Genomic DNA, 72,089 nt, shown 5'->3' with positions numbered 1-72,089 from the left:
TCAGTATTGAATCTCGAATCTGCATCGGGCAAGGTGATGATGCTGGAACTTTTGTTTGGTGGCGTTCCAATCAGATTTATAAAGATGACTGCCTGAAGAAAACATGTAAATTTCCACAGTCATTGATGATATGGGGCTGCATGTGAGGTAAAGGCACTGGGGAGATAGCTGTCATTACATCATCAATAAATGCACAAGTTTACGTTGATATTTTGGACACTTTTCTTAGCCCATCAATGAAAGGAGTTTGGGGATGATGAAATCATTTTTCAAGATGATAATGCATCTTGCCATAGAGCAAAAACTGAAAACATTCCTTGCAAAAAGACACATAGGGTCAATGTCATGGCCTGCCAATAGTCCGGATCTTAATCCAATTGAAAATCTTTGTGGGAAGTTGAAGAAAATGGTCCATGACAAGGCTCCAACCTGCAAAGCTGATTCTGGCAACAGCAATCAGAGAAAGTTGGGTCAGATTGATGAAGAGTACTGTTTTGTCGCTCATTAAGTCCATGCCTCAGAGACTGCAAGCTGTTATAAAAGCCAGAGGTGGTGCAACAAAATATCAATCAATCAATCAATCAATTTTTTTTATATAGCGCCAAATCACAACAAACAGTTGCCCCAAGGCGCTTTATATTGTAAGGCAAGGCCATACAATAATTATGTAAAACCCCAACGGTCAAAACGACCCCCTGTGAGCAAGCACTTGGCTACAGTGGGAAGGAAAAACTCCCTTTTAACAGGAAGAAACCTCCAGCAGAACCAGGCTCAGGGAGGGGCAGTCTTCTGCTGGGACGGTTGGGGCTGAGGGAGAGAACCAGGAAAAAGACATGCTGTGGAGGGGAGCAGAGATCGATCACTAATGATTAAATGCAGAGTGGTGCATACAGAGCAAAAGAAAAAGAAACAGTGCATCATGGGAACCCCCCAGCAGTCTACGTCTATAGCAGCATAACTAAGGGATGGTTCAGGGTCACCTGATCCAGCCCTAACTATAAGCTTTAAGCAAAAAGGAAAGTTTTAAGCCTAATCTTAAAAGTAGAGAGGGTGTCTGTCTCCCTGATCTGAATTGGGAGCTGGTTCCACAGGAGAGGAGCCTGAAAGCTGAAGGCTCTGCCTCCCATTCTACTCTTACAAAACCCTAGGAACTACAAGTAAGCCTGCAGTCTGAGAGCGAAGCGCTCTATTGGGGTAATATGGTACTACGAGGTCCCTAAGATAAGATGGGACCTGATTATTCAAAACCTTATAAGTAAGAAGAAGATTTTAAATTCTATTCTAGAATTAACAGGAAGCCAATGAAGAGAGGCCAATATGGGTGATATATGCTCTCTCCTTCTAGTCCCCGTCAGTACTCTAGCTGCAGCATTTTGAATTAACTGAAGGCTTTTTAGGGAACTTTTAGGACAACCTGATAATAATGAATTACAATAGTCCAGCCTAGAGGAAATAAATGCATGAATTAGTTTTTCAGCATCACTCTGAGACAAGACCTTTCTGATTTTAGAGATATTGCGTAAATGCAAAAAAGCAGTCCTACATATTTGTTTAATATGCACTTTGAATGACTATCCTGATCAAAAATGACTCCAAGATTTCTCACAGTATTACTAGAGGTCAGGGTAATGCCATCCAGAGTAAGGATCTGGTTAGACACCATGTTTCTAAGATTTGTGGGGCCAAGTACAGTAACTTCAGTTTTATCTGAGTTTAAAAGCAGGAAATTAGAGGTCATCCATGTCTTTATGTCTGTAAGACAATCCTGCAGTTTAGCTAATTGGTGTGTGTCCTCTGGCTTCATGGATAGATAAAGCTGGGTATCATCTGCGTAACAATGAAAATTTAAGCAATACCGTCTAATAATACTGCCTAAGGGAAGCATGTATAAAGTGAATAAAATTGGTCCTAGCACAGAACCTTGTGGAACTCCATAATTAACTTTAGTCTGTGAAGAAGATTCCCCATTTACATGAACAAATTGTAATCTATTAGACAAATATGATTCAAACCACCGCAGCGCAGTGCCTTTAATACCTATGGCATGCTCTAATCTCTGTAATAAAATTTTATGGTCAACAGTATCAAAAGCAGCACTGAGATCTAACAGAACAAGCACAGAGATGAGTCCACTGTCCGAGGCCATAGAAGATCATTTGTACCTTCACTAATGCTGTTTCTGTACTATGATGAATTCTAAAACCTGACTGAAACTCTTCAAATAGACCATTCCTCTGCAGATGATCAGTTAGCTGTTTTACAACTACCCTTTCAAGAATTTTTGAGAGAAAAGGAAGGTTGGAGATTGGCCTATAATTAGCTAAGATAGCTGGGTCAAGTGATGGCTTTTTAAGTAATGGTTTAATTACTGCCACCTTAAAAGCCTGTGGTACATAGCCAACTAACAAAGATAGATTGATCATATTTAAGATCGAAGCATTAAATAATGGTAGGGCTTCCTTGAGCAGCCTGGTAGGAATGGGGTCTAATAAACATGTTGATGGTTTGGATGAAGTAACTAATGAGAATAACTCAGACAGAACAATCGGAGAGAAAGAGTCTAACCAAATACCGGCATCACTGAAAGCAGCCAAAGATAACGATACGTCTTTGGGATGGTTATGAGTAATTTTTCTCTAATAGTTAAAATTTGTTAGCAAAGAAAGTCATGAAGTCATTACTAGTTAAAGTTAATGGAATACTCAGCTCAATAGAGCTCTGACCTCTTTGTCAGCCTGGCTACAGTGCTGAAAAGAAACCTGGGGTTGTTCTTATTTTCTTCAATTAGTGATGAGTAGAAAGATGTCCTAGCTTTACGAAGGGCTTTTTATAGAGCAACAGACTCTTTTTCCAGGCTAAGTGAAGATCTTCTAAATTAGTGAGACGCCATTTCCTCTCCAACTTACGGGTTATCTGCTTTAAGCTACGAGTTTGTGAGTTATACCACGGAGTCAGACACTTCTGATTTAAAGCTCTCTTTTTCAGAGGAGCTACAGCATCCAAAGTTGTCTTCAATGAGGATGTAAAACTATTGACGAGATACTCTATCTCCCTTACAGAGTTTAGGTAGCTACTCTGCACTGTGTTGGTATATGGCATTAGAGAACATAAAGAAGGAATCATATCCTTAAACCTAGTTACAGCGCTTTCTGAAAGACTTCTAGTGTAATGAACTTATTCCCCACTGCTGGGTAGTCCATCAGAGTAAATGTAATGTTATTAAGAAATGATCAGACAGAAGGGAGTTATCAGGGAATACTGTTAAGTCTTCTATTTCCATACCATAAGTCAGAACAAGATCTAAGATATGATTAAAGGTGGTGGTGGACTCATTTACTTTTTGAGCAAAGCCAATAGAGTCTAATAATAGATTAAATGCAGTGTTGAGGCTGTCATTCTCAGCATCTGTGTGGATGTTAAATCGCCCACTATAATTATCTTATCTGAGCTAAGCACTAAGTCAGACAAAAGGTCTGAAAATTCACAGAGAAACTCACAGTAACGACCAGGTGGACGATAGATAATAACAAATAAAACTGGTTTTTGGGACTTCCAATTTGGATGGACAAGACTAAGAGACAAGCTTTCAAATGAATTAAAGCTCTGTCTGGGTTTTGGATTAATTAATAAGCTGGAATGGAAGATTGCTGCTAATCCTCCACCCCGGCCCGTGCTACGAGCATTCTGACAGTTAGTGTGACTCGGGGGTGTTGACTCATTTAAACTAACATATTCATCCTGCTGTAACCAGGTTTCTGTTAGGCAGAATAAATCAATATGTTGATCAATTATTATATCATTTACCAACAGGGACTTAGAAGAGAGAGACCTAATGTTTAATAGACCACATTTAACTGTTTTAGTCTGTGGTGCAGTTGAAGGTGCTATATTATTTTTTCTTTTTGAATTTTTATGCTTAAATAGATTTTTGCTGGTTATTGGTAGTCTGGGAGCAGGCACCGTCTCTACGGGGATGGGGTAATGAGGGGATGGCAGGGGGAGAGAAGCTGCAGAGAGGTGTGTAAGACTACAACTCTGCTTCCTGGTCCCAACCCTGGATAGTCACGGTTTGGAGGATTTAAGAAAATTGGCCAGATTTCTAGAAATGAGAGCTGCTCCATCCAAAGTGGGATGGCTGCCGTCTCTCCTAACAAGACCAGGTTTTCCCCAGAAGCTTTGCCAATTATCTATGAAGCCCACCTCATTTTTTGGACACCACTCAGACAGCCAGCAATTCAAGGAGAACATGCGGCTAAACATGTCACTCCCGGTCTGATTGGGGAGGGGCCCAGAGAAAACTACAGAGTCCGACATTGTTTTTGCAAAGTTACACACCGATTCAATGTTAATTTTAGTGACCTCCGATTGGCGTAACCGGGTGTCATTACTGCCGACGTGAATTACAATCTTACCAAATTTACGCTTAGCCTTAGCCAGCAGTTTCAAATTTCCTTCAATGTCGCCTGCTCTGGCCCCCGGAAGACAATTGACTATGGTTGCTGGTGTCGCTAACTTCACATTTCTCAAAACAGAGTCGCCAATAACCAGAGTTGATCCTCGGCGGGTGTATCGTCGAGTGGGGAAAAACGGTTAAAGATGTGAACGGGTTGGCGGTGTACACGGGGCTTCTGTTTAGGGCTACGCTTCCTCCTCACAGTCACCCAGTCGGCCTGCTTTCCCGGCTGCTCGGGATCTGCCAGGGGGGAACTAACGGCGGCTAAGCTACCTTGGTCCGCACCGACTACAGGGGCCTTGCTAGCTGTAGAATTTTCCACGGTGCGGAGCCGAGTCTCCAATTCGCCCAGCCTGGCCTCCAAAGCTACGAATAAGCTACACTTATTACAAGTACCATTACTGCTAAAGGAGGCCGAGGAATAACTAAACATTTCACACCCAGAGCAGAAAAGTGCGGGAGAGACAGGAGAAGCCGCCATGCTAAATCGGCTAAGAGCTAGTAGCTACGCTAAGCTAGCGGATTCCTAAAAACACGCAAAGCGAATAATGTGTAAATAATTTAGAGGTGATTCAGCAGAAGGAGTGCTTTAGTTAAGGCACGTAAAGATTACACTGGGAAACAAATCGTAATCTAGATAACTAGATCAATCTAACTGCGCAGATCAAACAGCTAACAGATACAGAAAAACACCGCTGTGCTCCGGAACAAGAAGTGATACAATACCGCAGTGAGAGCCGACCACCAGTAGAGTCAAGTAAAAAAGTAAAAAAAAAAAAAAAAAAAAATAAAAAAAAAAATAAAAAGGTAAAAAAGTAAAAAAGTCTTGAAAAAGACTATTAGTTCAAAGTCCAAAGCAGCAGGTAGCAGTCTCTGTGTAAACAGTCCCAACAGAGAGCCAAAATTAACAGATACAGCAAAACACCGCTGTGCTCCGGAACAGGAGCATACTAGTGATGTGTTGGAGCGTTCTTTTGTTTTTCATGATTCCATAATTTTTTCCTCAGAATTGAGTGATTCCATATTTTTTTCCCTCTGCTTGGTCTAAAAAAGTAACCGTTACTGACTGCCACAATTTTTTTTTCCTGATTTCTTATAGTGTTTCTTAAAGCCAGAAAGTTGCCATTTGAAATGTCTGTGATCTGCTTTTTTTTCTACAAAATTAAACAACTGAATGAACATCCTCCGATTCCATAATAATTTTTGCCAGGGGTTATGTTATCTGCTGGCTGCACGAAGCATACATTATATGCATATATACATATTTCCCAACTGTCTCTGAGTCCCATGGGGTTACAGTGAGTTTGGTGTTTTAGTTCAAAACATCCCATGTCAGGACATCTGAGGATTACTGTAAGCTTAGCTCAAGTGACGTCTTCTGGGAGGGGGGCAGGTAAGAGGGCCTGTTGTGTGTTGGGGGATGTGGCTGGATATTTTGTGTTCTTTTCTTTTCTTTGCTCTTCAGGTGGCATGGAAACTGATTTGTCTGTGGAGAAGGTGCTGGCTGAAGAGTCCTCACCCTCATCAACATCATGTGTAGCACCTGTGTCTGGTGCTCACATGCAACCTTAAAGACTTTCAGCTGAAGCAGATAATTAGATGGCGTTCTGCATTTAAGTCATGTGTGATTCAAGCAGAACTGCCGGGAACTCGACCTTGTGATGTCCGTTTGTGAGACGCTGAGACCGCGCCTGGGTTTGACACATCGAGCCCGTGAAGCAGGGAAGGGTGAGGACACTTGCTGTCAGCACACATTAAAGGTGATTAAGTGTTCGACTAATTGTTGATAGTAACTTGGTGTTTTGTTACGCAGTATACTGGAATTGTGATGAGAATTGTGCAGCTTGCTTCTCACTGCTGTGGCGTGCAGGATAAGTGATCCTCCACTTATTGTGAGAAGCTGCTCATTTGCATAAAGTTAAAAAATACAGACCTGAATGTGTTGCTGATAGCGTGTGTCTTTTGAAAGATGTTGTAACTGCTGACTTACCTCACCTCTTCTTTGCTTCACAGAGAGTCAGTTTGTCGTGTCCACCTGGGGGGTGTTTGTCTTGTGGTAGTGGGTCCAGGAACGCCGGGCTTCTATCCTTTTTGGCGCTAAAGAGCGTGCCAACAGTCACTCCACCAGAAGGACGTTCTTTTAGTTTTGTACACATTATTATGCACAGGTGAAAAATAAATTGTTTCTGTTGTTGGAACCGCTTTCTGGTTATTTTTAGCGCTGGGTTCTGTCTGACACAGGTCCACTCCTCAACTCGCGTCGACACATAACAGGGCCCTCCATAACCCTGTTCTAAACCACTCCAAAAACAAGGAAAAGTATCATATGGGGCGCTCAGATCATTTGAAGATACTCACCATCAAAGGCAGCTTTTAACACGTGCACCCAGAGGTGTCATTACCCTGTTTCTCAGATGCATTGCTATTTCATGATTACATACCTCCAAAACGTTCAAAGGCAAGTATGTCCATTCATATGTTACCTTGGAAAAAAAAAAATTAAAGATCCCCACAGGAGACCTGATCCAGGCTGTGGTCTTTGTGGTCCCCTTAATGCTGCTAACAATACAGAGGAGCTGTTTCACCACCCTGTTTAGCTGTAAAATCAGATAGAACATGGGAAATCAGATAGACCCAGTGAAGGCCAAACAGTAGTGGATCTCTCTCTCTTGTGGGGAGTGGATATTGTTTGCCATCTCTGACTTCCATCGGAGCACACAGCTAAGAGAGTGTGTGTGTGAATGAGTTCCGTGCCCATGCAGTATCTCTGGAATCACATAAAGACAAGCTTGTACTCTGCAAATTACTGTGCAGCGCTCAGGTGCTTGTGCATGTCTCAACCAGAAGAAAAACAAAAGTATGACTGACATAATCATGTGTCACAAGATTTATGTACAGAGAGAGCGAAGGGGAGAGAAAAGGTTGAGAGCGTGTTTTCTCATTCCTCCTCCCATTCAGATTGTTATCTGAAGGACTTTTCTTTTTAAGAGAAGGCATTCTAAAATATATTCCAATATGAATAAGCAACGGTGGCAATGGTAGACCCAAGATATAGACTTTGGAAATGAAAGAAAATAAATAAAATGATTTCAAGATACATGTCATTTCAAAGTTGCACTTTCAGTTTAGATTAGATGAGATTAGAATAGATTAGATTAGATAGAACTTTATTGATCCTTTGGGAAGCCTCCCCCAGGGAAATTGAGGTTCCAGCAACATTGTATAGCACCAGCACAGAGTATCACAAGTGAAAAAAGAAATGCAGTTTGGAAATAGAAATAGAAATACAAATACAAATACACAGTATAAATACCAGACATACTGATCAATATTGGTTTACTGGCTGCTAGTGTTCCTCTCATTCTCATTCCCGTCCTCTGTCTTCCTGTTACTCCTCCTCCCCCAGGGTGAGGAGTTGTATAATCTGATGGCCTGAGTGAGAAAGACAAAATACACAATTCAATTCTTTCTGCAGGGTTGCGTGGATTTGTGACTATTTCAGTTTTACAGTATAACTGCAGTTAAACAATCAGAAAATAATCATGTCGTGGTCTGATTTCAACCCAGTCTCACGGCAAGTCATGATTCAGCAGTTCGTGATATTGTGATGAAAAGCGCCTCATTTTCGTCATGGCAGCATGAATTCATTCTAATTCATTTCTTCCTGTTAAAAGGGAGTTTTTCCTTCCCACTGTAGCCAAGTGCTTGCTCACAGGGGGTCGTTTTGACCGTTGGGGTTTTACATAATTATTGTATGGCCTTGCCTTACAATATAAAGCGCCTTGGGGCAACTGTTTGTTGTGATTTGGCGCTATATAAAAAAATTGATTGATTGATTGATTCATTCATTCCATGATGGCTGCACGAAATTAAAAGTCAAGTGGGGGGGTCGGGGGTGGTTATGGTTAGGGTGGGGGGAGGAGTAGGGTTAGGTTATGGTTAAGGTTAGGGTTGGGTGTAGGAGTAGGGTTAGGAATAGTGAGTTTAAAAAAAAACCCATCATGAAAATTTGACTGATTTTGTCACGGGAGCATGAAAAAAAAACAAACAAACCTGAGACTGGGCTGCTGATTTAGTACGTTTGTGTGGAAATGGTCCCTCTCTCTCTCACAGTCCCCATTCACTGTGCACCTCACTCAGCCATCAAACCAGCTGCCTTTATGTTGAATGTTTAGGTTCAATCAAAATAATTTTCAGCAGAGTTGTGTGGTTTGACCGTGTTATTTGAGTTTTAGAAGATCACCATTGTGAAACAATCTGAAAATAGCTGAAGTTTCTAATTTAGTACATTTCTGTGCAGAAACTCTCTCTCTCTGGGCAGCACAGTGGCTTAGTGGTTAGCGCTGTTGCCTCACAGCGAGACGGTCATGGATTCAATTCTCACCTGTGGTCTTTCTGTGTGAAGTTTGCCTGTTTCTCCCTGTGTTTGCGTGGGTTTCCTCCAGGTGCTCCGGTTTCCTCCCATATCTAAAGACATGCGGGTTAGGTGGATTGGAATCTTTAAATTGTCCGTAGGTGTGCGAGTGGGTGTGAATGTGTCTCTTTGTCTGTTTGTGGCCCTGTGACAGACTGGCGTCCTGTCCTGGGTGTACCCCGCCTCGCGCTCTATGACTGCTGCGATAGGCTCCAGCTCCCCGTGACCCTTAATTGAACTAAGTGGTTGAAGATGAGTGAGTGAAACTCTCTCTCTCTCTCTCTCTCTCTCTCTCTCTCTCTCTCTCTCTCTCTCTCTCTCTCTCTCTCTCTCTCTCTCTCTCTCTCTCTCTGGCACCCACACCTGCTTGGAATGCACCATCCAGCAGGTGGTACCAACGGCTGGTGGATATTACACTTTTTATACACACGCACACACACACACACACACAAACACACACACACACACACACACACACACACACACACACACACACACACACACACACACACACACACACACACACACACACACACACACACACACACACACACACACGTCACCATTTTTCACAGTAAATATATTTCTGAAGGTGCTATTGACATGAAATTTTCTCCAGATGCTGGAAACAAACCAAGCAATCCATGCAAAGAAACCAAGGGAAAAATTATTGAGTACGCTTACTGAAATTTATTTAAGACTTCATACAAAAGCCTTTGTTGGTAACGGCAGCTTCAAGATGCTTCCTGTGTGGAGAAATAAGTCACACACAATGCTCAGGTGATTTTGGCCCATTCTTTCACACAACCAGTCTTCAAATCTTGAAGGTTCTATGGACCATTTCTAGAAACTCTTATCTGTTGTCCTTTCCATAGATTTTCTGTTGGACTTTGAAACAATTGTACCTGCTAATTCCAGGTCTTTCTGAAGCTCTCAACAAGTGGTCCTTAGCTCTTGGACAACTCTTCTGATAATTCTTTTCACTCCTCTGACAGACATTTTGTGAGAAGCACCTGGTTCTGGCTAGTTTATGGTGAAATAATGTTCTTTTCACTTTCAGATTATGGTCCCACAGTGCTCACTGGAACATTCAGAAGTTTAGAAATCATTCTATAATCAATGCCATCAGTATATTTTGCAACAACAAGGTTGTGAAGATCTTGAATTCTTTGCTTTACCCATCATGATATGTTTCTTATGTGGCACCTCAGTAATGAGACGCCTTTTTATAGGTCATGAGTTGGGACTGAACCAGTTGATATTAATTTGCACTGACAAGGGGCAGGATTGCTTTTTAATTAGTGATAGGTTTCAGCTGCTGTCTTGGCTTTCCATGCCTTTTTGCACCTCCCTTTCTTCAGGTGTTCATATATATAGACATAGATACAGATACAGATATAGATATAGATAGATTATATATAATTAACACTGCTGCCTCACAGCAAGAAGGTCATGGGATTGCTTCCCACCTGGGCCTTTCTGTGTGAAGTTTGCATATTGTCCACATGTTCGTGTGGGTTCTTTCCGGGTGCTCCGGCTTCCTCCCACCTCCAACGACATGAAAGTTAGGTGAAGAGGAAAATTTTAAATTGATCATGCAAGTGTGATTCAGTTTGTCTGTCTATATGACTGTGGTCGACTGGCATCTTGTCCTGGGAGTACCCAACCTTTCGCACGATAACTGTGATGGCATCACGAACTGGTGTGAGATGGGGTTGAGGTATTACATCTGCTTGCTTAAAATAATGAAAGATAGAAGTGCCTTTAATAATTAGTATATATGATGGAGGATAAGCCTGAGTCCTAAGTGAAGTGCTTACTGCAATACTGCAGGTATATATGTTGAATTGGAAACTTTACATTGATTGTAGGTGTGCCTCTTGAAAGTCCCTTCGGCTGCTCCCTTGTTTTTCACTTGGGGTCGCCACAGCAGATCTAAGGTGGACCTGCAAGTTGATTTGGCACAAGTTTTACACCAGTGCCATTCCTGGTGCAACTCCACATTACATGGAGAAATGTTGCAGGGGTGGGGTTTGAATCGGGAATCAAGAACGCTATCTATCTATCTATCTATCTATCTATCTATCTATCTATCTATCTATCTATCTATCTATCTATCTATCTATCTATCTATCTATCTATCTATCTATCTATTGCACTGTACAGGTTACATATGCTTTTCCAATAGCAATATATAAATCATGCGCTTCTTAATTGGTGGTATATTTTTAGTCATATTGTCTTTGAAATGTGAAAGAAAAGGTAAAATAGAGTTCTTGTTATGAGTCTACATTTATATGATCCAAACACCAACTTTGCTTTAAGGTACATTTTAATCTGACAGCTATAAATCTGACAGAGGGTGCAGTCAGGGTTGATCTAATGATAAAAAGGAGTGCAGGATGAGTCTTGCTTCTTAAATATGTGTCAGAAGTATCATTGTTGGCTTTGATGCTAATTGATAGCTGTAGCAGCACACGGGCCTACGTTGATGTAACAGGTCATGGGAGCAGCTCGAAAAAGCAGTGGCAGGCCTCCAGCAATAACACAGGGAGCGAGCCAGATATCCAACCATAAATTTCAAACTACCACCAATTTCCAACTACCGCAGGTGACGGATCAGTGTACATGTTTGTGCGTCTGTGTGTGTTTTTATAAACAGAACTCCAAAGGGTAATGCAACCCCACTTCAGAGCACCATGGATATTACACCCCTGAACATCTTGGCATAGGCCCGGTCCTGTTTATGGAGAAACACACTAAGAGTATAATTAGCATTTCCGTGATCCTGCAGGGTGTCTGACATACGCCATGCTATCCACAAAGGTGGTGTTTTGTGCGACGTGACTCAGAGTGGGATGAAGCTACTGTGGCATCTGTGTCGTGGTGTTTTGCACCTGACTGGAAACACCTGCAGCTGGATTATCTGGAACAAAGGGCAGGGTTCGTTTTGTTGTAAAAGAACATATTATGCTGTATATCTTTGTGATTAATCAGTATTAGTGAGAACTAAGGACATCTTGTAACTTTAGAGCGCTGAACAAACTACACAAACCTGATATTTTGCTCTCAACTTTTAAATGTAGTTTATAAGCACAGTAAATGGAGTGTATACCTTTGACAAAGCTCCAGATGTCTTGCGGTGTGAAAAAGTAATTATTATTATTATTATTATTATTATTATTATTCACTCCAAAATTCTGTAGTTTCTATTCCAGGTGTGATTTTTCCTGGCCTTCTTACTTTTATGGGGAGCCGGTGCCCCTGTCCATTTTTACCTGAGGCCAAAATATGGCCATCAGGTATTGTGAAGACTTTGCATCCGTCATTCTGTCCATCTGTCTGTCCATCTCTCCGTCTCTCCGTCTGTCTGTGCTCAGCATAAGTCCAGTCCTATTACTTGCTAGGGTCGTCAAATTTAAAGGGAACATTCTTGGGACACAGACCTTGGACAAGTTCAACAATGGCTAACCTTGACCTATTTTAAGAGGTCAAAAGATCACATTCTGTTTCCTATATATATATATATATATATATATATATATATATATATATATATATATATATATATATATATATATATATATATATATATATGAAACAGACCTGGACAAGTATGAAGTTTCCAATTCACCTAACCTAACCTGCAAGTCTTTAGACATGTGGTCCTAAAGTGGACCACATCATTTCTTCACTGCAGTTGAAGGTCTGCTCTGATTACCTTCTCCCAATCATTGCAATGTCTCAAAGGTCTGTGGTCAAGTCCTTGCAGCAAGGTAAAGGTACTGTTGTAGGTTAAGGTAAGTAGCTATATAGCTTGTTGTTGATTGTCTTTCAACTGTCCCCAGCTACTCAACACACCGAGCATGGAGACAGATTGTGATTTGGCATATGTTGGATGCCCTTCCCAATGGAAGTCTTGTTCTACATGTTGAAACACACAGCCCCTAAGCTTTCCAAGTGGTCTCCTGGTCAAATATTATTCAGGACCTTCTATATGCTGCTTTTACAATTTGATGGGATCAGATGTACTCGTACACAGAGCAGACTGGCTGTAAGTAGATGTCTAGCTTTTGTCCAGACACCACCTCTTGTACGTAAGACGATAGGCTCTTAATAATTAATTAAACAATTGCAAATTATAAAGAACACAATGCTCATACAGCTGAGGGTATGTCAGCATTGAGTTATATTTAATAGTAGTACTACTGCCAAAAAATTAAGTATACTAAGAGTATACGGTTAGCCACATTTCAATAATAGACTACCTACTGCTATACTCAAGATCGGTCATCCAGGCATTTAACCTCTAGGGGTGGGCTTTGTCTGTGAAAACATTGCCAAACTCAATACAAATACATGTAATTTGGTCAGTTTTCAAAGGGGTCAAACTCATCAGTAAAGTCAGTTTAATGTACAGTGGTTCATTTCAGGTCAGCTTGGTGTATAAATCTCATCCTTCCAGGCAATGAGAGCCATCAGCTGTTAGAAGCAAGTCAGAGACAATAAAAAAGGCTGATTTCAACAGAACAGCCTTCAGACGGAACGTGTTTTTACCGAGCGGCCACTCGCGGAACTACGACTTCTTGTCTTCGGATTGGCCACTTTGCCAAAGTGACATAGCGCTGACCTCGAGAATACTTAATGCTTTTGTACCAATATTATGAAAGATAAAAGGTTGTGTCGGGTTCTCCTGTTACCACTGTCACAGCCCTATCTCCATATCCTGGGCATATTACTAATCCCACTGACATTACACCTATAATCAACTGTCATTTAGACTTTGATTCTTATGTACCTCTGTGTTTTTCAGAGCAGAAATGCTGCTCTTGCAGAAGGAAAATATTGTAAAACACAACTCAGGTGAAAACCTGTCATCTATGTCGATCCCAGCAGATTATTGGGAGCAGGTTTTCTGACAACGCATTGGGGCCTGTCTCCTTTACCACACTGCCGAGCCAGAGAGAGTGGAATCTATAACGGCTTGTGGGCTTTAGCATCGTTAACATTTCCCTGACACGCTGGTCTGCCTCTCTTGGAGACAGCCCTGCATTTTCTCTGCTGCGCAGGAGTTGTTGTAGCAACTAGTGGGCCGGGAGTGAATGAAGCAGATGTGCGAGTCATCTATCACATGACAGCTCCCACTCCCCCGACTGAGCAAGTCATCACCGTGACAGTCGGCCCAACCAGTCTCATCAATTACAGCGGTACCCTACCATTAGAGCGCAGACACTTTTCACCTCCAACTCATTGAGAGGTTTCCCAGTCTGTGAGATGGGTCCTCAATTAAGCCTGAATGACTTTCTCCTCTCAAACAATGTCTCTCTTTGTGCGGCTGAGCTTTGAGCACTCTGAGAACTGATTTAGCTCCACGGATTGTTTTTTATTTTCTCAGCTTTAAAATGCTTTCTGAGTATCATATGATAAAGCCAAACAGAATACAGTGATTAGTCATTAATGTTTTGTTTTATTACCCAAGGCCATCAAATATGGCCATCGGGTATTGCGAAGGCTTTGCGACTGTCTGTCCGTCCATCCGTCCGTTTGTGCTCATCATAAGTCCAGTCCTATTACTGCCAGACTCTTGAAATTTACAAAGAACATTCTCTGGACACAGAGCTTGGACACATTCAAAGATGGTTAACCTTGATGCATTTTAAGAGGTATTTTAAGAAGTTAAAAAGTCGCATTCTGTTTCAATCTGTTCAGTTTTGTTTTTGAGTGGCAGGCGTGACAGCCAATCGGAGTAGAGCTGCACTGTGACGTCAGTGGCTGGCCTCTCCAAAATCGCTTTGTTTTGTGTGTTTATATGCATGTTTCTCATATATTATGTGTCATATACGATAACAGATGTGCCTGCACATATACTGTGTCATATACGGTAATGGGAGGACACGCGAGTGAGAACGTGTGGTTGTACTGTGGAGATGTGGAGTGACGGGGAGTAAAAGCCATAAAGACAAATAGCCTCTGGAGCAATCATTTACATGGTGTCAGAAGTGCAAACCGGTGAGACATGGCGAAGTTCAACCCCCCGATAAACTTCACATTTGACAAACCTGCTGAGTGGCCCGACTGGAAGTAACGTTTTGTGAGATTCAGAACTGCTACCAAACTTAGCACTGAAGATGGCGCCGTGCAGGTGAGCAGCCTGATATACGCAATGGGAAGCCAGGCTGAGAATGTGTTTCGTTCGTTCACGTTTGGGGAAAATGAAGATGACGAAGACTTCAATTGCGTGCTGGCCACGTTTGACGAGTACTTTGTGCCGCGCAGGAATGTAATACACGAGCGGGCCTGTTTCCACCAACGCGTTCAAAGACCTGGGGAAAAAGCAGAGACTTTTATAAGGGCTTTGTACAAACTGGCAGAACACTGTGATTTCGGCGCGAGCAGGGAAGAGAACATTCGCGACCGAATTGTTGTTGGTATACTGGACAAGGACGTCTCAAAACAGCTCCAGCTAAAGCAGCAACTGACCCTGGCGGTGGCGATAGAAACTGTTAGGCAGTCCGAGGAGATCGCCTCACATGTTAGCATGCAAGGAGCAGAAACTGGGCTTGTGCATGAAGTGAATAACAAACCTAACAACAACGTAAAATTCCGAAGACAAAAGAAAAAGGGGAATAGCGGACATAACGGAGATGGCAAATGCGGAAAGTGCGGGAAAATGCGTCATAGCAGAGACGAGAACTGCCCTGCGCGGGAATCCACATGCAATTCGTGCAACAAAGTGGGGCATTGGAGGAGGGTGTGCAAGAGTAGGAGGGCTGTATGCGAGGTCACGGAGCAGCAGCAGCAGCAACTGTCATATTTCCTTGGGGCAGTGAGCAAAGCAGTTGCGGAAGCATCAGAGCAATGGACAGTCAAATTGCGCATAGGCTCCACTCCAGCTGAGTTCAAGATCGACACGGGAGCCGACGTGAACATCATCTGTGAAGAAACCTATCACTCACTCAGACTCAAAACACCACTCGAGCCTGCAGACATCCAACTGGATAGCCCAGGAGGGGAGTTACAGTGCATTGGACAGTTCCAGAGCACTGTGGCTTACAAAGGAAAGAGACACCCACTCACAGCATACGTCGTCCGGGGCCGCACAGTCAGCAACCTCCTCAGCAGATCACTGTCTGTGAAGCTGAACCTGGTGAAGAGAGTGGAGGAAGCGGTGTGTAACACAGGACACCTGCAAGCATTTGGCGAGCATGGAACTCTTAAGACTGAACCTGTAAGAATACAGCTGAAAGACAATGCTCAACCGTACGCTGTCCACGCAGCTAGGCGCGTGCCAATTCCCATGCTCCAGAAAGTCAAAGAGGAACTTGAGCGTATGGAGAGGAACGGCATCATAGAAAGGGTGACGCAGCCTACCGACTGGTGTGCATCCATGGTGCCAGTCTTAAAGAAAAACACTGGTAAAGCACGTATCTGTGTGGATCTAAAAAGACTGAACAAAGCAGTTAAGAGAGAACAGTACATCTTACCTACCACAGACGAAATTATAGCTAAGTTGAGTGGTGCCACGGTCTTCACGACGCTCGATGCAGCCAGTGGGTTCTTCCAAATCCCACTACACCCAGACAGCTGCAAACTCACGACCTTTATCACCCCGTTCGGCAGATTCCACTTTAAGAGGCTGCCGTTCGGAATAACCAGCACTCCCGAGATTTTCCAAAGGAAAATGATGGAGACAATGGAGGGGCTGGAAGGAGTGGAGATCTTCATGGACGATGTGCTCATCTATGGGGCCACAGTGAGTGAACACGACCAGCGTCTGGAAAAGGTCATTCAGCGTATCGAGATAGCTGGGTTGAAGCTCAACCGCGACAAGTGTTCCATCAGACAACACCAGCTGCGCTTCCTCGGGCATCTCATTGACAAGGATGGGATTCGGCCCGACCCAGACAAAGTCGAGGCTATACAACAGCTGCCACCACCAACGAACGTGCCAGAACTGAAGAGGATCCTGGGCATGGTAAACTACCTCGGAAGGTACATTCCCAACCTGTCCACAGTGGCACAGCCGCTGTACGAGCTCCTGAAGGGCAAAAACGCATGGACATGGGGTCTCGTACAACAAACAGCTTTTGAACACACCAAACAGCTACTGACAACGGCACCAGTTCTTGCCTACTACGACGTCAGCAAACCTACGGCTGTGTCAGCCAACGCTAGCAGCTATGGACTGGGAGGAGTTCTCCTCCAGCTTCATGGGCAGCAATGGAAACCTGTCGCATACTGTTCCAGACGACTCACCGACGCAGAGACACGCTACGCCCAGATTGAAAAGGAATGTCTGGCCGGCGTGTGGGCGTGCGAGAAGTTCGACAGGTACCTCACTGGCATTGAATCATTCAAACTAGTAACTGACCACAAGCCACTTGTGCCGCTCATAAACAGCTGCAACTTGGACAACGTACCTTTGCGGTGTCAGCGTCTCCTAATGAGACTGATGAGATTCAGTCCTGTGGCAGAGTATGCTCCTGGGAAAACTCTGATAGTCGCAGACACTCTCTCACGTAGCCCGCTGTCCACATGTACCGAGCCGGACACTCAGAGTGATGTGGCGTGTTATGTTGCTAGCATAGTGGGGGTAATCCCTGCTAGCCAGAATAAGATGGAAGAGATAAAGATGGCAACTACAGAGGATGCTGAACTGCAGTCACTCATAAAGTTCATACGGACAGGATGGCCAGAACACAGCTGCAAGGTGCCTGTGGGTATAAGACAGTTCATGCAGGTCAAAGCAGAACTGTCAGAGCACGATGGCCTGGTCCTCAGGGGAAGCAGGATCGTGGTCCCGCAGCTGATGAGAAAAGAGATTCTCCAGAAGATTCACGAGGGACACCAAGGACTGACTAAATGTAGGGAAAGAGCCTACTCATCAGTGTGGTGACCCGGTCTCACTACAGAGATAAGCGGCCTAGTGTCATCTTGCCAAGTGTGCTTTGAACTGAAAAGAACACAACAAAAGGAGCCACTCATCTCTACACCACTTCCAGATCGTCCGTGGAAGAGAATCGCAATGGATTTATGTGAGTACAATCATCAGAACTACCTGGTTGTCTCAGACTATTACTCTAGATTCATAGAAATACTGCACATGCCATCCACAACCAGTACACATGCAATACGTAAGTTGAAGGCAGTCTTTGCCAGGTTTGGCATCCCAGACGAAGTAGTGACGGATAATGGGTCGCAGTTTTCTAGTGCTGAGTTTCAGGAGTTCGCGAAGCAATTCGACTTCAGACACTGCACGTCCAGCCCACACCACCCACAGGGCAATGGGCATGCAGAGAGGGCCGTGCAAACAGCTAAGAAGATCCTCAAACAAGCGGATCCAGTGCTGGCCTTGATGATCTACAGGTCCACTCCGTGCTCCTCGACCGGCTTCAGCCCTGCAGAGCTGTTAATGGGGAGAAAGATCAGGACAACGCTCCCTACCCTGGAGAAGAATCTTCGATCACGGTGGCCGAGCAGAGCAGCGGTGAAGGAAAAGGACGACCGAGAAAAGGCCAAGCAGGCCTACTACTACAATCGCCGCCATGGAGCCCGATCTTTACCTGTCCTACAGCCGGGCGATGTGGTAAGGTCCAAGTTAGACCATAAGAAATCGTGGTCACGGTCAGCAGTGGTTTCAGGAGAAAGCACCACTCCGAGATCACTCGTCATAAAGACACAGCAGGGGGCTGAGCTTCGGCGGAATCGCCGCCACCTTCGACCTGAACCGGTTTCCCAGTCTTCCCTACCAGCGATCAGCGACAATACTGAGACAGACACTCACTCTGCCGTGTCAGAAACGGTTCCCTCCGGTCAGAGTGTGACTCCACCTGTAAGCCTTATACCCGGTCAGACTGTGACAAGATCTGGACGGGTGTGCAAACCAGTCAACAGGCTTGATCTGTAGATGGTACCTATGGCCTTTGGGGGGGGGGGGGGGGGGGGGGGTTATGTAAATAAAAAAAAAAAAAAAAGCAATTAATTTATGTCAGGAAGTTCAACCACTGGAGATGAATAGAAAGATCAGATTTCAGATTTGCTGCACATCACTACATTTTAAAATTTCTGTTTTGTGTTGAAAGTTTACAGTTAATGCACTTGGCTCCAAAACAGAAGATGAAGTCATGTCAGGAAGGACATAAATAATATAACTTGTCCTGTATCTACATATGGATTTACTGTGGTTACCTTTATCAAATAAATAAAATCCCAGAAGAAACCAAAAGAAAGACAGGCATGGTAGCTGGGTATTAGTCTTCTCTGGCCAAGGTTGTGATAGTGTCACGATTCACAAAAAGTGATTTAATCTATTAGCTCAGGATACCATCAAAAAGATAATTTTGTGATGTATTATGTGAGAAAAAAAAAGCATAAGACTTCTTTGTCTGTCCATGTTTGTACAAAGAAGAATTTTGATCTGATTTGGGTCAACATTGGTGTAATAACTGAGAGTCATCCAAGAACAAAATGATTTGATTTTGAAAAAAATCAGTCTGACATTAAGGTCACAGGCTAACATCCAAATCTGATTTGAATCCCTACATACTTGTAATGTGATATTCAAAATGGTTATATCAAGAAATTGGTGAAGGATACAACAGTTTTTACTACAAAGCAACAGTTTTTACTACAAAACCTTTGAAGTTGAGTGACCTTGAAATGTCAAGCTCAAGGCCTAAACCATATAACTCAAATAGTTCGGAATCAATATGTATTAAACATGGTGGAAGAGTTGTGCGCTTGTCAAAGATAACATGGTTCAATTTCAATGTCATGACCACAGAGAAACATATATTATTGTATCAACAAAATTCATCTCCATGACACTCTTTGAATGTGCTTTCTTATTGAAAACAACCTGACAGAATTTTTGATGACCTCTAGTGACAAGGTTTGAGATTGCTACCCACATTTCTACGCAATTCTAGGTACCTTTTCCTGTGCGGTGGAGCCAAGAAGGATTGTGGCGCTAACAACATGGACTTAGATGGACATCAGACATGGAGATTGTTTATAATAAACATTAGATTAAGATTAGTGGTGTTTAGTTCTCTAACTGTGTGTGCGTCATCCCTTTCTTCTGACGTCAAGAATGATAAACACTTAATTGGGCAGCGCAGTCTCGTTTGAGGGCGGCGCTAAAGGGTTCAGATATGATGCATATTGTTGGGAAAGTGTAGGAACACGGACCCACAACAGGGGGCGCAAATGAACGGACAATGGAGTAAGTCAAAATAACAACGCTTTACTGTTGTGAATGTGCACAACGAATACAACCAATTACAGAAATGGACAAAAGTCAATACACAAAGGTGTCGTGTGGGCAGGCTCGAAGATAGGAGACGCCTCTCCAAGGTAAGACCGGAACCACACGGCTTCCTCCGCCACAGGACCCCGGGAATACTGGAGCCGCCAAGTCCCGAACTCCCAGGTGGCCACTGCCTCCGCGTGTCGGACCTGGTACTGCTGGCGAGGGAAAAAGAACAGTTAGATGGGGGCGCGTTTGCACCCAGAACTCCGAACGGCAGGAAAGGTACCTCCACCTCTCGTTGGAACAGTAAACCAATAACTAGCTCAGTCAAAACTGTGTACTCAGTAGGCTTTGATATGTTACCTCTCTGGTAGAAACGATATCTCGGCAATGAGGTGGAGATGCCGTCCTGCTGATATACCCCACTGATGATTGCCGTCAGCTGTCTCAGGTGATGGGTGACAGCTGTCACCGAGGCTGCTCCCGTGAGGCGGCGGCGCCCTCTGGTGCCTGGAGCCCGCACTCCAGGCAGGGCGCCCTCTGGTGATGGTGGGCCAGCAGTACCTCCTCTTCAGCGGCCCACACAACACATATGATGCAATAATCCAACATCCAGGGACAGCCCTCTCTGAGTTTTTGGGCAAATTACATGCAAACAAAGTGAAAATGCAAAGAAAAAGTGATGATGCAGTGGAAACTGGATGTGTTGCAGTTTGTTTATGACTCGGAGCTCAAACAGTTTTGGCGGTTTTGCAGAGAACGTAGCTGCTCTGGTTAGCTGCGTAGGCTAACACTTACCGACACAATGTCTCCCACTCGCCTCTTCTTCCCTTCTCCACTGGGAACTGAAAAAACGGCACTTTTCGTGACTGCTTCTGTGATTACAGCCAAAAACAAAACAGTACACCCTTTTTCCATGTGAAGTTATGCTGTATTTGTATTGCGCAACGGAAGCGGCTATCCAAATAAGTGGTCAAATCCAGCGATATCACGCAGGGGTTCAAACAAGACTGCACTGCCCTATAACTTCAACTTTGCAGACGTCACCTCTGTGAAAGGTAGACAATGATAGCAAAATTTGCTAGCTTGCTAACCCTGACAAGTCATAGTCAGTCAGCAGTGTAACAACAGTGTAACGTCAGTTACGTCCTCTGTATGCCGGTCATCGCACTAGCCTATAGTGTGTCACGTCTCGGTTTAACCTTTGTCATAAGCATACACTTGGAAAGGGATGGGTGAGTTTTGGCCATTAGTTTTGTTACACTACGTTTAAGCATTTTCATTTGTTCTTTTCAGAAAGCAATAATGAAAATCACGTCTTGTTAGTTCTCTTCCTGTATTTCATCAGTAGTAGTCAAGAAACGCAGTAAACACAAACATAGTTTCTACCACTTACAATATACAACTATGGCATTGACAACAGGGTCGGCTTTTTCAGAAAAACAAAAAAAAAATTAATTTCATAGACAGGAGCAGATACTTGACATTGAATATGAATAAGAAATAAATAAGACATTCATATAAAAATAACCTTTTACAAAATATACTCTATCAACTGATATTTACCAAAAGTGGAGAATGTGCCAGTGTTTTTGATCAATGAGTACGTTCTGTTAAACTACACCACAGCGCCTCCCGCCCTCAACAAGCGAGATTTACTAGACTAGCAGCAAAGAAACGGAAGACTAACTCATGAGAAGGTCAGCAGGTCAGTGTGAGCAGCCTCCACCAGTTTCATCTGGAACTATTATTCTACAAATGACACATTAATTCAGGCAGATTCAATTTCCAGTGTCTTAACTGTGGACTAGCTTTGATTACTTGAACAAACTAGTAGCTCCCGACATCTAGATAGTTTTGATCCATGAAGGACATCAGCTGGTTTTTATAAAATAAATTAATATTAATTATTATTCATTTTCTAAATACGGCACGTTAAATATTCCAAACGGCTGGGTCATCCTGTGCATATAGAGTCCAGCAATCACATCCACCATACGTGGAAATATTTCATAAACAGTCCAAATGAAAATGTCCAAGTAGCTTTAAGTCTAGTTAGTCAGTGACTCACACTGTGGCCACTCAATCCCGCATGCTGGCATTTAATGTTTTGTCATACTGGTTCAAAGTCCACAAAGATTGACAAAGGGCTTTGTGTGCAAAAGAACGATGTGTATTTGCTGTGTATTGCTGTAGCTCCCCGTCTTCTTGGAAGTTTAACAGCCACGGTTCCTTACACACCGTCAGGAATAAACTATCCAATAAATACTCTCATTTGCATGTGTACACCTCTGTCCTCTCACTGCAGGTGTTGCATCTGACGTAGCAGCACCACAGGAACTTGCAGTTGCACTGCCAGACGCGGGAGTACTGGTGCGTATTGTATCCGCGACCACAGCACATCAAATCGCAGCCGCTGATGTGCTGCATCATAGTCTTATTACACACCCTGCCCTGAGTCCCCAGGCTCCCCGTCACAGGATCCACCTCGCAGTAGTTAGGCGACCTGTCTATGTAGACCAGGTCTGTATCCATGGGTTTGCGGTAAGAGTAAGGCTTTTTTATCTTGAGAAATTTCGGGCGTTTGTTGCGGCTGGCTTTGACCGGTTCCACGTGCACGGCGTGGGCATACTTCTCCTTGAGAATGTAGCCAAGCTCGCGGAACTTAGGAAGTGTAGTCCAGCAGGTTCTTGTAGTGCAGGAACCAGACACGCCGTGGCACTTGCATTCCAGTCGCATGTTCTTCTCCAGAACCTAGACGCACAAAAACAACTCAGTGAAACAGGAAGTAACAGACAAAAAACAAACAAAAAAACCCACCCCAGCTACAATAATTGAGCCAATCTCCCAACAATTTCCAATATAAACCTTTCATGATGGTTACATTCTTCCATTTACCTCACATGCTTAATATTTTTATGATTAATGCAAGACAAATGGCAAGTGTGCAACATAATAAACACGACTGTCAAAAACACTATGGGTGAGGATTAAATACAGGCCCACCACATAGAGCAATGATACCATATACACAGAAGCCAAAATAATGGATCAGATTTCAGGCTCTGTGTGTGTAGTCACCACATACAACCCACAAATGTCAAGAGTGGCTGTACAAGGTGCAGAGTGACTAGGATTACTGCTAAATCTGAGATGATGACAACGAGAAGTGCCACTGGGAGAAAGTAGAAAAAAAGTTCTGTAAGCAACAAGGTCACTTGCACTTTCCTGCACTGTTCGAATTATGTGGTAATCGGGGTCTGACACCCCAGATTAAAGCGCCCCACCACAAGCGGTAAAAAATAGTATTTTGTGTGTGTACCTTTTAACTGTAACTATAAATATTACAATATATTTCCCATATTTATGTCTGTATGTCTGGAAGAATTTTGTAATACAATATGAGACACTGTTAGAGTGGACCAATTCTGATTGTAAGGGCCCGGTCCCACTGGCGTTTAGGAGGATTTGCGTATGGAATTGGCTCATATTCGCTTAACATACGCAATATGCGTGAAACATGCTTGTATGAGTCAGCCGACACACGCACACGTCCGCAATTATCCGCAGAGGCACATTTCTCCATTACCAGGATTTTTGAGCTGCACAAAATTTTGGCTGCGGAGGACATCCCCCGTACATACTCCATACATACTCAATCTATGCGCTGTATATTCACCGTCATCTGCTGATATCCGCAACTGACAAGGATTTGCGGCTTGGCAGCGGACTGGGACAGTGTGCAAAATGGATATTTTGCATGCCCATCATGTCCACATCACGAACTAAAATAAGTTGTAGCGACTGCATACAGATTGGCCATGAATAAAGCGTTTTTATTACGTCTGCTTTGCATCTGATTTGCGACGGATGCAAATCAGATGCGCTGTGTTCACAGCTGAATGCCGTTCTTTGTTCTACTGGCTGCCACGCGCTCTGCGCTGGATGCTGCATATATAAAATAATTATTTGGTGGTGGATTAATCATTTTATTCTGCAAATTGGCTGTTGAAAACAGCTCTAATCACTTCCTGAATCAGAGGGAGCTGCAGCTGGGCCATTAGCGTGCACGTGCACTCGTGCGCAAACAGCCCAGCTGCAGAAAGCATTTTGAGCTGTCTAAAAAGGTAATTATTTGATTTGTTTATATTGTCAAGGCTTGATAAAACAGTTGTGTGTTTTTTCCTTCTTGTCTGCAGCTGTTACAGTATTTATTCCTGTTTATAACAGATTTAACTTCTTGTTATAATTGTTCAGACGAGCTGCGCTCTGAAGTGAACCACTGACGTCACCACTCGCCCTGTTCACTGTTTGTTTACTCCAAACAACTTGTCCAAGTCCAGCAGTTGCTCCAGAGGCTGTATTGTTGGTGTGAATAGTGATGCCGATGGCCCGAGTGCGCTTCATTTATGACCACAATGCAGATGCCGTGCACGTGCATAATACACCCGTAATACTGCCGTGATAATCGCAATGCGTCGGATCTGTTTCCTCATTACATGCATTATATATCCGTGATTGTTCAACATATATTCGCTATATATTATTAATATATACATAATTCATACTGGGACATTTGTCATTTTTGACCATTTTTGTTGCAGACGACAACGAACGCCCATACTTTGTATACTCAATTCATGCGCAATTAATCTTCTCCCCAGTGGGACAGGACCCTTAATTGAACTCACAGAGATTTTAAAAAGACTAAAGTGAACACTGAGCTCATTTCCACAATATTTTGTGGAAATGAGTTTGGTTTTTGGATGAAAATAAATGATTGTAATTGAAATCTAGTAGATTCAACTGGAATATAAATAACTCTCCATGGCATCAGGTAAGTTATTTCGATAACTGTGTGCTTCTGCAGTGAAATTAAATATTTATCTATGATTGCTTCAAATATTCAGCTGTTTCTGATGTTACCCAGGCAAATGGCTGTCGCAGTATTATTAGGGAGGGGTGTTATTTCAAAATTTTTTGAAATCTATACATTTTTGCATGGAATATGGAAACATACATGGAATAAACCATAACAGTATAATTTTTGGGTCATTTGGTTCCAAAAATCCATATGGACGGAGCGTTTGAAAATTTCAAGTAACGCATGTATCTTATACGAGGTCTATCAGAAAAGTATTCTACCTTTTTATTTAAAAAAAAAAAACTATATGGATTTGAATGACGTGCGATTACACCAATCATGCTTGAACCCTCGTGCGCATGCGTGAGTTTTTTCACGCGTCGGTGACATCATTTCCCTGTGGGCAGGCCTTGAATGAGATGTGGTCCCGCCCTCTCGGCTGAATTCCTTTGTGTCACACGCTGCTCGAGACGGCGCGCTTTGCTTTATCAAAATTTTTTCTGGACCTGTGAGGAATATCCGAGTGGACACTATTCGAGAAATTAAGCTGGTTTTCGGTGAAAAGTTTAACGGCTGATGAGAGATTATGGGGTGTTTCTGTCGGTGTAAGGACTTCCCACAGAGCGGGACGTCGCGCAGCGCTTCCAGGCACCATCGTCGGCCTGTTCGACCTGAAAACATCCTAATGTAAGGCTTAATTCACCCAGGACGTCGTGAGAGAACAGAGAAGATTCAGAAGAGGCCGGCATGAGGACTTTATGTGGACATTCCACTGTTTAAGGACATTTTGTAATGAAAGACGTGCGCGCAAATTTGCCAAGTCGTTTCCGTGACGACTCGGCGAATCTGTGTGCGCCGCGACAGGAAAAACACCTCTGTGTTGAAAACCATTTGTAAAATTCAGGCGGCTTTTGATGGCTTTCAACAAGTGAGTAACTGAGAAATTGTTTAACAGCTTGGGCATGTTCCAACTTGCCCGTTAAGGTTTCCAACACGGAGGTGTTTTTCCTGTCGCGACCCCCGCGGTCGGGTCCGGCCTGACATGCGACTCTGCCCGCACGTTCTTTCATTACAAAATGTCCGTTAACAATGGAATGTCCGAATAAACTCCTCATGCCGACTTCTTCTGAAAGTTCTCTGTTCTCTGACGACTTCCTGGGTCAACAGAGACTGAAATGTGGAAGTTTTCAACTTGAAACAGCGAGACGCTGCCGCCTCGAAGCGCAGATCGCTGTCAGGCGCGTGGGCCGTCCTTACGGCGACACTACCAGACCAAAATCTCTCATCAGCCGTTAAAATTTTTACCGAAAACCAGCTGAATTTATCGAATGGTGTCCACTCAGTTGTGCCTTACAGTTTTGAAAAAAGTTTTATCAAACAAAGCAGCAGTCTCTGAGCCATTCCTAAACAACGAAAGAGAGGGTGGGCGACTCCTCACTCAAAGACTGCCCACAGGCGAATGACGTAACCGACAGGCGTGAAAAAACTCTTGCATGCCCACGAGGGTTCAAGCATGTCTGATGTAATCACACGTGATTCAAATCCATATGGTTTTTGAAAAAAATAATAAGGTCGGATACTTTTCTAATAGACCTCGTATGTGCTGTTGACGTAAAAAACCACTCTGTTGCTTATAATTAGTTCGTTGTGGCCATGACATTCTTTACATGTGATGATTATACTCAACTGATGTTCCTGAAATAAAAACTACATCGATTTTGTTTGTTACAATTGATCGTAACATATGTACTGAAATTAGGTTTTTTGTCAATTACAAAAAAACACCAGATAGGCTTATTGTTACTATAGACATTGACTATAAACCTGGGGTCAAGCAACATTTGGAGCCAAATTTCAAGTCTGTAGGTGTAGCAGTTCTCAAGATATGACATTTTCATCGATATTTTTGGCGATTTTTGAACCCGATATCTTCACTGGCTCCGTCCATATGGGTTTTTGGAACCAAATGACCCAAAATTTATCCTGCTATGGTTTATTCCGTGTATATTTCCATATTCCATGCAAACATTTATAGATTTCCAAATTTTTGGAAATAACATCCCTCCCTGTTATTATGATTCTGATTCTGAATTTGAAGCAATCAATAGTTAACAAGTAGAGTGGATGTCCCCTTCCCCAACGATAGGGACCAAGGGCACCCTCGTAAGGACAAGGGCACCCTAGTAAGAACGGTGGTCCACACAACTTTCCAGGCTTCACCCCTTCAGACACAGAGGAGGCCAGAACAATCTATCCAGAAATGAGATGGCTTAGCCCACGGAGTGTTTTGCAACTGAGTCATTACGTTTCCTCACCTCTACATGCTGTCAACTGGCTACTTTGACAGCTGCACACGTCAAGTTAGCATAGTGGGCATAACCCATAGTTTAGTCATCAGTTTCCAGTAGTTATTTATGCTTTAACTTTAAATATTATTTATATACAACTGTAAATATGGAGCCTAAAAGTGTTCTTTTGTCTTTTTTTTATTATTTAAATCCATTTTGTCTTAAAAAAAAAATTGCACAATGACTATGGAAATGTTTGGGCCATGAAAAATTCACCTGATTGTGTTCCATAATTTGTACTCAGCTTTCCAGGTGCAATAACATTTGTGTTCTTGGTAAGTAAACTGTAACAATAAAAACCAAATACAGATGTGAGAACAAGTTTATAAAAAACTCTTCCCAGAGCAACCCACTTTATTAAAACCCTCAGCTTCAACTCCCCCAATCCATCACTTGTTCCACAACCAACACTTGTGACAGGCTTTGTCTGGACGTCTTTGACCAGGGATCTGTGAATGGTGCTCGTACTCGGTGTCACCGCTTTTCATTAGCATAAATCAAGGAGGGGGGCTAACGATCAACACAGAGACGCCATTTATTAGACAAGTTAAATGTGAAAGACCGAAAACTGGGCAATGGCTAAATCCGTGAACGCGGACTCTTTCCAGGGAGGCAATTTAGCTGTCCAGCTAAACAATGAATTTCAATTCAGGGTGCCGAGACGCACACAGAAAGTGTGAGCTGTGAGGTATAATGATGAGGCTTTTCGGCTAGTTTGGAAGGCTGTTCTTGTGAATCAGGCATGGCGAGAAAGTTAGCTAACTACCTGCATAATTCCACTCACTCTCTCACTTCTGGATCGACTAGAGACTCGCTGTCACTCTGCAGTGTTCTTCAGCCAGCGAAATACAGCAACCAATCAGTGAACACACAATAACAATATCTGTCTTCATGGTTGGAACTTCTCACTAGTCCTAGGGTCCACTAGTCCTAATCCTAGTTTTAAAGAGAGCATGTTGAAGTTGTTTTTACATTTAAGTGTAACAATAAAAAACAATTTAATTATGGTGAATTACCATTATTTACTGATATTAAATTCAACAGATTTATAGTACAATTAAAGGTGATGAATGGTGTATCTCAACAGAAACATATGTTTTATTTTTGTGAATTGAACAAAACTGGAATAAATATTTGTGAACTTTAAACTCGGTTTGGGGTTGACATATACACAATCAAATAATATAAAGATGTTAGGATCAGTGGACCCTAGGACCAGTGGACCCTAGTACTAGTGGACCCTCCCCGTTTACATAAACAGATTTTAAAAGGGGTCATATTGCAAAATATGGCTTTGGGTCCTGGATGGCAACCACCCACACAGACAACTGTCCTTTCTCACCACTCAAAAGTAACCATCTATCTGCAGCATCCAGATGAAATGTGAGAAACCCCTTTGTTTTCTTCAATCGCCGGGGTTCTCAACACCGGGGAACCCACATGCTGGATCGTCCTCAGTAAAACCCACATTTTGTACCCTTTAGCGTAAAATTAAATTTTATTTTCAAGTTAAACATACTTTGTACGTAACTAAATGGACTGCATTCATATAGCGCGTTTCCATCTGAATCAGAAGCTCAAAGCACTTTTACATTCACTCAGCTGCACACCACGAGCAATTGTGGGATTATAGACATTGCCCAAGGGCCCTTGGTGATTTTCTAGTGTGGCAGGTGTTTGAACCAAAAATCCTCTGGTCTCTAGCCCACCGCTCGAATAGACCGTCACCTCCCCAACATATAACAGTAAATATGTTTAGTATATCTTCAGCGTGAGCTGTGTGATGGAAAGACAGATACCTGCTCTCTGTAGGTTGGATGAGAGCAGCATCACACCATCAAATGAATAATTTTTGGCTGCCAACTTTAAATGAGACATCGTAACCTCTTTTCAGCAAGCTGATATTGCTCATCAGGTTTCTCGAAATACAGATATTGAAGTTTGGAGGTATAAAACACTCCAAAAGCAGTGGTGGTCTTGGTATCAACCAGATCTACACTATGGAAATTAAAACAAAGTGGAAAAAACAAACTCATTCCAAACTGCATGCAACTTCATCCACACCTGCTCCTGATTTCCATCATACATGTGATGATAAGATCATTCCCTGCAATAAGCCAGGACATGCTGACCAGGTGGCAGACAAATGACATGTAAGCTCAACCACACCTGCTCCTAATATTCACCATTCAGTCAGACTCATTGCTTTTCTGTTATCCTGCTAAGTTGGACTCACTGATTTTTCTATCCTGTCACTTGTGGCAATTTCCAGGTTACAGGAGGGGAACAACAATGTTATTGTCCCCAATGTGGAAATTTGCCTTTGGGACAACCCTATTACTGACATTTTGAGTCTATTCTGAGGCTTTTCCAAAGCTTCAGAATAGACAGTAAAGTTCCACATCCAAAAAAAAAAAAAAATGCTTCCTAATCTTTAAGCATGTGTTCCTGCACCTGTTGCTTTAAATGTAAAGGAACAGCTGCTCACTATGTAACATATCTTTCAAAGGGAGTCCTCTCTGTACGTCTCTCACAATCAGTAACGTCTGACAGACGACAGACTAACTCATTGGGTATGTTTCACAGTGCAAAGAGGGGGCCCAGTATAGACTTCTGCGACACATGTCACTCAAGTCTAAAACAAGCCATTTCATACCTACCTTTCGCTTTTAGTGAGAGATTTTCCACTTGTACTATTATAGAATATTGTGACTTTAATCATACAATCCCTGGCAAAAATTATGGAATCACCGGCCTCGGAGGATGTTCATTCAGTTGTTTAATTTTGTAGAAAAAAAGCAGATCACAGACATGACACAAAACTAAAGTCATTTCAAATGCAACTTTCTGGCTTTAAGAAACACTATAAGAAATCAAGAAAAAAAGATTGTGGCAGTCAGTAACGGTTACTTTTTTAGACCAAGCAGATGAAAAAAAATATGGACTCACTCAATTCTGAGGAATAAATTATGGAATCACCCTGTACATTTCCATCCCCAAAACTAACACCTGCATCAAATCAGATCTGCTCGTTGACACTGACCCTATGTCATGAAATTGACCCTATGTGTCTTTTTGCAAGGAATGTTTTCACAGTTTTTGCTCTATGGCAAGATGCATTATCTTCTTGAAAAATGATTTCATCATCCTTAAACATCAGAAAAGTGTCCAAAATATCAACGTAAACTTGTGCATTTATTGATGATGTAATGACAGCCATCTCCCCAGTGCCTTTACCTGACATGCAGCCCCATATCATCAATGACTGTGGAAATTTACATGTTCTCTTCAGGCAGTCATCTTTATAAATCTCATTGGAACGGCACCAAACAAAAGTTCCAGCATCATCACCTTGCCCAATGCAGATTCGAGATTCATCACTGAATATGACTTTCATCCAGTCATCCACAGTCAGTTTTGAGACATATTGCTTTAAGTTTTCTGTCTTGACACTTTGATGTCTTCCTTGGTCTACCAGTATGTTTGCCTTTAACAACCTTCCCATGTTGTTTGTATTTGGTCCAGAGTTTAGACACAGCTGACTGTGAACAACCAACATCTTTTGCAACATTGCGTGATGATTTACCCTCTTTTAAGAGTTTGATAATCCTCTCCTTTGTTTCAACTGACATCTCTTGTGTTGGAGCCATGATTCATGTCAGTCCACTTGGTGCAACAGCTCTCCAAAGTGTGATCACTCCTTTTTAGATGCAGACTAACGAGCAGAAATGATTTGATGCAGGTGTTAGTTTTGGGGATGAAAATTTACAGGGTGATTCCATAATTTATTCCTCAGAATTGAGTGAGTCCATATTTTTTTTCCTCTGCTTGGTCTAAAAAAGTAACCGTTACTGACTGCCACAATCTTTTTTTCTTGATTTCTTATAGTGTTTCTTAAAGCCAGAAAGTTGCCATTTGAAATGACTTTAGTTTTGTGTCATGTCTGTGATCTGCTTTTTTTCTACAAAATTAAACAACTGAATGAACATCCTCCGAGGCCGGTGATTCCATAATTTTTGCCAGGGGTTGTATGTATCACGAAACCCCAACAATATTTTACTGTAAAAAGTCAACATAAAAGAGTTGAGCACTATATGACCCCTTTAACCTTACCACCTGCCTTATTTTGGCTTGTCAGTATCTAATAAATAAAAAGTGAAATTTCCCATCAATGGGACACACAGGCTTAGAAGGGTTTAATACAGTACACCTCGGTTTTAGAACAACTCGATGTATACTCAACAAAAATATAAACGCAACACTTTTGGTTTTACTCCCATTTTGTATGAGATGAACTCAAAGATCTAAAAATGTTTTCACATACACAATATCACCATTTCCCTCAAATATTGTTCACAAACCAGTCTAAATCTGTGATAGTGAGCACTTCTCCTTTGCTGAGATAATCCATCCCGATTAGACACCATGATTAGTGCACAGGTGTGCCTTAGACTGTCCACAGTAAAAGGCCACTCTGAAAGGTGCAGTTTTATCACACAGCACAATGCCACAGATGTCGCAAGATTTGAGGGAGCGTGCAATTGGCATGCTGACAGCAGGAATGTCAACCAGAGCTGTTGCTCGTGTATTGAATGTTTATTTCTCTACCATAAGCCGTCTCCAAAGGTGTTTCAGAGAATTTGGCAGTACATCCAACCAGCCTCACAACTGCAGACCACGTATAACCACACCAGCCCAGGACCTCCACATCCAGCATGTTCACCTCCAGGATCGTCTGAGACCAGCCACTCGGACAGCTGCTGAAACAATCGGTTTGCATAACCAAAGAATTTCTGCACAAACTGTCAGAAACCGTCTCAGGGAAGCTCATCTACATGCTCGTCGTCCTCATCGGGGTCTCGACCTGACTCCAGTTCGTCGTCGTAACCGACTTGAGTGGGCAAATGCTCACATTCGCTGGCGTTTGGCACGTTGGAGAGGTGTTCTCTTCACGGATGAATCCCGGTTCACACTGTTCAGGGCAGATGGCAGACAGCGTGTGTGGCGTCGTGTGGGTGAGCGGTTTTCTGATGTCAATGTTGTGGATCGAGTGGCCCATGGTGGCGGTGGGGTTATGGTATGGGCAGGCGTCTGTTATGGATGAAGAACACAGGTGCATTTTATTGATGGCATTTTGAATGCACAGAGATACCGTGACGAGATCCTGAGGCCCATTGTTGTGCCAACATCCAAGAACATCACCTCATGTTGCAGCAGGATAATGCACGGCCCCATGTTACAAGGATCTGTACACAATTCTTGGAAGCTGAAAATGTCCCAGTTCTTGCATGGCCGGCATACTCACCGGACATGTCGCCCATTGAGCATGTTTGGGATGCTCTGGACCGGTGTATACGACAGCGTGTACCAGTTCCTGCCAATATCCAGCAACTTCGCACAGCCATTGAAGAGGAGTGGACCAACATTCCACAGGCCACAATTGACAACCTAATCAACTCTATGCGAAAGAGAAGTGTTGCACTGCATGAGGCAAATGGTGGTCACACCAGATACTGACTGGTATCCCCCCCCAATAAAACAAAACTGCACCTTTCAGAGTGGCCTTTTATTGTGGGCAGTCTAAGGCACACCTGTGCACTAATCATGGTGTCTAATCAGCATCTTGATATGGCACACCTGTGAGGTGGGATGGATTATCTCAGCAAAGGAGAAGTGCTCACTATCACAGATTTAGACTGGTTTGTGAACAATATTTGAGGGAAATGGTGATATTGTGTATGTGGAAAAAGTTTTAGATCTTTGAGTTCATCTCATACAAAATGGGAGCAAAACCAAAAATGTTGCGTTTATATTTTTGTTGAGTATTTTTAATGAAAAATGTATCACTTTTCGAACAATGTCTTGGTTCGTGAACACCTCCGCTGTAGTAGGTGATGGTAATACACTGTGTTTGCAATCCACCAATAAACTCTAAAGAAGAAGAAGGACTTCTTTCTTCCACTTGCGAAATATAGTGAAGATTCATCCCATCCTGTCTATGGCTGATGCTGAGACCCTGATCCATGCATTTATCTCTTCTAGATTGGACTACTGCAATGTTCTCTTTTCTGGGTTACCGCAGTCCAGCATTAGGTCTCTCCAACTGGTTCAAAATGTTGCAGCCAGACTTTTGACATGAAGCAGAAAGTTCAACCACATTACACACATTTTGGCATCTCTTCACTGGCTTCCTGTCCCAGTGAGATCAGATTTTAAGGTTCTACTAACCTATAAATTTATTCATGGACTGGCACTTCCCTACCTAGCTGACCTAATTAAACCTTACGTACCGGCCCAGGCTTTACGTTCTCAGGGTGCAGGACTACTTTGTGTCCCTAGGGTGAATAAGAAGTCTGCGGGTCACAGAGCTTTCTCTTATCGTGCCCCTGTTCTGTGGAATGATCTCCCTGTGTCAATAAAACAGTCAGATTCTGTGGAGACTTTCAAGTCCAGACTTAAGACACACTTCTTTTCCCTTTCATATGGCTAGCATACTGGTACAGTTTTGTTTTACGCTTTTTACTCTTTTAATTCATTTATTAGTAATTGGAGCGGGCTGCGGCCTCAACTTTACCTAAATCTGGGTCTTTTAGTGAAGCTTAGGGCTAGCGGCCGGCGATCACCTTAGTATTCCTGTTTTTTCTTGATTAATGCTGGCAAATTATACAGTATTTTTTGTCTTTCTGATGCCTGATTCTGTTTTTTTTCTCTGTTTAAGGTGCAGCTCCATCCCGAGATGGGAGTTGTATTTGTTTTGGCGACCCTCCTGTCCTGTGCACCAACAGCAATTCTTGTATATTCGTCCGTGAATTGTTCTGTGAATTGTTTCTGTAATTTATGTTTGTAGCATGGCCCAAGCAGAGGGTCACCCCTTTGAGTCTGGTCTGCTTGAGGTTTCTTCCTCAGAGGGAGTTTTTCCTTACCCACTGTTGCTCTGGGGGTTGGTAACGTTAGACCTTACCTGTGTGAAGTGCTTGAGGCAACTGTGTTGTGATTTGGTGCTATATAAGTGAAAATAAATTGAAACTGAAATTGAAATTGGAACACTGGTTCAGTTTAACAACAAGTCGGTTTAAAAACAACATTTGGAACCAATTAAGCTCTAAAACCGAGGTTCCACTGTATATGTTTTTAAAGGTATGTGAGTACCTTGCTTAAAATATGAAGCTGATGAGGATGTGATGTGGGGGGAAACAAAAGTGGATTAGAGCCCAGACGTAAGCATTAAATGTAGTAATAACTGGAGAAACACCTCTATGGTGCGTGTTTAAGAGCAGATCGTGTGAGGCGGGCTTGAAGTAGTAGACAAATTATGTGAAGGGACGCGATGCAGAGGATGGATGGACTGGGCTGATGCATTTTAGCATAACGTTGGTCTGTTTTCAGTGCAGAGATCTGTGTTGTAACCCAACCCTGCCACTTACACAGCTCTTTCCCTAAAAGCAACAATTTATTCTGCAGCCTGTTTAATCTCGGCCGTGTCGCCCTGAACCCTGGCACGGATACAGATACTGACACCACCTGTTAAACAATGTCGCCGACCGAACGGTCCCCTCTAAAAATTGGTCCGCCCTGCCTTCACTGTGCTTTCACTGAAACTTAGACTAACTCTCTGAGTCTGACTCTCTACATCCAAAGCAATCAAAAGGAATAATGTGATTATTAACCATCAGATGACAAATTAAAACCTCTTAAATCATTCTAAAGTCAGTTTTAAGCAGAAACAAGGCGATAATCGGCGGATCGTTACTGACGCTCTGAAATGACGTAGGAACGGCAGCATGAAAATTCAGTAAGGTATATCTTATATATTATATTCCAATTCAAAGGTGGAACTATGCCAGTATACAAAGGTATATCTAAATATCTAAAAAGGAAGAGTAACATAGAAGAGTAGAATAGAGTAGAGTAGAGCCACTTAGGTGCCTGGTCTTGAGATCCAGGGATGGTAGGTTGAAAAACTTTTTTATCCCATGGGAACTCTCCCTACCCACCCAAGCAGCTCAAGAAAAAGGTATATATAATATAATAAGTAATAAGACATAAGAAGGATAAGACATCACAGGAGAAGATGTTATCAAACACAAAGGAACCAAACTATTTTGTAAGCTATGATGAACATTGCTAAGGCCCGCTAGATAAGCTAACGTTAGCTGTTAGGTATAACTAATTGTACCCCACTCCTCCAATATTTACTTAAATATAATAACATTAAAAAGGGGGGAACAGGAAAAAGCATGTAGAAATGTATATGGAGACATAAGTACATATATTTGCAGAAAAGAGAAAAACGGCGGGCGTTTTAATCACCAAACCTGCAGCTGCTAGTTTTACACGTCTTGTTGTTTCTTCTTCTTCTGCTATATTTTTAACAGTATTCAGTAGCTTCGCCCTCGTGTGGGAACACGTAATTACTGCTGATCATCCCTAGTAACCACTTAAAGCGTTAAACATTAAACTAGCTGTCGCAGTCCGATCACTCCCCCCCCATCTTTTATTATGAAATAAGGCTGAATTTATGTGGAAATGATTGTTGTACAAAAGCTTCTGATATCTGTAGCTGAGATAGATGATGACTGGAGTGCAGTTTTAAGTGGTGAATTGGTGTTGATCTTCAGAAATGACGCATGTGCAGTGAAGGCAGGATGGACCGTTTTTTAAGGGGGACCGTTCGGTCAGCGGCACCGGCCGTCGTCATCTGTCAAAAAAATAATCCAATTTTCCCGACAGAACACATTCTGAACACAGTGTAGGTCTCCTGAATGAAGACACATCATCCTAATTTGTTGTCACCTACCTTGCGCCCCACCTCGTTGTTGTGGAGGTTCATGAGAGTCCTGGCGTTCTGTTTGACCTCCCGAGCATCGATAAAAACTTTGGAGAAGCCCAAGCCGTAGCTGATGTCTGCAGAGCAGCCTCCCCACTTCCCAGCCTGCTCTCTCTGCTGTAGAATCCCTGCTTCTCCTTGTCACAGCTACAGTCACTCAGGTTACCCTGCGTGCAGGCGGCGGTAATGGCGTGGGCCACCCCCGCCGCAATGATGGCGTAGGTGAACGCAGCCTCTTTACTGCCTAAGGCACGAGGAGAAAGAAACGGGTGAATCAAACGTTACTGTGCAAATGTTGTGCTTCTACAGTCTAACTGTGATACTTTTAAATACAAAAGAGTTTAATTATTAGCGATATGTGCGCTTACATCATAGCGTTACTGACATCATTCAAGGGCCGCAGAGTTTTGTAACCTGACCTGGAAACTGTCCGGCTTGTGAACCAAAATGGCTGCTAACGGTATAGTAAACAAAGAAGTATGAATAAGAGGGTTGTCGGGAAGGAAGAACTATTGATCCGTTCAGAAAGTGTCACATTGTGTGTGACATCAGAATCTTCATCCTGCCGTTATCTCTGCCAGGCCCGGCTAACAAATGATTTACACATGCCGAAATATCGGCAGATAACTAAGGTTAATCCCACAGGACTCGTAGATCCTGAACATACGTTTTGAGTCAAATAAAAACTGCATAATATGGAGAGAAATCGTTGTGTATATTGTACGGTGCAAAGGTTCTGCACATATTTACCGAGCATAAATCAAAAATGAAAAACAAAATGACTTATTAATAAATATAATCATTTAAATTGTGGAAAACCATAGGCGGCTCCAAGGTGAGGCTTGATTGGGGCTGTAGCCCCCAGGATTTCAGTAACTCCATCAAAACTCTACAAGAATCTTGCCATTTGACATTCAAAAGCCAGAGTTTAATTGTAGAACTTATCACAACCATTTCCTGACTGACCTGCCCTATAGCACCCCCATATTCCACAGCACGCATGACATATTGTTTGTGCACTGCACTGAGTTTCAAACTGCAACTCGGCAAGTCCAGTCCACGCGCATAAGCAAGATGCAAAAAACCATTCCATTTAGTCTGATATGAGTCTCATATGCTCATATCTTTAGTCTTGTATGCGAGCATGATTAAAAAAATGGATAATTTACTCATTAAACAGGTCAGTTCAGAAACCAGAATCTTGTGAAATGAGAAACAGCAGGACAACAGCGCCAATTTAAAGCAGAGCAGCTTATATCTTGGCTGTAATGTTTGGTTTGAGCTCTGTAGTTTTTCTATGGTCAACATGTAGGCTTTTCTAAATGTTCTAAATTAGTATTCATGTCCTGCCAGAAGGGTGTTAGATTTTTAAACAACTATAATTGTTAGTCGATCTGTTTTGTATTGTGTGTCAATAAACATCATGAATGTAGGCGCAGTGCTACATTCATGATGTTTATTACATTTACTTTAAAATACATATGTACACATTTGCTACAAATTTTGTTGCCTACTGCTAATTAGGTCTGCCCCCATTTGGCCCCACAAGGGGGAAAAAAATCTCTGATCCGCCACTGGTGTGAATACTTTTCAACTTTTAACAGAAGAAATATTGTTTAAGATGATTAAAAATACAATTTTCTTAGGGGCCTAGAGAATAAAGAAGCAGGCTTGTGACCAGAAGGTCATAGGTTCAATTCCCTGTGTTACAGTGGGCAGCTTAAATCACAAGTCCATTTAAAATGGAATTTATGTGAAAAGCAGGGCTTATTTCATGACTTTTTTTTAAAACAATCACTTTGTTTTTGAATGATCATCAGTACTTACGTTTGAAATGTCATCTACCAGGCTGAACAACTACCGGGAAATCAAGCTTGTTTGTTTTTTGTTTGTTTGCTTTTTTGTGACTTGATTGGTTTTAAAAAAAAACAACTCTCATGCTTATTTTTTTTTACCAGTAATGTTGGGACCTTTCAAATTTTGATATTCTCTTGACACATTAATGACACAAAAGAAATTGTTTTTATCAACATGGTCCCAACAAATTTCCTAAAACTTTTTAGGAAATACTTTGTAATACTGTATTGATTAAAACAGGCTCACTCTTGCAAAGTATTTCCTTCTTCAACACTTAAAAACACCACCAGCAAATACCATCAACGCGATTTGACGTTCTTCCGGAAGTGTGTTTGAGAGTAGATCTGAGATACATTATCATTCACAGACAAAACCCTCTGATTATAATATCCATCATATCTATATGTAAATAAACTCATCTTGTCTGTTTGTTCAAAACAAACATCATATCTTCTTCAGGTTTCCTCCTGCCACCAGTATCACGATGTAAACCTGATATGTTTTTGATAAGGGTTTTTTTTGGATGCTTGCCCTCACCATTGAAAGAGAAAGAGAGAAAGGAAAAAAAAACTCATATTGAGGCATCAATTATGTCAACGTTTTATTGACTCGATGGGCTCGGAGCCAAAAAAACAAGGTGTGTCGGTGCACTGACTGACTGCACCGTTGTTAATTTTTCCCCTTGAGTTCTGAGTGCATGGGTTCACCACAAGAGATGGAATGAATTCTTCACAGTCGTGTAATGACTAGAAGATAGGTGAAGCACAGTTGACTGTAAAAATGTATTAGAGTATGTAGAAGCCCCACATGACTGCATTTTACTTTTAAATACTTCACACTGTTTTGCCGCTGTACTGAATCTGACTGTAACTTCAAAGCTAAATCAAAGAAACACCATGAGTTCAACGCTGACGGATATCGTATTACCAGCGAGCATTACGCCAGTTCGCTGGTCAGTCTTCCTTCACTTTAAGAACAATTGCAGGTTGTGCACACTGTTCAGCCTGAGCACCAACAATGCCATTCATTTATAACCCTTCAGCTTCTTTGTTAATCTGATCGGTGAAGCCAATCTATTTGCCATGGCTGTCCAAACTGCGGACTTAAATTTTTCCATGGTGCACAATAAAATGGGCCCAATCCGCCCATTCATATGGGGGGGGGAGATCGTCAAATACCAATTTTGAATTCAACAGTGTGACAAAATAATCGCTTCTTTTCCAACAAAGGCACGCCAGATGGTCTTAAATAGGAAATGGACTGCATTTATGTAGCACTTTTACCCATCTGAATCAGAAGGGCGAAGAGCTTTACATTGATGCCTTACATTGCCATGCTAAACACTTAACTGCACACCGGGAGCAATTAGGAGATTAAGGACCTTGCCCAAGGACCCTTAATGATTTTCCGGTCAAGGTGGAAGGGGGTTGTGAACCAAGTATACTCTGGTCTCAAGCCCACTGCTTAACCACCAGACCATCACCTCCCCTCCCTCAAACAGCTGGTGAGAGTCAGCAGCCGTTATGTGACAGTATGGTACCATTTTTGTATGCATCAAGTATTTCCAATGCCTTCTTGGGATCTGTGTCCATAATGGTGTTTTTCAAGCTACAGTGAGCAGGATTTAGAGGTGTTTATCAGCAGAAATGGAATACAGCATTCATAAACATCCATTCAATAGTTTCTAATTGTCTGCAACACTGAAACAAAGTGTTTTCTTAATTTTAGAAGGAGCACTTCATATGTACATGGGAGCAGGGCCTCCTCATGGAGGTCACCATGTTGCAGCACCATGTTGATACACAGCCCAGTCTCACATTTTTTTTTTTCACGCTCCCATCACGAAATGATTCAAATTTTCATGATGGGGTTTTTTTTTAACTCACTATTACTAACCCTACTCCTACCCCCAACCCTAACCTTAACCATAATCTAACCCTACCCCTTCCCCTAACCACAACCACCCCGCCCCCCCCCCCACTGCAGCCATCACAGAATAAATTGAATTTGTGCTGCCATGACGAAAATTTTGCACTTTTTGTGACAATATGACAAACCAATAGAATAATGTATCATGACAATCCGTGAGACTGGGTTGTAATACAGTAGCCCTAATGGGACATACTTACTCCGAATTTCACATTTTAACAGCATGAGTGGAAGACTAAAGAAAATGAAAAGGAATCATTATTTGCTTCCTCATCGATATATTCTCAAGAGACGTTTTGTATAATATATGAAAAGTAAGCACAATATTTTGTGCATATTGCTAACTTCCACATGCATGCACAACACACGTTTCACATTTAACGTTCAGAAATATGCTTTAGCGTGTAGGTTAGGGCTAGAATAACAATAATAAGAAGTATAACATGAATGTCCATGCTTCATATTGGGGGAGGGTTTAGAAAATCTGCCATCTTTTTCGGTCATGGACACCTGTCAGCCACCTACTGGCTGGCAAATATGATATGTACAACCCCTGGCAAAGTATGGAATCACCGGCCTTGGAGGATGTTCATTCAGTTGTTAATTTTGTAGAAAAAAAGCAGATCACAGACATGACACAAAACTAAAGTAATTTCAAATGGCAACTTTCTGGCTTTAAGAAACACTATAAGAAATCAAGAAAAAAAGATTGTGGCAGTCAGTAACGGTTACTTTTTTAGACCAAGCAGAGGAAAAAATATGGAATCACTCAATTCTGAGGAAAAAATATGGAATCACCTGTAAATTTTCATCCCCAAACTAACAACTGCATCAAATCAGATCTGCTCGTTAGTCTGCATGTAAAAAGGACATGTATCACACCCTTGGAGAGCTGTTGCACCAAGTGGACTGACATGAATCATGGCTCCAACACGAGAGATGTCAATTGAAACAAAGGATGAGGATGATCAAACTCTTAAAAGAGGGTAAATCATCACGCAATGTTGCAAAAGATTGTTCACAGTCAGAGTGTCTAAACTCTGGACCAACATACAAACACATGGGAAGGTTGTTAAAGGCAAACATACTGCTAGACCAAGGAAGACATTCAAAGCGTCAAGACAGAAAACTTAAAGCAATATGTCTCAAAAATCGAAAAATGCACAACAAACAAATGAGGAACGAATGGGAGGAAACTGGAGGTCAACGTCTGTGACCGAACTGTAAGAAACCAGCCTAAAGGAAATGGGATTTACATACAGAAAAGCTAAACAAAAGCCATTATTAACACCTAAACAGAAAAAAAACAAGGTTACAATGGGCTAAGGAAAAGCAATCGTGGACTATGGATGACTGGATGAAAGTCATATTCAGTGATGAATCTTGAATCTGCATTGGGCAAGGTGATGATGCTGGAACTTTTGTTTGGTGCCGTTCCAATGAGATTTATAAGATGACTGCCTGAAGAGGAACATGTAAATTTCCACAGTCATTGATGATATGGGGCTGCATGTCAGGTAAAGGCACTGGGGAGATGGCTGTCATTACATCATCAATAAATGCACAAGTTTACGTTGATATTTTGGACAATTGAAAGGATGTTTGGGGATGATGAAATCATTTTTTCAAGATGATAATGCATCTTGCCATAGAGCAAAAACTGTGAAAACTTCCCTTGCAAAAAGCAACATAGGGTCAATGTCAACGAGCAGATCTGATTTGATGCAGGTGTTAGTTTGGGGGATGAAAATTTACAGGGTGATTCCATAATTTTTTCCTCAGAATTGAGTGATTCCATATTTTTTTCCTCTGCTTGGTCTAAAAAGTAACCGTACTGACTGTCACAATCTTTTTTCTTGATTTCTTATAGTGTTTCTTAAAGCCAGAAAGTTGCCATTTGAATGACTTTAGTTTTGTGTCATGTCTGTGATCTGCTTTTTTTCTACAAAATTAAACAACTGAATGAACATCATCTGAGGCCGGTGATTCCATAATTTTTGCCAGGGATTGTATATATATATATATACACACACACACACACACACACACACATCTGCAACCGCCTAGTACAAGGTGGGGTACACCCAGGACAGGACACCAGTCTGTCACAGAGCCACAAACAGACAAAGAAAGTCACACGCACACCTATGGACAACTTGAAGATTCCAATCCACCTAACCTGCATCTCTTGGATGTGGAGGAAACCGGAGCACCCGGAGGAGGAAACCCACGCAAACACGGGAAAACATGCAAACTCCACACAGAAAGGCCACAGGCGGGAATTGAACCCATGACCTTCTCACTGTGAGCAACAGTGCTAACCACTAAACCACCATTGCTTGCCCTATATATATATATATATATATTATATATATATATATATATAATTTTTTCTGGGTTTTTTTTTTATATTTACTATGAATTTTTCATGATGAAGATCGGTGTTGGCTATACAATGTGTAATAGACCAATATGTCTACAAGTTGCTGGAGGCCGAGTTAACAAGTTTGAGAATGCTCATTTTTGTGAAATGGAGTATTACACATATTGTTATCACAAAAGAAGGTAAAGGAACATGAATGCCCATCATGAAAATAGCAAAAACAAGAAGGCAAACATAGTTGTGAGCTTTGATCGCAGAATGCAAATTGCAACCTCACTACTAGATGAGGCCAAAACCTACAACACTGTAGCTTTAAAAATATATACATCCTTATGTCTTATTACGGATGCCTTCAGAGGTCTTTAGTACGTATGTATACCCAATGGCAGAATATTAACCAAACAAGGACCTTCAAAACTGTCATAATTTCAGTGTCCACTGAAACCCATCTGTTCTTTTTGTTCTGGGCAGGAGTGGACTAAATTGATCTTATTTATTTCTCTCATTTAGCACTAAGTCTTGCTTTCCTCTTGGCGTTCCCTCTGGCTGTAACTTATACCCGTGGTAAGATCGACATTCTTACAGTGAGAGCCACAGCACCCAATTCTAGACAGGATAAAGACCAGTTGAGAATGCATCTCCAGAGACTCCATCGGGATGAAAAGAAAAGCTGCCAACATTCACAAGAGCTTTGTTACAGTGCTGGCCTCGGAAAGCTTTTATATCCAGGCCTTAGTCTGTGAGCTGAATACAAGGCCTGGTGTAAATGACACTTGCTCCTTGTGGGATGCTCTTATGGATGCAGCAATAGAGGTCAGGAAATAATGTGTTTGTAGATAATCCGGCGCAGTTTTCCTTGAAAAGCTTTTAATGGTAGTAGATATATAATATACAAATATATTTTATCAGTGCAACAGGTCAGAAAAATTCCAGTTTTTTTCGCAGGGTGATTGGAAGGCTGTGCGTAATTTACGCACAAAGCGCACGCCTCCAGGCACGAGATGACTATTTTTTTTTTTTTGGGGGGGGGGGGGGGTGCTTAAAAAAGTTTCAAATTGCAAAGGAACTTTAACAGTCCGGTAACATACCCACTTTCAACTCTTTTCCGAAGACTGTCCTCTCTCCAAGCGCGGAGCAGTTCCAGCGGCCGTTTTTGAACTGGAACTGGCACTCGTTGATGCCCATTTGGACTCCCTCTCCGATGACGATAATGGCATCGGGGCGACTTTGACAGATAATCCGCTGTCTGGGAGCCAAACCGGGTATCTTGTTACAGATTATACTCGCACCCAGAGCCACCACCGACGAGAAGCCACTGTGGACGGAAGATGGATGTAACTGAGAAAATACATCTCTCAAACTCTTTACTGTCTGCGTGCCACAAAACAGTTTTGTTTTCTTTTTTTTCTTTTTTTAAATCCTGCAGGAAAATGACCTATTAGTGCAAGAATATATTAACTTTACAACAAACATTACTGGTTATCAGTCGACACGCTTCAAGTGATTTATTTGCCAAAAAAGAAAAAATCAGATGGTTTGAGGCGCAACAAGCATTTCCCCACAAATGCGCACAATGTGGACTGAAACAGCCGAACTCATTCTCACCCGATTTTTAAATAAATAATTCCAAGGCAAAGTAAAACTCGTAAAATCCAGCGTCTCGTTCTCCGACTCATCGCGGCTCCGCAGTTTCATGCAACGACTGAACGGAGCTGATGAAGTAACTCGCTTCTTCTCCGATCGATCTCAGCTCAGGTAGTATACTCCAAAGGAAATCCAAACGTCGAGGAAGAAGAAGAAGGGAGGAAAAAACCCCCGAAATAAATAAAAGGCACGCGCTATATAATATGCCACCTATAGGACATCATCTGATGTCCCCTTTAGGTGGCCCCCTTTGTTGGGGCCCTCTTGTCATTGTGAGGGTGTCACAGGTAACCCTCGAGGTGAGCAAGTGCGCTCATGTGTTGTTGGCTCCCCCCCCCCCCCCCCTCTCTCTCTCTCTCTCTCTCTCACACACACACACACACACACACACACACACACACACACACACACACACACACACACACACACACACACACACACACAGCTCCCCTGCTACCCGCAGGTCCTGGTTATATATCTGCTTCATCTATCTGGGGCGTGTTCACAGGAGACATGGGCCCTGAGGAATCCCGCTGGGGCTGAATCTCAGCTCGCACGCACGCACGCACGCACGCACGCGCCTCCTCTGACAAATAATAATAATAATAATAATAATAACTAAAAGTTTCTTTACAGTTTTCCCCCAAACTGACGTTATTTAATTGCCACTTGAAAATAAAAATGCTCTATTGCTTTACAAAAAAAGGAGCAAATAAGTTGAACGTATATATTAAAACTGGTGGCTAAATCAAGCAGTTATTACACAGACACCTACATTTATTCAACACATTTTCTGTTTGTTTGTTTGTTTGTTTTTTAACCTGATGCACACTTTTATTTCATCAGAAATGGCTTTGCTCCGCTTTCCTTTTATTATGGCGACATCTGGCGGTGTGTCATGTTGCTGTTGAATTGTTCCTCTTTTGTTTCCGTAGTTCAGCACTTAAGGAGTGAGACAGAGAGATAATTTACTCGCTGGTTTCACATTGACCGATTTACCGAATCCGGATATTGATGGATCCTGATGGAAATCCCTGCTTGATTGCGGATTGTCTGATTTATATTTTTACGTTCCTGGATGAGGATGATTTAGTGAGAGCCTCTGCTGTTTGTAAGGTAAGGGGCGTTCTCTTTGCGGAAGTAAAGAGCGAACTCCTTTTATGTATTTTTTTTTATTATTGTTATTTATATTGTAGGATTGGCATGAAGCTGCAGAGACCGCTTGGTTATGGAGGTGAGATTGTGATTTTTATTTATTTATGTGAAACTTTGTGACAGAAACGAATGAAAGTAATAAAAAACTTAACAAAAACGCAGTGATCCTTCTGTTTACTTTCACTTCTTTTTCATTACAGACAGTATGAGGCTAAGATAGTCATCCAACTTCATTTAATTTTGTTAATATAATCCATTCCTGCATTAAAGGCCTGCAGCACATTAAAAATAAAAGTTCGGCCTGGGGCAATTTTTTTTCCAAATATAAAGATTAAATAATTACTTTTACATTTTTCTTGAGACAAGTCAGGGATGACACATGAACATGAACATCAATGATTAAGAAATAAAAACAGTATGGTGCTGTATGGGTGTTAAGTGAGGGAAGCCACCAAGATAGGTCTGAAAGAACTGTAGGCTTAGACATAGAGTACTGTGCAAATGTTTTAGGCACATTTAATCATCATAAAAGCATGAAAAAAAATAAATATTCATACATAAATGAAATGTGTGATGAATTTCAACTTTAATAATCATTATGAAAATGGGTTCTATTTACGTGTGATTTTTTTTTCAGTAAGTCACACCAGAGGATAAGTCAGGGACCTCAACCAACTATTTTACAACAACCCGATTTAAAGTATGAGTAATTATGTTTACAGTCATTTAGTATTGCTTCATCATTTGCAACTGTGTGTGTGTGTGCATGCGTGCGTGCGTGCATGTGCATGGTAGTCTACTGGCCAGTACACTTACAAAGAAACTTTTATTATTATTATCATGGAATAAAAAAATAGCTCAAATATTTACTTTTGTTGGAATTATTTTGTGCTGACATGCCAATAAAAAATTGGCATGGGGGAGGGGCATCAAGCAGCACTTTTATTATAACTCTGAATGCCTAAAAGGTTTGCACAGTTTTATATATATATTTCTATATTATAATAGCCAAGTGGTTTCTGTGTGCGTGCATGTGTATGGCTTCAATCACAGAGAAACCAGAAAGAGCAGACATTTTGCCATTTGGCGTATGGATTTTGGGTCAAGGATGAAAAATGCGAAAATGGAAAGTTGATAGGACAAATACTTTTGGAGAAATTTGCAATTTTAGCTAACCAGTAAACAATAGGCATTGTGCTGCAATGCACCATGGGAGTTTGGGATTTGGGGATTTTAAATGTTATTGTGGTTCATGTTAGTTTAACAGTGTTGTGTTATTGGTTTATTGTGTTTTTGTAGTTCAACTGGTTTAGTCAGGTTAGTTAAGTGTCATGTTGGCGTTACCATGAGTGAAAAGTGTCTTGTGTTTGACTTCCGCCAACTGTCTCTGTTTGTGCATGTCTAAAAATAGAAGCACCTGCTTGCTGCAGAATACGGAATGTGTGTGTGTGCGTGCACTTCCGATAATTATCAAAGATAAAGTTTTCATTATCAGATTATCTTTTCAGATAACTTTGAAAACCATTATCGGACTAATTATCTTCCGATGAATTTAGACTGATAACGTAGTAAACAAAGGTGAACACATGTGCAGTTCTACCCTCTGCAAACAGTCAAGAGCTGTTTCTATAAGAAACCACTCTATCCTCCGCAAGCAAAGGAGAACTGGTCCCCCCAAAAAAGAAACATTTCTTTTAACATCATACTGATATGCAGCCAATATCACCAAAGTCATCCAGAGGCATACATTTTTAACTTATGGTTCAAATTTTAACCAAACTTATTTTGGACAAGTTATTTAAATTAACATCACTTCTGAAGTTTTATAAAGTGAAAATATCAGATATATGTTTTAGTTTTCAAGTAATGCGCTAATTTTTAAGGTTTTAGTGTGGGCATGCTGTGCCCAGCAGTTCATTATGGGTAGGATAGGGTGATCTCAGTACGGTAATCTCAGTACGTTCACGACAGGAGAATGCATTTGAGACACTCTGATCAGGACAACAGCATTAAACTCTAGTGCCTAAAACTCTTGTGAATATATTCTCTGAGTTTATAGACGTTGTTTTTGTGTTTGCTTTTATTAAATTCCATGCATCTTAAACATAGCAAGTAGCAACACAGATTATCTGGAATTTTGTTTTGGCAAGTTTTAAAGGTCTCTACTCCCATCTGTTGGCAAGTAGTGTTCATGGCAGTGCTCATACGCTGAGCAGACACTGTACCACAGAACCACACGGTGTAAAAGTTCAGAGCGCCTGATTTATGTTCTCACACACATTGTATGTTCAAAAACCACACGTTGGACTCGATGTAAACGTAAACAGAAGCATTTTTTCAAACTTAATTTACAAAAACTCTCGATGGGAGACATCAACGTTTAAAAAATGAAACAAAAAAAAACATTACAAGACACCTCTGCGGTGTTTGCACAGGCACAAGAATATCAAACAGGTTTGTTTTTCATCTGACCATACCATCGGCGATCAGGAGGTGGTCGTGAGATGTTAAACACAGCTCGTTACTCCATGTATACTAAACGATGCAGGATGCACGATTAACCTGAAACTTGGTGCGATCCAAAAATTCTCACATGAATGAAAAAGCAGCTGGAAAAGGGCCAAAACTCGCACTGGCATCAGTAGTTGGCAGTGTCCTATTTATTTTGACACCGGTTATATCAGACGGTTATCTAATTACAACTTGGCTTTTTTTTTTTTTTACAAATAAAAAATGGCATATTTACAACAAGCACATTTATCTGTAAACACCAACACGTGACACACCTCACATTAACGTGTTGGTTTACATAGAATTAATCAACCAATCAGTGTAGCGGAGGCACATTTTACCCAGAGTGCCATCTGTCTGTGTTTGTTACAAAACTTCAGAATTATTGCATTATTCAACATTAAAAGATATATGTTATATCTTAACTTTGCACAAATGACAGAATTGACATTAATTGAGTTAATCCAGCAGTACTCATTTTATTTATTCACCAAACCATAACTCAGGAGGGCTTTATTTTCCAAGACCTTGGCCTGATGGCAGTGGTGTGATTGGTTAGAGTTGAGCTTTCTGGCTCTTCTCAGTTGTGTGTGGAAGCTATGTAGTAAACTGGAACTTCCTGCAGGGAGCAGGACACTGAAAGACAGAAGTGCTAACTTGTTTGGGTCTGTTGTCGCTTTTGATGCTTTCAGAAGCGATCATGGTGTTAAAGCTCAAAATCAGCATGTTAGTAGTTCAAACTATACCAGAGACAATTCTGGAATTTATTGGTTATCTGTAACTTCTAATACATTTTTTGGTGGTTTATTGTTTTATCTTTATCAAAGATAACTTTTCAGTTATCTGATTATCTGTTATTGAAGTTAATTTTTTTGGTTGTCTGTGCCCACCTCTGGTGTGTGTGTGTGTGTGTGTGTAACTTCAATCATGGACAAACTGTGGAGAACTGACATTTGCCATTTGGTATGCTTCTGTATTTTGGGTCATTGATAAATGATGTGAAAATTCTTGGAGAAATTATGGATATTTGCTAACGTTGCTCATTACATTCTGGACTAACACGCCATTCCAGCAGGGGGAGGTAAATCATCTTTATATTAAAAGCGTGGATGCGTGTGTGCATGAATGTATTCAGTAAGTTCGATGTAAGCACATAATACAATTGTAAATACATGGATGATACAAGAAAGTGAAACACATTTCCATTGTGGTCCATTTAAAACTCAAATGACAAAATAGAAGTAATAATAAAATAAAATAATTAATGATAATAATGAGAATAACAGTGTTTATGACACAAGAACCAAACAATTCATAAATACATTAATACAGTGAATTAACATGTAAAAAGTACATAATTAACAGGAAATAAAAGGGTTGATGTCTTCTAAAAACTGTTGAGGTCTAAGGTTCTAAAAACATTCTGGACTCACACACCATTCCAACTCGGTATAGAAACTTTGCATCATTTATTACCACCCTTGAACAATGTCAGCTACCTATTTTATAAACACTACCCAATGTAGAACTTGTGGATTCCCACACGCTATTATATATATATGTATGTATGTATGTGGTGTGTACACACACACATAAAATTTACTTAGCATCAAATATATTTCAAATCATCACAACAGCTGATATCTAGTTTGTGGTGCAACATAAGCTATAAAACAAGACAAAAAAAATAGCTTCTAATATTTCTTTTTTGAAAAAACAGATCCAAAACAGATCAAAAGTAGTACCCTGCATTTTGTTTCAGTAAAAACATACATTAAGGCTCACAGATGCTTTAAGTTGCCTCCTTGATTAATTTATTTCAGTTCAATGCCTTTGTCACACATACTATTCAGAGGGATGCAGCAGATCATAACAGGCATGTAAACGTTTAATGATGTTCTCAGGAGGATATGTCTGCAGCGATGGGGTTTCTGTAACCTTGGTGTGTTGGGGAGTGATCATGTGGAAAATGCATGGAAGAAGTATTTTTTACGACGCTCCCACTTAGAGATGAAGATGATGAAAGGCCGGTCCGGAGGTGATTATACCTGCAAAAGCCTCAGAGGCCACAGAGGTACAGTCTGCTGTTTGTGGGTGTGCACGTTTCTCTGGGATGTCATGTACATGAGTTTGTGGTCCTTCCTCTTGTGTCACTGTCTGAGCTCCAGTGTTGATTGTCCGTTAGGACGTGTGGTAGGATTGGTATACCTGCAGGGGAATTCAGCGCAGCATCCGGATCTCTGGACGAAGAGCGCCATAGTCTGCAGTGCCTCCACTGATGGAACGATCCGAGCATGGGACACACAAAATGTCAGTGCCACACCTCCAGCAGATCATTCTGCATGCTCTGTAGTATGTTCATTTTAGTAGTATCAGTAACATTGATGTTTTACATTGTGAATTGGCTCCGTGAAGCTTTTCAGTGTTTGAAATTGAATGCCTGACTTTCATACAGTGAGACCACATACAGCAAGTAGAGCTGAAAACATGAACCAAGCCACAAAATAAAGAACAAAAGCAAGTATCACATACGAAAAACCAGACAGCAAAGTATCAGGTAGTTTTCCCATCAGAAGTGAAATGCTTTCTTATCAGGAAGTCCCCAAAAAAAGCCAGCAGAGAAGCAACAGTGAACACTTTTCTCTAAATGAAATTCTATTTGCACAAAATCACAGCACATCATTGATATGTGCTGTGGGCATACCCAAGTTTTTTTTTTTTTTTTTTTTTTCCATTTTAAACTACATTGGCACATTTTATACAACAACCTTCAAAGTTTATTCAACACTTTGTGTGACTCTTTGCTTTGCTGCTCAGGGTGAAGTTCTGTGGTGCAGTCCCATGCAGAGTCCTTTGACACAGATAATAAGTGATGAACAACATGAAGTCCTGATCACCGCAGACTCCACAGGTCTCATCAAGACATGGCAGGGTCAAACTGGACAGGAGGGGGCCTCCTTTTCAACTGGATCTCCATATTGTACAATAGCACAATACAGCATTGACAACGCCTGGTTTCTGTCTGTATGTAACCTGCTGATTCACTTCAGATGTCAGGGGTTGTTACCAGCTGTAAGACTTTCATTGTTTTTTTTACCAGGTAGGGACCAGTCAAGGATCTGTGTGTACACTAGCTGGTTCAGCTTTGACTAAAAAGTCCAGTATAGTTGTGTGTGATGCCTTTAAAATCGACATTCTCTTAGTTTCACCTGACAAGAAATGGATCGCAGCCGGAACCAAAGACAGCAACGATTTAAGTCCAAAGGTATTTCTTGTTGAGTCTTATAGCCAGACTGGTCTGTTCTCCTGTGCTTTCTTGTGTTACACATCTGCACAAATGACACAAGTGACAAGTACAGTTCATGAATAAGAACTCTGAGAAACTCTCTTTATATATTCCAGGTCATCTATACTGAGAGTTTGGTCTCTCCATCAGAGGATGAAGAGCCTCTGTGCCAGTCTGTGCCCATCAATAAGTGCAGGGCAGCCGTCTTTGTACCCACCCAACCTGCCAGACTGGCCCTTATAAATCACAGCCAGCACACAAACAACAACGCCCTCACTATCTTTGATGTCAGCATGAAAAAGACGAAGTATAAGACAAAAATCCAGGGTGAGGATTGAAATATGGGCTTATTGGCACAATTTGTGGTAATGAAGCTCATCTTCGCTATTACAAATGAAAAGTTTGTTGAAATACACTACTACAGGGGTGGCCAAGTTTGGTCCTCGAGAGCCACCTTCCTGACACTCTCAGTTGTCTCCCTGCTCCAACACACCTGAATCCAATGAAAGGCTCATTAAAAGCCTGCTAACAAGGCTTTCATTGGATTTAGGTGTGTTGGAGCAGGGAGACAACTGAGAGTGTCAGGAAGGTGGCTCTTGAGGACCAAACTTGGCCACCCCTGTAGTAGTGTATTTCAACAAACTTTTCATTTGTAATAGCGAGCACTACTATTTGCGTGGGGTCTTTTTCAGTCACTTATCCAGGTTTGGTATGCAGTGGTAGCAGACTAAGCAGATTAACCCACACTTCCTTGTCCTCATCCAAGTCTTCTAACTTTTACTGGGGGATCCCAGTGCATCCCCCAAGCAATCTGCGAGATGTAATATCCCTAGTATGTCCTGGGTCTTCCTTGGGTACTCCTTCCAGTTGGACATGCCTGGAAGACCTCCTGGAGAAGACCAGGAGCCATCCTCACCAAATGTTCGAACCACCTCAGCTGGCTTCTTTCAATGCAAAGGAGCAGTGGCTCTATACTCTGAGTCCTTCCTGGATATTTGAGCTTCTCACCCTGTCACTGAGTGTAAGCCCAGATACCCAATTGAAGAACCTCCTTGACATCGCTTGTTCTTTTGTTTATTAGCCAAAGCTCATGACCATAGGTGAGGATAGGAGCATAAATTGAGAGCTTCGCTTTCTGGCTCATAGTCTTTTCTAATGCAAGTGGTCAGGTTTCTGTACGTCCTGATTCACAACACCAGAGAGGAAACCAGTTTATCTTCACCTCCAGATAGTAACCATCTATCTGGCACACCCAGGTGGTACACGGGTGGCCCCTTGGTCTTTTCAAGTTACTGGACTCCTCAGTGCTGGGGTACTTGTGCACTGGATCATACACACAGAAACACACCACATGACCCTATGTTCTCTCATGATGCAAGTAGTACACATAATCTGAGTCTTCCTAAGTAACCATTCATTAAACAAAAAGTAATTCCAGTGGTACCCAAGGATTCGCTAGAGAGACCAAGAACCAAAGACTTATAGATGTTGCCTTAGGTCACTGGTTAGCTTCCAAGTCTCATAACCACATAGTTAGACCTTTTTTTTTTTTCTCAAAGGTATTGATGTCACTATACACCTCTATCTGGCAGCATCATAACTCCATAAGTGTTTCCCAAGCATCTCTGGATCTCAAAGAGGTCTTAAAGAGGTCCCAGAGGTCCTAGAGACATGAATGGTACCTGGGATTAGCGAATGATTCAACAATGTGTTTTGACAGTTTCAGCACAAACAAATACACTTCTGATGCCCAGGGAATTATTGAAAGCTTGGATCTTCACAATTGCAAACTCAGATGCTCTAACTCCCCATCCATTTTCTCAAGTACCACAATCATTGTTTCCACAGAGGTTACTCTCTGACAGAAGCACCTAAGTACCGTCCATGCAGTATGGATCAGAGTACATAGGCGCCACCACGGGGCTGCCAGTATTCAGAATTGCAGTCAATGAGTATGTACAGAGATAGGATACAGTTGTTGGTTGACTTCACAGGCGTGAAGCCAAATGCGGTTGCAGCAAGTAATTGGGATTAAATGCTTGAAGAGTGACCTTGCAAGTACATTGGTTGGCACAGAGAGCTGTGTCCCTGTAGTTATTGCCTTCACTGTAATTTTACAGGGACAGCAAGTGTTATTATTCAGTCTGTTACGATGATACCTGTCTGCCAGATGGAAGCAAAGGTGATTTGCAATGCCAGGAAGTTGGCATGTCCACCTACCTCCTGGAGTTCAGCCTTGATAATGTAGATTGTTGCAGCTTTCCCTGCACTTAACAAAAGTTAAGCTATTGTAAAGATTAGTGTTTAATGCTAAAATTTAGCTCCTGAAAACAGCTTCACCAGACTAGACTGAAATGTTCCTACAAGACATGTCAAGTTAGGTCTGGTGAACCTTTATCCGAGAGCTAAATTTTAGCATTAAACACTGATGTCATGTAACGTTAGGTCTGGAAGCATGTGCTGGTGTGGCATGTTGCCGCATCCTCCACCACACCTTGGAGCTGCCTTGGGTCATGGATAACAGCCCCAAAGAAGACAAATGGCCCATCTCCAACACTTGAAAGTAACCATCTATCTGCCTCAGCCAGGTGAAATGTAAGTGTCCACTTGACCATCTCTAGACGCTGGGGTCCTCCACACTGAGGCACCTGTTTGCTGGATCATGCTCAGAGAAATGTGCCACGTGGCCAAAATGTCACAGTTGTTCAGAATGAAGGCGATACCCCCTTATCTGAGTCTCCCTAAGTAACTGATGTAAAATTGAACTGTGGATCCTCTGGTCACAGTCATGCCTCTTTAACCTCCAAGCCACCTCCCCAAAGCAGACAAGAACACCAGTCACTTTTTTTGTTTTTGCAATTGTGCCCTACATATTTAAACCCCAGAATCTTTATGCCAGTTGTCTGTGGGCTGTCCACGGACACTGTGAGAAATATACAACTTACGTGAAACAATTAGGAGGAAAGTAAGAATGAGAAAAATTAGACCTCTACCACTGAATAAATACATGTATGAAGTCAAGTCAATACATAGTAGGGCAGGTTCATGATTTGTGTTCAACTCCGGTGTGGTGTGACAGCTAAAATTACAATAGTTTGTTGTGTCCAATTGCTTATGGATTTTTTAATTTAATTTTGAATGCCTTCTCATTCCAGTCCAGCAGGTGGAGTCCTTTCCTTTAACACAGAAAAGCTCAGCTTCACAAGTCCTTCTAGAGGCCAAGGACAGTAACTGCTTCCTGGTGGCAGCTGAACAGGAGCTGTGGGTTTATTCTCTGAAAGGAGCCCTGCTGGCCAGCTTCAAAGACCATATAATGGCAATCTCCTCAGTATGTGTGGTAAGCTTCTTTCCCTTCTTATGTTGAGGTTAAAACCATATTCCAAGTATTCTTTCACCAGTAAAATTTATACCCTCTGTGTGAAAGGTGTGAACAGTGGCGCCTCCAAAGGCTTTTTTTTCTTTTTTGTGGTGGGGGCAAAGTAAAAACATGAATATCTTGAAATGGAGCGACAGACGTTTTAGTTAAAGGGCATTTTAATATGTTTTATGTCACCGATATTAATGAGCGAAGCTTCTGACCTTCTCATCATGCCATTCCAAATAGTTTTACATGTAATTTCCACACTAGATAGACACTGACTAACCTCAAGGGCTGTCAAGGTGCACACTGCCTCTCAGGTTAACGTTTCAGACTGTCCACTGAATTTGCCCCAAGAACCTCTCTATTAGCACAAGATCTCCTCTGTTACTGCTCCAGGAAGATTTCAACATTTGGCATTTCTGGTTTCAGTGTCAACTGTCCACTGAATTTGTGGGAGATCTTGTCTATTATCGCTCCAGGAAGATTTCAACATTTGCATTCCTGGTTTCAGAGTTGACTGCCCACTGAATTTGCACGAGATCTCCTCTATTGTTGCTATAGGAAGAGCTCCACATTTGGCGTTTCTGGTTTAATTTCAACTGTCCAATGAATTTGTGGGAGATCTTGTCTATTATCACTCCAGGAAGATTTCAACATTAGGCATTCCTGGTTTCAGAGTTGACTGCCCATTGAGTTTGCACAAGATCTCCTCTAATGTTGCTCCAGGAAGAGCTCGACATTTGGCATTTCCGGTTTCAGTATCGACTCGACATTTGGCATTTCCGGTTTCAGTATCGACTCAACATTTGGCATTCCCGGTTTCAGTGTCTACTCAACATTTGGCATTCCCAGTTTCAGGGTTGACTCAGCATTTGGCATTTCCGGTTTCGGCTTCGCTCTACCACAGAGCAAGCTTGCTCTCCGGCGCCTGCTGCCCTTTCGCTTCCCTCATAATATGAACAGTATTTTTAAACATGAATATATGTAGCAGCTAACAGCTACTTTTTGTGTAATGGTTTATTGGCGTAATGGCAGGTTCTGGCTCCTCGATGAAGTTGTTGACGAGGAAACAATCAAGTTTTAGTTTTCCTCGTATACCAGGGCCAACTGAATAATTAAAAAGGAAACATCTGATGTGAGTGTAATGAACTGGCCCAGTTGATCCCTGTGTCTAATGTCCATCGTCCAGGCTGTTCAGCTAACTGTCCCCTCCAAAATAGGATCTGGATCCAAGCATGTTTATCAATCGGGACATTAATTTCCTAACTTGAACATCAGGCATTGATTGGCTGACAGCTTCTAGATTGTCATCACTAGCTGGCTGTCACACAAGCACGGGAATGTTGGAGGAGAAAATCTTGTTCATCGTCAGATAAGTAAGACGTCTTCACCGAGTAACATACACTTTAAAATAAAACATAAACAATTTGAATGCTTACAGCTTTTCTTGAAGCTTTTCTGTGCAAGAACTACCTCATAATTTCCAGTAGATCACAGGGCCATCTGATGACCACAATCAAAAGGCCTGCATGTCACCAGTCTGACATGCAGAACTTCTTGCCAAACAGAACTTCTGCCTAAGGGAAGCATGTATAAAGTGAATAAAATTGGTCCTAGCACAGAACCTTGTGGAACTCCATAATTAACTTTAGTCTGTGAAGAAGATTCCCCATTTACATGAACAAATTGTAATCTATTAGACAAATATGATTCAAACCACTGCAGCGCAGTGCCTTTAATACCTATGGCATGCTCTAATCTCTGTAATAAAATTTTATGGTCAACAGTATCAAAAGCAGCACTGAGGTCTAACAGAACAAGCACAGAGATGAGTCCACTGTCCGAGGCCATAAGAAGATCATTTGTAACCTTCACTAATGCTGTTTCTGTACTATGATGAATTCTAAAACCTGACTGAAACTCTTCAAATAGACCATTCCTCTGCAGATGATCAGTTAGCTGTTTTACAACTACCCTTTCAAGAATTTTTGAGAGAAAAGGAAGGTTGGAGATTGGCCTATAATTAGCTAAGATAGCTGGGTCAAGTGATGGCTTTTTAAGTAATGGTTTAATTACTGCCACCTTAAAAGCCTGTGGTACATAGCCAACTAACATAGATAGATTGATCATATTTAAGATCGAAGCATTAAATAATGGTAGGGCTTCCTTGAGCAGCCTGGTAGGAATGGGGTCTAATAAACATGTTGATGGTTTGGATGAAGTAACTAATGAAAATAACTCAGACAGAACAATCGGAGAGAAAGAGTCTAACCAAATACCGGCATCACTGAAAGCAGCCAAAGATAACGATACGTCTTTGGGATGGTTATGAGTAATTTTTTCTCTAATAGTTAAAATTTGTTAGCAAAGAAAGTCATGAAGTCATTACTAGTTAAAGTTAATGGAATACTCAGCTCAATAGAGCTCTGACTCTTTGTCAGCCTGGCTACAGTGCTGAAAAGAAACCTGGGGTTGTTCTTATTTTCTTCAATTAGTGATGAGTAGAAAGATGTCCTAGCTTTACGGAGGGCTTTTTTATAGAGCAACAGACTCTTTTTCCAGGCTAAGTGAAGATCTTCTAAATTAGTGAGACGCCATTTCCTCTCCAACTTACGGGTTATCTGCTTTAAGCTACGAGTTTGTGAGTTATACCACGGAGTCAGGCACTTCTGATTTAAAGCTCTCTTTTTTAGAGGAGCTACAGCATCCAAAGTTGTCTTCAATGAGGATGTAAAACTATTGACGAGATACTCTATCTCACTTACAGAGTTTAGGTAGCTACTCTGCACTGTGTTGGTATATGGCATTAGAGAACATAAAGAAGGAATCATATCCTTAAACCTAGTTACAGCACTTTCTGAAAGACTTCTAGTGTAATGAAACTTATTCCCCACTGCTGGGTAGTCCATCAGAGTAAATGTAAATGTTATTAAGAAATGATCAGACAGAAGGGAGTTTTCAGGGAATACTGTTAAGTCTTCTATTTCCATACCATAAGTCAGAACAAGATCTAAGATATGATTAAAGTGGTGGGTGGACTCATTTACTTTTTGAGCAAAGCCAATAGAGTCTAATAATAGATTAAATGCAGTGTTGAGGCTGTCATTCTCAGCATCTGTGTGGATGTTAAAATCGCCCACTATAATTATCTTATCTGAGCTAAGCACTAAGTCAGACAAAAGGTCTGAAAATTCACAGAGAAACTCACAGTAACGACCAGGTGGACGATAGATAATAACAAATAAAACTGGTTTTGGACTTCCAATTTGGATGGACAAGACTAAGAGTCAAGCTTTCAAATGAATTAAAGCTCTGTCTGGGTTTTTGATTAATTAATAAGCTGGAATGGAAGATTGCTGCTAATCCTCCGCCCCGGCCCGTGCTACGAGCATTCTGACAGTTAGTGTGACTCGGGGGTGTTGACTCATTTAAACTAACATATTCATCCTGCTGTAACCAGGTTTCTGTAAGGCAGAATAAATCAATATGTTGATCAATTATTATATCATTTACCAACAGGGACTTAGAAGAGAGAGACCTAATGTTTAATAGACCACATTTAACTGTTTTAGTCTGTGGTGCAGTTGAAGGTGCTATATTATTTTTTCTTTTTGAATTTTTATGCTTAAATAGATTTTTGCTGATTATTGGTAGTCTGGGAGCAGGCACCGTCTCTACGGGGATGGGGTAATGAGGGGATGGCAGGGGGAGAGAAGCTGCAGAGAGGTGTGTAAGACTACAACTCTGCTTCCTGGTCCCAACCCTGGATAGTCACGGTTTGGAGGATTTAAGAAATTGGCCAGATTTCTAGAAATGAGAGCTGCTCCATCCAAAGTGGGATGGATGCCGTCTCTCCTAACAAGACTAGGTTTTCCCCAGAAGCTTTGCCAATTATCTATGAAGCCCACCTCATTTTTTGGACACCACTCAGACAGCCAGCAATTCAAGGAGAACATGCGGCTAAACATGTCACTCCCGGTCCGATTGGGGAGGGGCCCAGAGAAAACTACAGAGTCCGACATTGTTTTTGCAAAGTTACACACCGATTTAATGTTAATTTTAGTGACCTCCGATTGGCGTAACCGGGTGTCATTACTGCTGACGTGAATTACAAAGGAATTAAAATCCCTTGTGATCTATATTTTGTATTATATTTTAGCTTATGAAAGCGACTTCTAATTGGACTTTGACCTTAAATTTCTTTTTTGAGGTAAACATTTGTGGAATTGGAAACTAATGTTAGTGGAGGTTTGTTCACTACGAGCACGGTGCTCTAGTCTAGTGGTGTTTTGAACAGGCTTACAGACATTTGGCAGGGCCAGAGCCCTCTGAAGCTTCACTTTAGTGCCACCTATGGATATGAAGTAGAAATATCAAAACGTCTACTTTCTGCTGTATTAATATTTACAGGATAGCTTTCGCGTTGTGACGGCATCTCAGGATCTGTCCTTGCGAGTACTGACATGGAGAAATGACAGAGACCACGGGCTGACTCTGGAGAGCCGATACCACTTACTAGGTGGCTCGCACACAATGTCCAGGTACATCACATGACAGAACCACTGAGTTGGTATGAGTTATTCATAATTAACATCATGAGAGAAATGCAGATTGTTCTGTTTTTTTTTTTTTTCATTTCTTTGGCAGTTGTTACATGACATTTTCTGTTTTATGTTGCAGAGGATTCACTCACGTTGCTTGTGACTACTCCAGCATCGTGGCCTCAGTCGAAGGCAAAGATGGAAAAGATGTCTTAAAGGCTTATTCTTTCACCTCCTGATTATCACTGCCATACAAAAGACAACTGCCGCACAGTTTGCTTGTTGCACTGAGTAACAAGACATTAACATTGTATTTACATGATTGGTGAGAACCTATAACTATAACCTGTAATGGTGTGGCTGTTTTATGTACTGATAATTTGTCCAACATACGGGGTAAAGTTGTGTTAAGTTGGAATGTTCTATGACGCACACCCAAATGTCCTCAGACCACTTAATGTTACAAACTGGATTTGACCTGACTGCTTTACGTACAGTCATGATGCATGCCCAGATGTCATCATTTGTGTGCAGTCTAAACTGATAAAACCAAGCGCTTCATATCTGTCTGGGACAAAAAATAGAGGTGCCCGATGGAACGTTTCGTTATTGCTTATCACGCTGACACAAGCAAGGTCATCACAAAGTTTTGATATGACACATACCGCTTGAACAAACAATGCATGTCACCCGCTTACCACGTCAACGATGCACCAGTATTTGCAGCCAATCACATAGCTTCATTGATACACGACGGCAGGGTAAGACCGCCCACCTGGGGGCAGGTGGAGGGCAAGAATAAGAACAGCTCAGCCCTAATGTCGGGGCTCTTTGTTGGAACGGTGCATATGACGTTTTGCTTCTGGAAGACCCCAGCGCTGTCTTAGTGACTTGGTTCTCAGTGTAGGTATCTCTTAATATAACATCTCTTTTTTTTTTAAGTCCGTCTCCTGTCTGTTACAGAGTTCGTTCACCACATAAAACTACCGGGTGGGGTTCAGGCAGGCAGAAAAAACCCAACAGTTACATATAAAATAATTTTTATGACAAAGCACAAAAACAGATTATATTACCTACGTCAAAGGGAAGACAATCGTGTTGAGTTTCTGTTCTTCCCTGATGGCTATAGTTCTCATGTCATGAAGGGCACAGCTTAGGACAGTTGTCATGGTTTCATACACTTTTCTTCCATCCTCTGATTTATTTTCTTTCTGCCCAAAAGCGAACAAGATAGTATAGGTGTAAATCAAAAAATGTAATAATCATAATAATAATGGATGAGGACGCTCATTTGTCTTCACTTGCTTACCCATGTGAAAGCCTTGATGGTGCGATTCAGAAATGCATTTTCTACTTCAACTGGTATCTTCATCATGTGAGCCATACAGTCGAGTATGCATGTTAATGTTTCTTTAGGTGCCTAAGACGAGATGTTGAGCATCGTATTCAGAAACAGTAGGGTTGTCTTGGCAATTCAGTGTACTACTGCTGTTTCAAATCTCAAGGTGTGTGTGTGAGAGCGAGAGAGAGAGACCTGGTCCAGTGTGTTAAGGACAGTCTGAGCATCAGTGTTATCGAGGCTCAGGGTCATGGCATCCTGGATGGATATGACTGGTTCTTTAAGCTGCTCCAGCCATGCCCACATCAGCCCGGTGAGGATAAAAGGATCTCGTTCCATACACAGCCTTTCCCAAGCACCGCCTTGGTTTAGTTCCTCCTTTAAACATTGAATATTAGCATTAGAGTCGGTTTGCCTAACTGACTGCTACAGTGCGTCTAAATTTACTAAACAAAAAATTATGATGAGAAGAATGGCCAACTCTGTGTTCCTTCTGAGAAATACTTGTACTTAGATTTATTTTGAATTTTACAATAGGTGATATTAGAATGTCACCTGTGGAAATGTACATTGTATTTCTGCAAGCAGGCGTTTCACTAAAGATAGATGCTAAAATGTCAAATTGGTCCTGTCTCTGAAGTGGTAGCTCCATGGATAATGACCTAGGCTACTAGCTGGCCAAGATACATAGGGTCTGATTTATTTAAGGTTTGCATGTGTAAAAATGTGCGCAACATTATAACACTTGCACACCTGCATGCTGATTTACAGTCAGTGTGCAGTGATGATTGTGTCTTTCAAATTCATGGAACAGCACATATTGTCCATTTAACATGCCTACTTTCATTATTATGCAATTTGGGGTTTGTCCACCCCAGTGCACAGAATTGTGTGAGACAATATCCAAACAGCTGATGTTTACACATGCAACCTGATTTATCAAGGTCAAAAGAAAATTTAGTAGGCCCTCATATCATCTGTAGTTTGTATGTTTGAAACCTTTGTGTTAACTTACTGCGCTTGACAGAATGCTGTTCCAGCAGCACAGAGGCTGCCAACTCCTCGTACACAGAATTTTAAAATATTATTTGCATATTTAAAGAGTTAACAGTTTACTTTGTGGTTGTTTCTTTCACAATAAATACGAGTATGTCCATGCTCAGCAGGTGGACCATATACTAAACACAAAGTATATTTTGGTGCGACTCATGATCATAACTGTCATTGACATGTTACACAAATAAACAGGCGCGCACAACTGTGCACACTCGGTTTATGTGGCAGAGTTTATGCATAACGAAGCACATAACAATATCTGCATGTGTCCAACTGAATTTTCTTTTGCACTTGACGCCATTGACATGCAACATCCTCATTTACGTACTGCTGTCTATGTCATGTTACCACCCAATATCAATTGAGCACTAAGTCATCTGCAAAACTGTCTCCACCCCATTGTGTAAAGATTTGGATTGCCCACACAATTTAGCACTCATTTTCTGTGATCTTAATACGTCAGGTGCTTTTTCTGCATTGTCAGTACCGGTACTGGCCATGGCTGGGGGAAGTAACCTACAGTAGTGTTCAGAACAATAGTAGTGCTATGTGACTAAAAAGATTAATCCAGGTTTTGAGTATATTTCTTATTGTTACATGGGAAACAAGGTACCAGTAGATTCAGTAGAGTCTCACAAATCCAACAAGACCAAGCATTTATGATATGCACACTCTTAAGGCTATGAAATTGGGTGATTAGTAAAAAAAAGTAGAAAAGGGGGTGTTCACAATAATAGTAGCATCTGCTGTTGACGCTACAAACTCAAAACTATTATGTTCAAACTGCTTTTTTTTTTAGCAATCCTTTGAATCACTAAACTAGTATTTAGTTGTATAACCACAGTTTTTCATGATTTCTTCACATCTGTGAGGCATTAATTTTGTTGGTTTGGAACCAGGATTTTGCTTGTTTACTAGTGTGCTTGGGGTCCTTGTCTTGTTGAAACACCCATTTCAAGGGCATGCCCTCTTCAGCATAAGGCAACATGACCTCTTCAAGTATTTTGACATACCCAAACTGAGCCATGATACCTGGTATGCGATATATAGGCCCAACACCATAGTAGGAGAAACAAGCCCATATCATGATGCTTGCACCACCATTCTTCACTGTGAACTGTGGCTTGAATTCAGAGTTTGGGGGTCGTCTCACAGACTGTCTGCGGCCCTTGGACCCAAAAAGAACAATTTTACTCATCAGTCCACAAAATTTTCCTCCATTTCTCTTTAGGCCAGTTGATGTGTTCTTTGGCAAATTGTAACCTCTTCTGCACATCTTTTATTTAACAGAGGGACACATAGCTTCACACAGGTGTCTTCTAACTGTCACAGCATGTACAGGTAACTCCAGACTGTTTTTGATCATCCTGGAGCTGATCAGTGGGTGAGCCTTTGCCATTCTGGTTTTTCTTCTATCCATTTTGATGGTTGTTTTCTGTTTTCTTCCACGCGTCTGTTTTTTTTGTTTTTTTTGTTTTTTTTTGTCCATTTTAAAGCATTGGAGATCACTGTAGATGAACAGCCTATAGTTTTTTGCACCTGCGTATAAGTTTTCCCCTCGCCAATCAACTTTTTAATCAAACTACGCTGTTCTTCTGAACAATGTCTTGAACGTCCCATTTTCCTCAGACTTTCAAAGAGAAAAGCATGTTCAACAGGTGCTGGCTTCATCCTTAAATAGGGGACACCTGATTCACACCTGTTTGTTCCACAAAACTGACAAATTCACTGATTGAATGCCACACTACTATTATTGTGAACACCCCCTTTTCTACCTTTTTTTTTTTTTTTTTTTACTAATAACCCAATTTCATAGCCTTAAGAGTGTGCATATCATGAATGCTTGGTCTTGTTGGATTTGGGAGAATCTACTGAATCTACTGGTACCTTGTTTCCCATGTAACAATAAGAAATATACTCAAAACCTGGATTAATCTTTTTATTCACATAGCACTACTATTATTCTGAACACTACTGTAAGTCAAACTGACATCCTCTCCAGGGGGCGTCATAGACTCTCACCCATTTCACGCTATGTAATCCAGGGAAAGGCACTGGAACTTACAGGCCTCAGGGCCTGTATGGACGTAACTTCTTCTGAACAATCAAACAATTAACAACATTGTAGAAAGTGCTGAATGTATAACATATTCTAGATCAAGCAAAGGTCATGCTGTTTGTATTGGGTTGGGGGGATGACTGCCTGTTAGTGCTGCAATTCTGAATTCTAACATTGAACATCTTATTTTTCAATTTCAATTTATTTTCATTCATATAGCGCGAAATCACAACAGAGCACTTGAAGCACTTGCACTCAAAGCACTTCACACAGGTAAGGTCTAACCTTACCAACCCCCAGAGCAACAGTGGTAAGGAAAAACTCCCTCTGAGGAAGAAACCTCAAGCAGACCAGACTCAAAGGGGTGACCCTCTGCTTGGGCCATGTTACAAACATAAATTACAGAACAATTCACGGACGAATATACAAGAAATGCTGTTGGCGCACAGGACAGGAGAATCGCCAACACGAATACAACTCCCATCTCTGGATGGAGCTGCACCTTAAACAGAGAGGAAAAACAGAATCAGGCATCAGAAATTGGCAGTATTAAACAACAAGAAAAACAGAAGAAATACTAAGGTGATTGCCGGCCACTAGCCCTAAACTTCACTAAAAGACCCAGAATTTAGGTAAAGCTGAGGCCGCGGCCCGCTCCAATTACTAATAAATGAATTAAGAGTAAAAAGCGTAAAACAAAACTGTACCAGTATGCTAGCCATATGAAAGGGAAAATAAGTGCGTCTTAAGTCTGGACTTGAAAGTCTCCACAGAATCTGACTGTTTTATTGATGCAGGGAGATCATTCCACAGAACAGGGGCACGATAAGAGAAAGCTCTGTGACCCGCAGACTTCTTATTCACCTTAGGAACACAAAGTAGCCCTGCACCCTGAGAACGTAAAGCCCGGGCTGGTACGTAAGGTTTAATTAGGTCAGCTAGGTAGGGAGGTGCCAGTCCATGAATAATTTTATAGGTTAGTAGCAGAACCTTAAAATCTGATCTCACTGTGACAGGAAGCCAGTGAAGGGATGCCAAAATGGGTGTAATGTGGTCGAACTTTCTGCTTCATGTCAAAAGTCTGGCTGCAGCATTTTGAACCATTTGGAGACCCCTAATGCTAGACTGCGGTAAACCAGAAAATAGAACATTGCAGTAGTCCAATTACTATTTTTGCATAGTATTTTTCTGTACTATGGTACACAACGTCAGTTTAGAATTTTTGTAGGTTTTTATTACTTCTACCAACAGCTGAGATGGATCATTTACCTGCCAGGTTAAGACTTTGTGCTTGTGCTCTTCTTTACCATCTTGAAAAAGGTCCACTGCGAGTGCTTGTGCCACGAGCAGCCTCCTGGCCTCCAGAGACAACTCTGACTGCAAGGTGATAAAGGGCACCTCTGACTGCTCATCTTCTCTACCCTGAGGTATCTTTCTGTTTAGTGCTAATTCTTCCCTCTGCTCTGCTTTCCATCTGGACAATATGTTGCCCTTTTTGGTAGCATCATCATTTCCTACAGATTCACTGCGTTGGATGGGTCTTGTCTCTGTTTTCTTCAGAAGAATGTTTGTATTTTTTTGGCCTTCAGTGTTCTTGAGCTCCCACAGGGAGCCTGCTGAGTTGTGCGACGTGATGGAGGTGTTGCAACTCCAAACTTGAGGCTGACATTCAGGGTGGGTGGACTCACAGTGGGGAAATGGGGCATTGCTCTGTGGTAGAGAGTTAAGCGATTGTGTCAGGAGGTTGAGCTGAGAACCCAGCCGCCTCAAGTCGGACTCACTGTAGCTCAGGCTTTTGCGATGGTAGAAGATTGGTGGCTCATTGAAGTGTCTGGGTAAGGTGGGAGTACCTGGTAAACGGGGCTCCTGTGTAAATAGTTCAGGCCCCATCTTCTCAATAATGCTGAGGGTCATTTCTATGTCTTGGACATCAGGAGCTTCTAGAATGTCTTCTTCAATCACCTGTCGATTTTCTGCAATGTCTATCAGCAGCCTAGACACTAGTTGGACAATCTTTGGTAGATATCTAAGTTCCCTTCGTTCATAGCCATGCAGAATGTGTCTCTGGAGCTTCAGGTACTGCGACAGGGTGACCCGTTTGGATCGGGGCTCAGCACAGGAAAACACACTCCTCAGAGGAGTAAGAAACTGGACAAACTGTCTGACGCACCGCAGCTGACTCCGGGTTTGGATGGAATCCGGGCGTTTAGCACGAACATATAAAATAGCCTGGTTAGCAGACATCCTGGTGGTATGGGCCAAGAAACACGCTAACAGCACCCCTGGTAGGAATAATGAGTGTCAGAATATACAGATAAAACATTAGACTGAATATTCAAGTTAAGCATTGGGACTTTGCTCAGTCATTAAAGTTTTCCAGAAGTTACTTTCCTGGTTTGGAACAAATTGCAATTGATGCTGAACATTGTGAGGTTGATACATTATATTTAACCAAGAAGACCCAGAAAACATTCAGCACAGTTAATGTATCTGACAGCACTGCTTGCAATTTATATCCCTTTTTTTAGTTTTCAAGCTGTTTTGCCATCAGTGATGTGAATTCTTCCTTTTTTTTTTTTTTAGGAAAAAATATTTGGAGACTCAACAAGTAATACAGCTGCTTTTGAGTTGCTCTAGATATCTCCAATAGGGGAGGTACTTCACAAATCCTAGATAGTACCTCATTTTCCAGAGTATAAGTAGCACCGGAGTATAAGTCGCACCTTTGTCTATGTTATGAGTGCTTTAATTTGGATTTTTTTTGTGCATTGTTGGAGTGTATTTTTTATTGCTGGCATTTATTCTTTTATTATTGGAGTTTGTTTTGTTTAGTGCTTTGATTCTTGGAAAAGTTCTATAATTTTTTTTTAATTGCTATTATTAAGAACAAACTTGTGAATTTATCGTATAAGTCGCACCGCCGTATAAGTTGGAGAGCCTCCCAAACCAGTAAAACCAACAAAAAAAAGAGCATGACTTACAGTGCCCTCCAATTCTAATTTGTTTGTGACATTTCAAATACAAAAATAAAAATTTGTAAGATTATCTTCCTTAAACTCAAAGTGAAAGCAAATCTCTACAACCTGATATAAATTAATTAAAAATATAAAACCCAAAATGATGGGTTGCATATGTAATGGAACACTTTGGTATAATTCCTGGAAATAAAGTAAGTCCTTTCGGCTGCTCCCTTGTTTTGCACTCGGGGTCGCCACAGCAAATCCGAGGTAGATCTGCATGTTGAATTGGCACAAGTTTTATTTGCCAGTTTTCTTTAGACAAGTCAGGGGATGGATACATGAACATTTCCAAGTCACTGAATATATCTTGGACTTTATTTACATCAATTATGAAGAAATACAAACAGTATGGCACTCAGTATGGTAAATCTGTATGGAGTAGACAGTTCTCAAAAACTGAGTGACTGTGCAAGAAGGTGAAGAGTGAGGAAAGCCACCAAGACAACCAGACAACCTGGAAGAAGTTACAGGCTTCTGTGGCTGTGACTGGAGAAATTGTGCATGTTTTGGATTTTGTATCACTAGTTTGAGAACTATCTACTCCATACGATTTACCATAGAGTGCCATGCTGTTTGTACTTCTTCATAATTGATGTACATAAAGTCCAAGACATATTCACAGACTTGGAAATGTTCATATATCCATCTCCTGACTTGTCTGAAGAAAACTGGCAATAAAGGTGACTATTTACAGCTAATATACCAGCCCGTTCCCTTACATTATGCAAACCATCATCTTGGCTTTTATATTTTTAATTAATTTATATCAGGTTATAGAGATTTGCTTTCACTTTCAGTTTAAGGAAGCTCATTTTAGGATTTTTTATTATTATTATTTGTATTTTTGTATATGAAATGGCATAAACAAATTAAAATAAAAAACTGTATACTCCGGAAAATACGGTAGATTGGATTTTCCAGTTCTCTTGACTGAATTCAGCAGTGATTTAGCTTCATGATAACAATGGGACAAGCATTACCATGGACGCCTTCTATGCTGCTAAGCAAGACTAACAGTTGAGCTTGATTAATGCTGGTCCCTTATCTATTCAGAGAGGAGTCTCTCTGAACAGAAACCAATGTGTTGTTGTGCAGTTAGACCATTTTTTTTGTACATATGTTAAAATAGTGACCACTAGTGTAGTAAAAGTTAGTCATGATTTACTCATGGTTACTGTTATTATGTGTTCCACCAATAGAGTGCCATGTTAATGTAACAGTATACAGCATGACTAGCAGTTTGCCCCAAACAATGAAATTTAATTGCTTCTGGCTGACTTCTTATATTTTAAAATTCACCTGTTCTACCGAGACCGGCGTGACAGTGGACTGCTATCTTCCCTTCTTGCAGTGCAAAGGCCATAACTTTAACTGCATCCAGAATGGTTGTGATGGTCCCCACTCCATAGTCACTCCAGCCATAATTGTAAAAGTAAACTGGAGGGAGAAACAGATGTTTTCAAATGCATTTAAGCAATACTGCAGATTTGCCAAGAATTCCTGAAAGTACTCACTGTTGTTTTCCATGAAGACCTCCGGGTGGTATGAGAAGCCGCTCTCTGGTTCCAAAGGGTTTCCACAGTGAGCGTGTTCACTGGGTATCTGCAGGTTGATCACTGTTTTAATACCATTCCTTGACACAAACAAACACACAAAGTCACACACTTCATCACACAGGCTGTGTGTTCAGAGTGGAGATGACACATTGAGGCCAAGGTGTGTGTGTGTGTGTGTGTGTACCTGTTGAATTGATCAATAATTTTATATTTCTCAATGATTTCTGTAGAAGGTCTGGACATGGCTAGAAGGTGATCAGTAACCCTGAAATGACAGAAAAATTGACATACAGTGCACAGTTTTCTAATATATCCTTTCAATGTAAAATATGTCTTGAAGAATTTTGTTGTACTACCCTGTGCTAATATGAAATTAATAAACATTTACCAGCAGGAGTAGAGGCCTTTTATGGCCTGTTGTTCGTCACTCCAGGAACTTGGGTTGTCATACTTGCAGGCTTGACCTCCACAGCCGATTGAACATTGCATATTTTCAGGGATGAGGCTACGTATTGCTTCTCCTACCATTGTGTACTTTGCTCTGGGAGCTCTGACTGGAGTTATTATGGCAAGAAAAAGGTGAGAAAGAAGTTGATATTTTCAGGAAATGAGCTGTATGAATTGATGAAACCGATACTATAAAATTTAAGGTTTTTCAGAATAGAATACAGTTGACATACTTTAAAATACAGGGTGCCCCCCCCCCCCCCCCCCCCCCAAAAATGGAACCCATAAAAATGGTAATAAATCCTACAAAGGTCCAGCAAATTCCAAGACATTTGCCAGACTTAAACTTCAGTCTGGGTATGACCATTCCCCAAAGTTTCAGTTATCTTGGTCGCTTTGCATAAAAGTCATGTTGTCTCAAAATTATGGTCCAAGTGGTATGATTTGTTGGCGAAATAGGCCTCCAGGCAAAATGTTTTTTCCTGGAGTTGACCAAGACATGTTGGGGAAGATGATTCGTCTTCCCCAACATGTCTTGGTCAACCAGGAACTTACATATGAAGACAATTGGAACGATAGTCTTCTCCAACATGACTTGGTCAACCAGGAACTTACTTATATATAAAGACGATTGGAACAATAGTCTTCCCCAACATGACTTGGTCAACCAGGAACTTACTTATATATAAAGACGATTGGAACAATAGTCTTCCCCAACATGACTTGGTCAACCAGGAACTTGTATATAAAGATGACTGGAACAATAATCTTCCCCAACATGACTTGGTCAACCAGAAACTTATATATAAAGACGATTGGAACAATAGCCTTCCCCAACATGACTTGGTCAACCAGGAACTTATATATAAAGACGACTGGAACAATAGTCTTCCCCAGCATGACTTGGTCAACCAGAAACGTATATATAAAGATGACTGGAACAATAATCTTCCCCAACATGACTTGGTCAACCAGGAACTTGTATATAAAGATGACTGGAACAATAATCTTCCCCAACATGACTTGGTCAACCAGAAACTTATATATAAAGACGATTGGAACAATAGCCTTCCCCAACATGACTTGGTCAACCAGGAACTTATATATAAAGACGACTGGAACAATAGTCTTCCCCAGCATGACTTGGTCAACCAGAAACGTATATATAAAGATGACTGGAACAATAATCTTCCCCAACATGACTTGGTCAACCAGAAACTTATATATAAAGACGATTGGAACAATAGCCTTCCCCAACATGACTTGGTCAACCAGGAACTTATATATAAAAACGAATGGAACAATAGTCTTCCCCAACATGTCTTGGTCAATGCCAGGAAAAGACATTTTGCCTGGAGGCCTAGTTCGCCAACAAATCGTACCATTTGGAGCATAATTTTGAGAGAACATGACTTTTATGCGAAGCGACCAAGACAAGATTGTACACAGACTGAAGTTTAACCCACCAAATTTCTTGAAATTTATAGGATTTATTGCAATTTTATTGGGTCTGGGGTTTTTTTTTTTGGTCACCCTGTACTATCAGGAAATACAAGCATCTCCAAATCTAGGTTGCTTTGTAAATTAGGATCATCAGTGGAGAGTGTTCGCTTACAGATGACTTAATCCTCCTCTAACACTATATGCATCTGACATCAGAGTATTATTATAAAAATAGCCACTGTTTTGGCACCAGAGTACAACAGTAAATTAAAAAAAAAGATGCTTTAAAGCCTTACTTACTATATTCCATCAGAGCTCCACCTCTTGTTTTTACAGGGAATGCCATATGAATTCATTGCAGAGTCACTGTCGAGTCTGGCAATACAATTAGAAAGCTTATTATACGCCTTATTTTAGTCCTGCGCTTACACTGACATCACATTAAAGTCTATGATATTGTAGTTGTTTTATAAAGATTAGCATGTGGTACATATGCGAAAACTTACAAATGCACGATTTATTCAAAGATTGTTGGATTTCAGTCAGTCCATTTTGAAGCATTTGTCCTGCTGCTTTTCATGGCCAAACGTCTCGTCCCAGTTCCTCTCCACAGATTAACGATCACAATGCCAAAGCAAACCAATGCAACAGTTTACTTGTAATTGAGATAAGGAATACAAGTGGTCCACCGCCGGTGTTGCCAAGATTTGTGAGATCAAGCCGCAGTGCTCTGACGTTGTTGTTTCCTCTGCAGCTCTGTGCAAAGTCAATCCCGTGGCCTCGCTTGATTTGGTTTGTCTCAGATTAGCTCGATGAAGTGGGGTGAGGCGGCACAGGTATGCACAGGATTCTGTGCACTTGCCAGGATGTCAGATTAAAAGGCGGGGATGTGATGACCCCAACAAAAAGCCAAAAAGGAGAAGTGTCTTCGTCCTTTGGAAATAGTTCGCTGTGCTTCCTCTTTTGTAAATCTTTAGGTTGTGAAAAACTATTCCTGATTCCTTCTGGATTAGCCTACTAATCTTGTTGTTCTACAGGATTCCCTCTTCTCTGCCTGGCACATTCTGACCCACTCGTGTACAGGACCAGGACATCATACAGTTGTAACAACTCCAATATGCATTAATGACGCACACATAATGACAGGCATCAGAGGGCTGGTGCACACTGTGTGCGCGCTACACATCACAATATAAATATAAATGTACAAATAAATATACCTATAATATGTCTGTAATGGTGTTTGACTATGGAAGACTTCATCATGACTTCTGTGAGACTTCATTCATTCATGCCAATCAATCACAGAAATGTTGCTGATCAATATATGCTTTAGATCATCATCATCAAGGCTTCCTGGTCATTGTTTTTTTTAAGTGCTTTTAAGACCATGTTGTCCTTAACTTTGACCAAATTCCTCCATCACACCATCTATGCTTCTTGGATGTTGAGATATCAAAATAAATAAATAAATAAAAACAAAAATAAAAAGATAATAAAAGAAAAAGAAAGGAAAAAAGTGTTTTTGGACCATGTTTTCCTTGACCTTTGACCAAACTACTCCGAAATCTAATCACTTCGAGATATCGGTCCAAGTAATATTCCCACAAGGTTTGAGCCATTGCAGCTTCTTGATTGTTGAGATATTAAAACAGGTTTTGTTTTTATTGACCATGTTTTCCTTGACTTTGACCTTTGACCAAACTACTCCAAAATCTAATCAGCTCTAGATGTCAGTCCAAGTAATATTCTCACAAGATTTGAGCCATCTCAGCTTTTTGATTATTGAGATACACAAAAAAGGTTTGTTTTGGGTTTATTTTTTTTATTGTTGTTGTTGGATTTTACCTTTTTTCTTGACTTTTACTTTTGACCAAACTACTCAAAAATTTAATCACCTCTAGATATCGATCCAAGTAAGAGTGCCACCAATTTTGAAGGAAAGCCGTGCAACCATTTTTGATTTATCTTGTCCAAAGACACACACATACCACTAAAAACAATACCCCGAGCTCCACTTCACTGACACACAAGGGTAATCATAGTTGTGATTAAGTTTCGATTTTTGCATTTGGTATTCCTGAAATCAAAACACTCCTACACTGCTACAAATAGTTGGACTTTAGTGACAGAGCCTTTAGGCAAAATCTGATTACTGTAACCTCACATGCTGCTAAGCTTGTTAGCAGCAGGTTAGTGATTTGAGATTAGTTTATGATGCTCAGCAAGTAGTGCCTTTTAAAAATCAATATGCCCCCAATGGGGTTTTAAAAGCATATCAATGCTTAAAATACATTTTTGTTTGATTAGTATATAGTGCTCAGTACTCAGGTTTTAAAGGGTAA

General features: G+C 41.3%; 3 protein-coding genes across 3 annotated transcripts; 1 reads left to right on the top strand and 2 right to left on the bottom strand.

Annotated features, from left to right (window-relative positions):
- Positions 1-21,437: 21,437 nt before the first annotated feature.
- Positions 21,438-44,331, bottom strand: LOC117512620 (protein Wnt-7a). The gene is given in 5 exon segments (XM_034172763.1): positions 21,438-22,872; positions 36,128-36,271; positions 36,274-36,401; positions 43,415-43,641; positions 43,932-44,331. Coding segments are annotated over 5 exon segments (1,053 nt in total). The 5' UTR covers positions 44,003-44,331; the 3' UTR covers positions 21,438-22,389.
- Positions 44,332-44,915: 584 nt separating this feature from the next.
- fbxw12 (F-box and WD repeat domain containing 12) lies at positions 44,916-60,107 on the top strand. The gene is made up of 10 exons (XM_034172762.1): positions 44,916-45,086; positions 45,167-45,204; positions 49,541-49,710; positions 49,822-49,946; positions 50,454-50,660; positions 50,737-50,901; positions 51,039-51,249; positions 54,078-54,259; positions 58,694-58,824; positions 58,964-60,107. Exons 1-10 carry the CDS (start codon positions 44,985-44,987, stop codon positions 59,061-59,063), a joined length of 1,431 nt encoding a protein of 476 aa, XP_034028653.1. The 5' UTR covers positions 44,916-44,984; the 3' UTR covers positions 59,064-60,107.
- On the bottom strand, positions 59,770-65,573 carry ptpdc1b (protein tyrosine phosphatase domain containing 1b; the record flags this gene model as incomplete). Its single annotated transcript, XM_034172764.1, has 2 exons — positions 59,770-60,541; positions 64,548-65,573. Coding segments are annotated over 2 exons (1,269 nt in total), but the record flags the coding sequence as incomplete, so codon positions are not given.
- Between the last annotated feature and the right edge of the window lie 6,516 nt (positions 65,574-72,089).

Source organism: Thalassophryne amazonica, chromosome 6, assembly GCF_902500255.1.
Source record: "Thalassophryne amazonica chromosome 6, fThaAma1.1, whole genome shotgun sequence".
NCBI lineage: Eukaryota > Metazoa > Chordata > Actinopteri > Batrachoidiformes > Batrachoididae > Thalassophryne > Thalassophryne amazonica.
This window is presented reverse-complemented; position numbering and strand designations above follow the sequence as displayed.

Bases quoted from the DNA above. Each gene is read 5' to 3' on its own strand.
- fbxw12 (XM_034172762.1), top strand. From the start codon at position 44,985: ATGGATCCTGATGGAAATCCCTGCTTGATTGCGGATTGTCTGATTTAT. The intron at 50,902-51,038 runs GTATTTCTTGTT...TATATATTCCAG, and splicing joins GCAACGATTTAAGTCCAAAG to GTCATCTATACTGAGAGTTT. The intron at 58,825-58,963 runs GTACATCACATG...TTTATGTTGCAG, and splicing joins GGCTCGCACACAATGTCCAG to AGGATTCACTCACGTTGCTT.